Below are 72,089 nucleotides of genomic sequence, written 5' to 3'. Positions count from 1 at the left end.
ACCAGATTCAACACCATTTAAACACAGATTACCAACTCACGATTCCAGATCTACCATTAAAAATTCCAAATCCAAGATCGAACATCGAAACTGAAACTCCGCCTACTGGTCAACATAAACGAATATATGAAACACATAACCACACATTGCATGAAACAAAACTCTACGCAATTAGACATTAAACAGGCTATACTAACTCGGAGCAATAAACTACGGAAATGGAAACACACGATTCGATACTCAACTCAACCAGAAACACTAGATCTAAACTAATTGGGCAGAAGGAAAAGAAATCAGCGAAGTTTACTGAACAGAAAACAACTTCAGAGCATAAAACATGTTCGGATCTTCAATCAAAGTACTTCTAAGCAGAGAAATTCAAAAGTAACAAGATCCAGCGCAAAGGAAAACAAGCAATTTAAACTACGAAAGCGAAATAAAAAGTGTTTTGCCACGCCGGGCGATGGAACTTCCTAACTACGATCTTGCTGACTGGATGAAGAACGTCTGGAACTCCGGAGGCTTCTGGAACTCAGGTGATCATGGTTGTGGCGAGGAATGAGGCTCTGGACTGGGCTGAAGGACTGAACTACCGAGAGAATTCTACCTAAGAGTGATGATGATGAATGAGTATCCGTCTTTCTTCTCTCTCCAAGTAGCTTCCTTTTATAGGGAGGCTTACCCTTGATTTTAGGGTAAAACCTCGTGGCGAGATGACTTCTTTGCCCTTAATTGTGGTTGATCAGTCCCAACTATCCTTCTTCTCCATCTCAAGCCATTTTTGCATGTATACTGGTCAGTACGTAATCGTTCTGACGCCCTTTTTACCTGAAGTATCTGAAGCTTTGCCTACTGGCTAGAACACTCAACCTGCACACTTTGAGCAACTATTTTGCAGATATAATCAATTATGCACATCATACTGACCAGTTACCAAGGCCTAGAATACGACTTATCATACCTCAACTACCATGAAAAATTCAAATCAAAGGCATCACCGAGTCGCCTTTTCATCAACACCACACCTACGGTACAGTAAACGAATAAATAAATAATAGTGTTACATTAAAAATTAAATTTATTTACAAAAATGTAAACATGACAGGTATACAATATCACTGCAAGGGAATCTAGATGGACTCAAGCCGAGGCTCAAAGAAAATTCTGCTCATCGCTGAATGAATTTGTGTCAAAGATTAAAAATTTCAAATGGGAAGATTATGACATGGTAAGTCATAATGAGATATACATTACGGAACAACATTCCTATATTTTTGAAAATGACATTTGTATATAATGTTTTGAAAATTAGATAATCTTTCCGATCTGGGCGCACGAACATTTCTATATCATGTGCTTCAATATCAAGATTCAAATGATGGATGTGATTGACAATGCTCTGATTAGTGAAGAGCTGATTAAGAACAAATATGAAGATGCACCAAGTATGCTGGTATGTTTAGTTAAACGCATTCAATATTTATTAGTTAAAATGCATTGAATATCATTTAGTACGAACATAATATCATTTTTACTAGTAATAAATATAATTTTTTATCAACCTCGTGTATGTTTTGTGTTATTTGAATAGAAAATTTTCTTCCGGAATTATCTTGGAGATAGAGTTAATCCATCAATGGAGAGAATTGTCAAAATGTCAAAAACCAGACACATGACTTTGCCATGGCAGAACGATACAAATAAAGTTGACTGTGGAATTTATGTGATGCGCCATATGGAGACTTACATGGGTGGTCCTGTTCGTAACTGGAATTCTGGTTTAACGAAGAAGGGGACAGAGGCTTTCATAAAACTCCATGCCAAATATACTGAAGCATTGCTTGTTGGAGATACAAACAAGAAGGCTTTTGAGATATTTTCAAATATACAGCCGAAGTTTCAGAATGATAGCAAAAAATGGGAATCGATGTTGAAAAGATGATTAGAGAATTAAACCCCCTAAAGAGAACTAGTAGTTGTAATAGTAAATTGTATGACTTGATACTATTGTTTTGTAATAGTGGTGTCGAATATAATCAAAGTTGATAATCTGAGTTGATAAAATGATACCTTTGGCTTATATATGTTAGGTTTACTGCATACAATGATAGTTTTGCCTGATAGAATGATACTCTAAGTTGATAAAATGATACTTTTGATTGATAAAATGATACTTTTGACTGATAAAATGATAAAATGATATATGTTAGGTTTATTGCATAGAATGATAGTTTTGTCGGATAGAATGATACTCTGAGTTGATAAAATGATAATTTTGACTTATAAAATGATAAAATGATATATGTTAGGTTTATTGCATAGAATGATAGTTTTGCCGGAATCTATCATTTTATCGCGTAGAATGATATATGTTAGGTTTATTGCATAGAATGATACTCAGAGTTGATAAAATGATACTTTTGACTGAGTTGATAAAATGATACTTTTGACTGATAAAATGATAAAATTATAAAATAATATATGTTAGGTTTATTGCATAGAATGATAGTTTTGCCGGATAGAATGATACTTTGAGTTGATAAAATGATACTTTTGACTGATAAAATAATAAAATGATACTTTTGACTGATAAAATGTTACTTTTGACTGATAAAATTATACTTTAGACTGATAAAATGATACTTTTGACTGATAAAATGATAAACCGATATATGTTAGGTTTATTGCATAGAATGATAGTTTCGCCGGATAGAATGATAATCTGAGTTGATAAAATGATACTTTTGGCTTATATATGTTAGGTTTACTGCATACAATGATAGTTTTACCGGATAGAATGATACTCTGAGTTGATAAAATGATAGTTTAGACTGATAAAATGATACTTTTGACTGATAAAATGATATATGTTAGGTTTATTGCATAGAATGATAAATTTGCCGGATAGAATGATAATCTGAATTGATAAAATGATACTTTTGACTTATAAAATGATAAAATGATATATGTTAGGTTTACTGCATACAATGATAGTTTGCCGGATAGAATGATAATCTGAGTTGATAAAATGATACTTTTGGCTCATATATGTTAGGTTTACTGCATACAATGATAGTTTTGCCGGATAGAATGATACTCTGAGTTGATAAAATGATACTTTTGACTGATAAAATGATAAAATAATATATGTTAGGTTTATTGCATAGAATGATAGTTTTGTCGGATAGAATGATACTCTGAGTTGATAAAATGATACTTTTGACTTATAAAATGATACTCCCTCCATCCCAAGCTACTCGCACTTATTTCCTTTTTGGGCGTCCCAAGTTACTTGCACTCTTCCCATTTTTAGTAAAAATTTTCACCTACAGCCGTCATTTTTGACTTTCCTATACACTCATTCCTTAATCTCCGTGCCGAAAAGGAAAGGGGCGAGTAGCCCGAGATGGAGGGAGTACTTTTGACTGATTAAATGATATATGTTAGGTTTATTGCATAGAATGATAGTTTTACCGGATAGAATGATACTCAAAGTTGATAAAATCATAATTTTGTCTGATAAAATGATAAAATGATACTTTTGACCTATAAAATGATAAAATGATAACTGACAAAAATTTATTATGCATCCACACGATTATGCAGACTGTCAAAACACAATTCAATTTACTCTATCCATGTTGAATCTAGTCCTCAACCAATCCACATCAATATAAAAGACTCGGACGCCATATACATACATACATACATACATACATATATACATACGTGTAACTGAACCTCATACATCTGTTTTCAGAAATTAAAACACGAGTAGTCGCAGCTCAACACCTTACAAACCAGATAGGTGTTCATTTTATCATGTTAAATCCGAATCGAAGTAGGTGTTCATTTTATCATGTTATCATTTTATCATGAGCGAAATTCAGAAATTAAATGAGAGAAATGACATATTTACCCTCTGCGCCTTTTTATGAAGGAAAGCTAAGTTTGAATCTAGACCACGTGATTTTAAAAATGTGTTGTCCATATTTAGTTATAGGGTTATTACGGAAATTGAGGTTATCATTATAATGCACCCCTATATATATATATATATATATATATAGAGTTGTGATCATATGATAACCCCCAATTTGTGTGATAACCTTATAACCAAATCTGGACCACACATATTTTCTAATCTTGTGGCTGAGATTCAAGCTTAGATTTACTTCATAAAAAAAGGCGCAGGGGTAAATATGTCATTTCGCTTATTTAATTTCTGAATTTCGCTCCATTCTTTCATTCTCTCTCAGTTCGATTCTCTCCTCTTTCTCAGCGATTTTGTTTCCATATTCCTCTTCTCATCTATTTTTTTTCTTAGATTTGATGGTGTTGAGGGAAGAATTCTGGTTGATGAAGCTTCTGAAGGCCGGATCTGGAACAGAATCGCACCGTCTCTTCCCGGAAGAAGGCCGGCCGAGAAATGTTGACTCTCCTCGCCACCGTCTTAGACAAAGCTAGAGAGTCTTAATTTCGTGCCAAAAATAATGGTACCATAAAAAATGAGAAAGAGGGTGCATGTACAATTTGATTGTTAAACCTCAAAACTCTATATATACCTTTCTTTTGTAATATCAGCTGAAACTAAACTCAGCATCAACTCAGTTTTATAATTAATTTGATGATGATTTTATTCGAATGGTTGAGATCTTCTTTATTTGTTCAGTAAAAAAATTTTGAAAGAGGTTTTAATGTCTTTTTTATCTGTAATCTTGCCTAGTAGTTAAACATAACAAATCATTTTTTGTATATTTGATGAGCTATCCAATACATAGTTGTATACATGTTCTTCATTTAGTGATGCTAAAATGATAATTTTGTCGGACAGAATGATACTCTGAGTTGATAAAATGATAGTTTTGCCGGATAAAATGATACTCTGAGTTGATAAAATGATACTTTTATTTTTATCCCCTGAAACTATCATTTTATCCCCTGAAACCATGATTTTATCAAGTGCAACTATCATTTTACCTTCTAAAACTATCATTTTATCCCCTGAAACTATCATTTTATCCCCTAAAACTATCATTTTATTTAGTGCAACTATCATTTTACCTTCTGAAACTATCATTTTATCCCCTGAAACTATCATTTTATCCCCTTAAACTATCATTTTATCCAGTGTAACTATCATGTTACCTTCTGAAACTATCATTTTATCCCCTGAAACTATCATTTTATCCCCTGAAATGATAGTTGAATTGCAAGGATGAATAAGTATCCAACTTCAGAGGTTGATGACTGTGCAGTGGCCTACCTCTTTCTCAACTCAACAACCAATTCAACACCACACCCACTAGCCTAACTCACACAACACTAATACTCCATGTTTTGGTAATCGTTTAAGATTTCCAGCTACTATATGTTTTATTACTGCATATTGTGGGATGGGATTCAAGCTTCTTCATAATTACTGTTGTTTCTTCGATAATTTTTTTATTTTCGTGCATTATAATTTCTCGAAATCACATCTTATTTAGAGTAATGTTTTTTTATATAGTGTTGCTGTAAAATTGTTTTGCAAATAAGAGTGAAGTAAAATCAGAATAAGAGTGATGTGTTTTGTGAACAAGAGTGAAGTGTTTTCTGAACAAGAGTGATGTGCTTTGTGAAAAAGAGTGAAGTGTTTTCTGAACAAGAGTGATGTGTTTTGTGAACAAGAGTGAAGTGTTTTCCGAACAAGAGTGATGTGTTTTGTGAACAAGAGTGAAGTAAAATCAGAATAAGAGTGAAGTGTTTTCCGAACAAGAGTGGTGTGTTTTGTGAACAAGAGTGAAGTAAAATCAGAATAAGAGTGATGTGTTTTCTGAACAAGAGTGAATATGTTTTGTGAACAAGAGTGAAGTAAAATCAGAATAAGAGTGATGTGTTTCGTGAACAAGAGTGAAGTGTTAAGATGATACTTTTGGCTTATAAATGTTAGGTTTACTGCATAAAATGATAGTTTTGTTTCATAGAATGATACTCTGTGTTGATAAAATGATACTTTTGCCGATAGAATGATACTCTGAGTTGATAAAATGATAGTTTTGCTTCATAGAATGATACTCTGAGTTGATAAAATGATAGTTTTGCCGGATAGAATGATACTCTGAGTTGATAAAATGATACTTTTGCTGGATAGAATGATAGTCTGAGTTGATAAAATGATACTTTTTGCTTATAAATGTTAGGTTTACTGCATAAATAAAATGATACTTTTGCCCGATATAATGATACCCTGAGTTGATAAAATGATAGTTTTACTGATTTGAATGATTAAAAAAATATACTAGGACTCTTTAGAAAAAGGACTTGTTCTCAAAGTAAAGAGATGCATGATATTGCTCTTCTACGAAAAAAAAGTTGGATGTTATTAATTTGTTGCTAGATCTTTACCCTCAAAGTTTAATCTTTGACATAATACCAAATATTTACAACTAACCAATCACACGTAAGTAATTTATTGATCACACTGTTGGATATCACACACAATACCAAACAATTGATAATGCAGTATTGATTATAATCACCACAAAACTACTTTGTTCAAAGTATTAATTACTTGGTAGTAGTAATAGTACTGCATTTACTAGTATTTGAAATGCGAATAAACCGAAGATAATTTACTAGATGAGCATAGATGTTCGCATATGTTGGAATGCGTGTTATCATTAATTTATTTTTTTATTCATACATAATATTTTTCTTCACCAAAAATTGATTTTGTCAATATATCCTTTAATTGTTACTAGTAATTAATTTTATAGTAAGTGATTAATCGAAAAATAAATATGAATGATTAAATATTTATTAAAAATATTCTAAAATAAGAGTATAAGATATTTATATGGAGGAAATTTTAAGAATGTATGAAATTGAAATATTGAAGGAAGGCAACGAAAGTGGAATAATGAAATCCATATATCTATATTTAGCAATAAATAGGATTACGTATTTCTTGAACGTTGGCATCATGGTTGGTGAACAAGAGTGAAGTGTTTTCCGAACAAGAGTGATGTGTTTTGTGAACAAGAGTGAAGTAAAATCAGAATAAGAGTGAAGTGTTTTCTGAACAAGAGTGATGTGTTTTGTGAACAATAGTCACAACTCATTTCTTAAAAGTATTGTTATTTTTCATTCGTCGAAAATGTTTTCCACAACTTATTACCTCTAATTAATAATGTGGACAATAGTCACAATACAACAAGCAAAGTTTAGTACTCTCCAAATTTTGGGATTTTAGATAAAAATATTTATGTATATTAATCATATCAAAATTATCCTATGCACTGTATATTATTCCGCAACATTCTATACAACGCGGCATTGCTTCCCCCACCCTACACCACCCCCATCCCCCAGCATTCTATACAAGGTGCAGAGGGTAAATATGTCATTTCCCTCATTTAATTTCTGAATTTCACTCCATTCATTCATTCTTTCTCAGTTCGATTCTCTCATCTTTCTCAGCGATTTTGTTTCCATATTCCTCTTCTCATCGGTTTTGTTCCCAGATTTGAATCCGATTTGGTTCATTATTCCATAATCTCCAGATTTTGTTCCCATATTTCTCGCATAATTGTGAATTGTGATCGGTGTGATGTTTTCAATTTTGCGTTCTTATTTTCATTGATTACCTGTTCAATTGTTGTCAGAATTCGCTTCGATGGAGTCTGTAGCAAATAACGAAGGTAACAATCATCATCTATTGTTTAGCTTATTGATTGTGTTCATATTTTAATTTATTGAGTGTTTTGCTTCTTGTATTGAATTTGATTTTAGAATAATATTAGCTGTCAATTGGTTTATGTTTCCGATGTATTGAACTTCATATTTAATTATATTATGTATGTTAAGATGATACTTTTGGCTTATAAATGTTAGGTGTACTGTATAAAATGATAGTTTTTCCGGATAGAATGATACTCTGAGTTGATAAAATGATAGTTTTGTCGGATAGAATGATACTCTGAGTTGATAAAATGATAGTTTAGCCGGATAGAATGATACTCTGAGTTGATAAAATGATAGTTTTGCCAGATAGAATGATACTCTGAGTTGATAAAATGATAGTTTTGGTTTATAAAATGATAGTTTTGTTTTATAAAATGATAGTTTTGCCGCATAGAATGATACTCTAAGTTGATAAAATGATACTTTTACTGATTATTAGGTATGTCCATTCCTGTTTGTGATAATGCTTTGAAGCCAATGATTGGTAGTTAGATGATACTTTTGGCTTATAAATGTTAGGTGTACTGCATAAAATGATAGTTTTGCTTCATAGAATGATACTCTGAGTTGATAAAATGATACTTTTGCCGATAGAATGATACTCTGAGTTGATAAAATGATAGTTTTACTGGATAGAATGATACTCTGAATTGATAAAATGATACTTTTGCCGGATAGAATGATAGTCTGAGTTGATAAAATGATACTTTTGGCTTATAAATGTTAGGTTTACTGCATAAATAAAATGATACTTTTGGCTTATAAAATGATACTCTGAGTTGATAAAATGATAGTTTTACTGATTTGTAGGTATGTGCATTCCTGTTTGTGATGATGCTTTGAAGCCAATGATTGGTATGAAATTCAATACATTAGTAAAAGCATCTGATTTCTATGAACATTATGCTCGTTCAGTTGGTTTTGGCATTCGTAAACTGGGCAACAAATCAGTTCATGGTATTATTTAGTGGCAGTATTTGGCTTGCAGCAGACAAGGCTCTAAGAATTTTATACCTGGTGATGCATTCAAATCAACTGAAGTGTCTGTTAAGAAGCGTAGGTGTCGGTCATTTAGGTGTGAATGTCTTGCTAAGCTCAACTTGAGATATTTTTCAGATGGCATGAGCAAAGGGTATGAGGTTTATCAATTTGTTCAGTATCATAATCACTTAATGGTTGCGGATGAGCATAGGCATTTTATGACAGCCAATCACAGTCTGGATCCTATCCATCGGAGGTTTATGGAGGATTGTGGCAGGTGTAATATTGGTCCCACACTCACATTCAAACTTCTGAAGGAGATAATGGGTGGACCTGAAAATGTTGGATGTGATATTATTGATATTATAAATGGTTATCGCGATATTATGTCCAATATTGATGGTTCAGATGCTCAAATGATTTTTTATTATATGCGTTCTCAAAAGGAATCATCTGATGCCTTATATTATGAAATTGAGATAGGATCTCATGGAAAGTTAACTAAACTCTTCTGGGTTGATGCTATTTCAAGACGAAATTATCATATGCTTGGAGATGTAATTTCATTTGACTCAACATACAACACTAACAGGTATATTACTTTTGTTGCTAAAAGACATAAAATGATACTTTCGGCTGATAAGATGATATTCTTAGCTGATAAAATGATACTTTTCTGTATGTATGAAAATATAATTCATTTTTATGTTATGTTCTGAAGGTATTGCATGATTTTTGCTCCATTCACTGGAAAATATAACCATTCCAGAGCAGTTACATTTGGAGCTGGATTGTTATCAAGTGAAGGTAGAGACTCATATGCTTGGTTGTTTGGCTGTTAAGTTCGATGTATGGGGGTAGCACCCAAATTGATTATCACTGATCAAGATTGGGGGATGAACTTGCTGTTCAACAAGTACTTTTACAAACAAGGCACCGATGGTGCATGTGACATATTATGGTTAAGGTGTCATAAGTTGCCCAAATCCTTGCTTGGTAATGAAGATTTCAAAAAAGAGTTGAATGCATGTGTTTGGTCTGATTTGTTAGAGCCTGATGAGTTTGATATAATATGGAATGATATAATGGAACGGTATGGATTAGAAGACGTGCACTAGTTTGGATCGATGTTTCAAGATAGAGAATTCTGGGTTCCTGCTTTTTTTTGAGATTTTCCCATGGGGTCGCTTCTTAGGACTACATCGATGTCTGAATCAGAGAATAGCTTTTTTAAAAACTACACAAAGCCTCGTGCAAATCTTGTACAGTTCATCAATTTCTTTAACTGTGTTGTGGGAGATCAAAGGAATGCCAATTCACGATTGAACTACTTGGATTACTCAACTATTCCTGATTTGACAACCCAATTGCCTATTGAGAAGCATGCATCTACAATCTACACTGATTCTATTTTCAAACATGTACAACAGGAAATAAGTATGGTATGTGAGATTGTTCGATAACTGTTGAGGATAACATCAAGATGCATAAGGTCAAGGACCAATATGGTAGAACATGGGATGTTAAGTATGATTGTAAGCAAGACACATTCGACTGTAGTTGTAAGAAGTTTTCCAGAATTGGTTTGTTATGCTGTCATATATTTTGTTTGTTGAAGAATAAGTCTGCTAATCTCATTCCTGAGAAATATTTTGGTCGAAGGTGGTTGAAGAGCTCTTTACTAAAGGCAGCCCATGGTCTACCATCTGAGGAGATACAACCATTTGAACGTGTGCTCCATTTTTAACCTTATTTGTAAAAACTCTATTTTTCAGTCAGATAAATGATAGTATTTATTGTAATAATGTTATCTTTTACCTTGCAGATTTGGATGAAAAGCAGGAAGTTAAGAAAAAATTGTTCTCCAACTTTTATCGATTAGTCCAAAAGTCTAAGGGAAGTATGGATCATCTGTCTTTGTTATGTGCTGGTCTTGATGATTTGGAAGAGCATATATTTGGAAATTGTGCCATACCTTCAGACATTGAAAAGAAAAGGATGGTTGAGGAATTTTATGGAATGGCAGTACCTGATGTAATTGATGTACATCCTCCAGATGTTGTTAGAACCAAAGGATCAGCTAGTGACAAAGTATCAAAGAGGGAGAGTGCAATAAGGAAAGCAAATAAGCCTCTACGACGGTGTGGTAAATGTCATGAGATGGTTCGTCATGATTCAAGAAACTGTGGTAGATTCAATGAGAAGGCAGATTGAAGCCATTTGATATAAAATGACACTTTCAGGCGATAAAATGATACTTTTAGCAGATAAAATTATAGGTATTTTTGGTGTATAAAATGACATTTTGTGGGATAAAATGATAGTTTCAGAAGGTAAAATGATAGTTGCACTTTATAAAATGATGGTTTCAGGGGATAAAATGATAGTTTCAGAAGGTAAAATGATAGTTTAAGATTATAAAATGATAGTTTCTGTGTTTAGATTTATGAAAACCGTAGTTTCTGTGTTTAGATTTATAGTTGTTTCACTGATGTTAAGTGATTATGAAAACCGTAGTTTCTGTGGTTAGATTTATAGTTGTTTTACTAATGTTAACTGATTATGAAAATCGTATGGTCTTTGTATTATGTTTACATGGTTATATTTATAGTTGTTTTGCAAATAAGAGTGAAGTGAAATCATAATAAAAGTGATGTGTTTTGTGAACAAGAGTAAAGTGTTTTCTGAACAAGAGTGATGTGTTTTGTCCCGTGAAACTATCATTTTATCATCTTGAACAACTTTTTTCTTGCATTTTATACCCAGGAAACTATCATTTTATCCCATGAAACTATCATTTTATACCCTAAAACTATCCTTTTATCACCTGACACTATCATTTTATCCCCTGAAAATATCATTTTATACCCTGAAACTATCATTTTATCCCATGAAACCATCATTTTATCAACCCAGACTATCATTCTATCCGTCAAAACTATCATTTTATCAACTCAGAGTATCATTGTATGCAGGAATGTACATACCTACAAATCAATAAAATTATCATTTTATCAACTCAGAGTATAATTCTATTCGGCAAAACTATCATTTTATCAAATCAGAGTATCATTCTATCCAGCAAAACTATCATTTTATCAACTCAGAGTATCATTATATGCAGGAATGTACATACCTACAAATCAATAAATTTATCATTTTATCAACTCATAGTATAATTCTATTCGGCAAAACTATCATTTTATCATTCTATCCGACAAAACTATCATTTTATCAACTCAGAGTATCATTTTAATCAAACAAAACTATCATTTTATCAAATAAAACCATCATATTTCGTTTATATAAGGGCAAAATTGTCATTTCGTTATAAAATTGGTGCGTTGAAACAAAACGTGAACTAGACGCTTCGAATTCAATTTCTCTCACACTCAAACCCTTCGAATTCAATTTCTCTCACACTCAAATCCTTCGAATCGCATCCAAACCCTCCGAATCGCATTCAAACCCTTGCTTCTTCAGTTTCGAAGGAAAAAACATTCAACTTCTGAAATATGACGACGGAAAACGCTCTAGTATCATCGAAGAATGAAGTTTTTTACTTATTTCACTTTTGTTTTTGATCGATTTTATTATTTTGCCTGTGATTCTCATTTTTTTTAGATTCTATAGTTTTTTAAGTATAGATTTAGAGTTACATATGGCAGCATGATGAATTTACTTTGAATTTGCTTTATATAATAACATAAACCGTTTAACACACTGAAATCTTTTGTGTATTAGGAAAGAACATTCGTGATGCTTCTGCTGCTGATGATGATAGACAATTAATGATGGTTTCAAAAGGTAAAATGATAAATCTCGTGTGTATTAATGATAAATCTTTAAATTGAAAATGATTTTTTAGAAGGTAAAATGATAGTTGCACTTGATACAATGATGCTCTCAGGGGATAAAATGATAGTTTTAGGGAATAAAATGATAGTTTTAGGGAATAAAATGATAGTTTCAGAAGGTAAGATGATAGTTGCACTTGATAAAATGATGGTTTCAGGGGATAAAATGATAGTTTCAGAAGGTAAAATGATAGTTTCAGAGTATAAAATGATAGTTTCATGGTATAACATGATAGTTTCACTGGGTAAAATGATAGTTTCAGGGGATAAAATGATACTTTGAGTTTATATAATGACATAAACCGTTTAACACACTGGATCTTTTGTGTATTAGGAAAGAACATTGGTGATGCTGCTGATGATGATATACTATTGGCAGATGAAGTAGAACGTATAAGAAATAACAAGAAAAGAAAGAATGATGATGCAAGTAATAGTAAGGCAGCTTCAAAGAAGGGCAAGAAAATAGTTGTTCAAGATGATATAGCCATTCAGTCACCAACTTTGGCACGAAAAAGGAATACTGACTTCTTCGTTGACATGCTCAAATCTCTAAGCAAGAATCAAAGAAGAGGTGTTCGAGAGATTGGGTTTGGCGCACTCCTAAACTTCAATATAAGAAGTTTCCCAAGATCATTGGCATATTATCTGATTTACAACTTTAACCATAAAAGTTCATCAATTAAATTGAACAGTGGGGAAATCATTGTTTTTAGATGATGAAGATGTCCATATAACTCTTGGGTTCCCCATTGGATCTTTACCTATGAATAGGATAAAATTTCAGAAAAATATCGACATCAAAACTCAAATTGCTAGATTCTGTAAAGGTGGAGAGAAAAAAATGGTGCCAGCGTATGTTGTAGGGCAGATGATGAAAGACGAAGAAGGTGGTGAGTGGTTCAAATGGTGTTTTATGGTTCTCGTGGAGTATGCCTTAATTAACACTCCTGCTGATGGAAATTTGAGTCCACAAATTTTTGATTACATAGCTGATGTTGAGAAGATCAATCAATACAATTGGTGTAGCTATGTCATAACTAAATTGCTTGAAACACAAAAGAGATGGAAAAGAAACACAGCAAATATATTTACCGGACCAGTTATCTTTGTAGTGGTAAGAATATATTTGTTTTCCATTGTCTATGAATCTATTTACAGAAAAACTAATATTTATTTTTTGTTAATGTAGGCTTGTTACGTGGACAGGATTGTCTTTGAAAAAAAAATGGTGCCAAGATGTTATCCAACAGTTAAGGGATGGACTGCCGAACTGTTGAAAGAAAGACAAAGAGCAGAAATGAATGATTCAGATTTTGGTCTCGGTCATAAGTATGACCGATATAAAAAGCAACCACATGAAGAAAATGATGAAGATAATGAATCTGAATATGAAGATGATGATCCTGAAGATGTAAAAGCTTTGAGGATGAAAGATCATGATGAAGAGGGGACAACCAGTGGAAGTCAAGAAAAGACTTTCATAGATCAATGGAATGAAGCTGCCAGGGATTGTAAAGCGTCAGTGTAGAAGATGCTTGATGTCCTTGAAGCAGCGCCGGATGAACTCAGGAAGCTTGATAGCTTTAAGATAATATGTGATACAACAAGAAATGCAATGGGAGTGAGAGAGGAAGGTGCGCAGAATGTTACAGAAAGTCAGAAAACAATGTCACATGCTATGAGCAATGATGAAATTGATGATCCTGAATGGATCGATATCATGATTGAGCTAACTAAAGCTGCTGAGAGGACATTTATTCTGAAAAATAGGAATGAGTTCCCTACCTCCACTCTCATACCGGAATATGAACACACTCCTGAAAGCGAAAAGGAAAAGGCTAATAAAGCAGCTCGAGAAGAGAAGGAAAAAGTTCTAGAGAAAGAAGTTGAATTCTTTCACAATGATGAATATGAGGTAACTTTTAAAAATGATAGTTTAAGGTTTTTATGGTTAAGATGATATAGGTTTGATGTTTTTTTGGTTGTTCTGTTTTATTTGAAAAATGATACTTTTGCATCATAAAATGATAGTGTAAGGGGATAAAATGATAGTTTCAAATGATAAAATGATACTTTTGCACAAAATGATAAAATGATAGTTTCAGTGGATAAAATGATAGGTTCAGTGATAAAATGATACTTTTGCATCATAAAATGGTAGTTTCAAATGATAAAATGATACTTTTGCATAAAATGATAAAATGATAGTTTCGGAGAATAAAATGATAGTTTCAGTGGGTAAAATGATAGGTTCAGTGATAAAATGAAATTTTTATTTCATAATGATAGTTTTAGATTTTTGGCTGATAAAATGATACTTTTGGCTGATAATATGAGTTCCATTGGGTAAAATAATATCCCTTATGTCAATAACAATTTATATTTTTGAATGAAAGCATGACAAAGCATATATCATAATATCCACTGTCATGGAGGATATACATGGTGAAATAGGAGATGATGAAGTTTTAAAAGAGAGAGAAGAAATTTTGAAAAAGGCCAAAGGGAAGAAGATGGTTTCCCAAGAACCACCAGTTGAAAAGGAGAAAGTGGCCAGAACAACAAAGAAAATTGTTGAAGCACTGTGCTCTCGCTACAATGTCAGAGCAGTAAATATAAAAGGAAAACTGAATAGAGAATAGAAAGAAATAAAGTACTGGTTGATGACACATGAAGAAAGCGAATAGTAAGTTTAGAATTACATAATTATATTCTTATTAAATTCTTTTAACTAACATTAAATATGATTTTGAAATCAGTTATGAGATGGTTTATGAGAACAACATGATGAGCATATTCAAGATTGATTTCCACAGCCTTGGTCCACGTACATACGTCAGTATCAAAATCATAGATGCATGGGTTGTGTACCTCAACCACCATGAAAAATCCAAATCAAAGGCATCACCAAGTCGTCTTTTCATCAACACCACACCTACGGTACAGTAAACGAGTAAATAAATAATAGTGTTACATTAAAAGTTAAATTTATTTACAAAAATGTAAACATGACAGGTATACAATATTACTGCAAGGAGATCTGAATGGACTCAAGCCGAGGCTCAAGAAAAATTCTGCACAGCGTTAAATGAATTTGTGTCAAAGATTGAAAATTTCAAATGGGAAAATTATGACATGGTAAGTCATAATGAGATATACAATACAGAACAACGTACCTATATTTTTTAAAATGACATTTTTATATAATGTTTTGAAAATTAGATATTCTTTCTGATCTGGGCACACGAACATTTTTATATCATGTGCTTCAATCTCAAAATGCAAATGATGGATGTGATTGACAATGCTCTGATTAGTGAAGATTTGATTAAGAAGAAATATGGAGCTGCACCAAGCATGCTGGTATGTTTAGTCGAATGCATTCAATATTTATTAGTTAAAATGCATTGAATATCATTTAGTACAGAACATAATATCATTTTTAATCAACCTCATGTATGTTTTGTGTTATTTGAATAGAAACATTTCATCTGAATTTATCTTGGTGATGGAGTTAATCAATCCATGGGGAGAATTGTCAAAATGTCAAAAATCAGACACATGACTATGCCATGGCAGAACGATACAAACAAAGTTGACTGTGGAGTTTATGTGATGCGCCATATGGAGACTTATATGGGTGGTGCTGTTCGTAACTGGAATTCGGGCTTAACGAAGAAGGCGACAGACACTTTCACAAAACTCCGTGCCAAATATACTGAAGCATTGCTTATTGGAGAAACTAACAAGAAGGCTCTTGAGACATTTACAATGATACAGCAGAAGTTTCATAATGATAGCAAAAAAGGGGAAATCGATGTTGAAAAATGATTAGAGAATTTGAACCCCCTAAAGAGAGCTAGTAGTTGTAATAGTAACTTGTAAGACATTTTGTCACGTTAAAGTATCATTTTATCAGCTTATATGTCATTTCTTCAGCTTATATATCATTTTATAAGGTTACTGTCATTTTATCCGCTTACATTATCATTTTATCAGGTTAAAGTGTCAGCTTATATAGTTTCAGAGGGTAAAATGATAGTTGCACTTGATAAAATGATGGTTTAAGGGGATAAAATGATAGTTTCAGAAGGTAAAATGATAGTTGCACTTGATAAAATGATAGTTTGAGAGGATAAAATGATAGTTTTAGAAGTTAAAATGATAGTTACACTTGATAAAATGATAGTTTTGGCTTATAAATGTTAGGTTTACTGCATAACTAAAATGATAGTTTTGCCAGATAGAATGATACTATGAGTTGATAAAATGATAGTTTTGCCGGTTAAAATGATACTCTAAGTTGATAAAATGATAACTTTTTGCCGGATAGAATGATACTATGAGTTAATAAAATGATACTTTTGGCTTATAAATGTTAGGTTTACTGCATAAATAAAATGATTGTTTTGCCGGATAGAATGATACTCTGAGTTGATAAAATGATAGTTTTACTGATTTGTAGGTATGTACATTCCTGTTTATGATGATGCTTTGAAGCCAATGATTGGTATGAAATTCAATACATTATGCAGTAAACCTAACATTTATAAGCCAAAAGTATCATTTTATCAACCCAGAGTATCATTCTATCCGGCAAAACTATCATTTTATCAACTCAGAGTATAATTCTATTCGGCAAAAGTATCATTTTATAAACTCAGAGTATCATTCTATCCGACAAAACTATCATTTTATCAACCCAGAGTATCATTCTATCCGGAAAAACTATCATTTTATCAACTCAGAGTATAATTCTATTCGGCAAAAGTATCATTTTATAAACTCAGAGTATCATTCTATCCGACAAAACTATCATTTTATCAACTCAGAGTATCATTTTAATCAAACAAAACTATCATTTTATCAAATAAAACGATCATATTTCGTTTATATAAGAGCAAAATTGTCATTTCATTATAAAATTGGCGCGTCGAAAGAAGACGTGAACTAGACGCTGAATTCAATTTCTCTCACACTCAAACCCTTCGAATCGCATCCAAACCCTCCGAATCGCATTCAAACCCTTGCTTCTTCAGTTTCGAAGGAAAAACCATTCAACTTCTGAAATATGACGATGGAAAACGCTCTAGTATCATCGAAGAATGGTTGGATGAAGTTTTTTACTTATTTCACTTTCATTTTTTGCTATATTGATTTTTTTTCTCATATCAATGAAGCTGCTGCATCCGAAATAAGGTCTAAGATGCGTGAGGATAGACCGCAACAAATTGCTGAAATATTTAGTACAACTGAAATATTTAATTATTTAGTATCTCAGTGAATAATTTTGTGCTATATTAAGTGTGTATTCATGAATTTCACCAGTTTTTTTGTATGTCTTCCAGCCTCAAAGCGTGGGAGGTCACAAACCAACGATGAAGAAGAAATGCTTGCCAGAAAGAAACAGGATAAAAGAAAGAGTGTTAAAGATATTAGTTGTAAAATTAGAAGACCTAAATTGGTCGTAAAGATAGGGTGAAAGTTCTGGTTGATGCCATTGAAAAAATGAACTGCAAACAAATAGCTGCTCTGGAAGAGATGTTGGACAGCTTGTGCATTTGAAGATACGATGTATTCTTGCTGACATGGCATTTTCACTACTTGAAAATTTTAATCATGACAACTGCTCCAGAATAAAACTTGTTGATGATCAACCATTACACATCATTGAGGAGGATGTGTATGCTACATTGGGACTGCCAAGAGGAGAGTTGATGATTAAAAGTGAAAAGAAGCATGAAATGAATGATGTGATGATGATTATTGTCAAGGCTAAGAAGAAAAAAGCAATAACCCCAGCTGATTTGCAAAAGCAGCTTGATAGTGATCTAGAAGGTGGTGAGTGGTTTAAGAAAATATTTCTTATTCTGTTAGACAATATTCTAATCTCACCAACTGCCAACGGAAAATGTCTTGGCCGTATCTTGGACGATATTGGCAACATTTCAAATGTGAGGCAGTACAATTGGTGCAGCTACGTGTTGGATGCGCTAATCACAGCACATGATAGCTGGAAACTCAAGAACAAATCCACCTCATTCACTGGACCAATCACTTTCCTCTTGGTGAGTTTTCTATTTTAACCACTCCTTTATAGTGAAGTAAAAACATGCTTAGAGTGAAGTAAAATCATATTTAGAGTGATATTTTACATGGTTAAGTAGTAAATGCATGGTTAGAGTGATGTGTTTTTTATACACGAGTGAAGTAAAATCAGAATAAGAGTGATGTGTTTTGTGAACAAGAGTGAAGTAAAATGTGAATAAGAGTGAAGTGTTTTGTGTACAAGAGTGAAGTAAAATCAGAACAAGAGTGATGTGTTTTGTGAACAAGAGTGAAGTAAAATCAGAACAAGAGAGATGTGTTTTGTGAACAAGAGTGAAGTAAAATCAGAATAAGAGTGATGTGTTTTGTGAACAAGAGTGAAGTAAAATGAGAATAAGAGTGAAGTGTTTTGTGAACAAGAGTGAAGTAAAATCATAATAAGAGTGAAGTCCTTGTAATGCATTTTATTATTGATCTGTTTTTGCAGGCATGCTATGTAGATAGGGTTGTCTACAGAACAAGACTGGTGGTTAGAAGATTCCCAACTGTCCGTAACTGGACAGAATCCATTCTTAAGGAGAGAGGACAGATGGAATTCGATAATGGAGGCACCATTGGAAGAGGAAGCATAGAAAGTATCATTGATCATGTCTCCATTGAATCTTTATATGAATAATTGTCACTACCTCTGTCCCTTCAACTGAGGAAGCTCATTTACCTGATGAAGCCCCCCCTTCAACTGATGAAGCCCCCCTTCAACTGATCAAGTTCCTTCGTCTGATGAAATTAAAAGTTCAATTAGGGAGGCTGCAGATGCTATTAGTAAAATGATGAGGTATATGAAGAATGCTCCAGCAAATACCAATGACACCAACTGCTTCAAAGTTGCAGCTATAAATGCACTAAAGATGGTTGGTGTGGAGGTTGATCAAGGGGACCAAGTTGTGTCTAAGCCAATTGAAAACATGACACAAGCTATGGAAGAGGATCAAGTAGATGATCCAGAATGGATTCAGCTTATGGACAAAATGATGGAAGCACATGATGAAAAATGCAAATTAGTGAATGAAGGCACATCAATTTTGCCTGATATTAACTTGGGAAAGAAACCAGTAAGTTGAAGATTTGGGAAACAATTTATTTACTTTTTTTAGTTTTTATTCCTATGTTATATCACATTTCACTATTTGCAGGAGACAAATGAATTTTATGAAAACACATCACTCTTGTTCAGAAAACACATCACTCTTGTTCAGAAAACACTTCACTCTTGTTCACAGAACACATCACTCTTACTTCGATTTCACTTCACTCTTGGTCACAAAACACATCACTCTTACTTCGATTTTACTTCACTCTTGTTTACAAAACACTTCAATCTTATTTCTTATTTACAAAACACTTCACTCTTATTCTGATTTCACTTCACTATTTTACACAATACACAGTTCATTAGTTCTATAAAACAGGACACAAAGTGAATTATTTCCATCCAGATTTGACTTGTCTCATCTTTCAGCTGTATACAGTTGTTCACCGGCCTGATGGGGTTGACCTCATGACTCTAATTGATAGATTCTGTGACAATTTACAAACTGAGGTTGAACAAATTCCGTATTTCAAATGGGGCGATGTAGATTTGGTAATTACTGAACACAATTGATTCTTTGTTATATTCACTAATTGTTTTTATTCTGAAATTATTATTATTATCTATGTAGGTGTTCTTTCCAATATGTGCTGCAGAACATTACTATACCATATGCTTCAGATTTAGTACTAAAAGTATAGTGGTGATTGACAATTCGAAGAATGTTGACGATGAGGACGTATTAATCAAATATGGTAGCATACCTGCAAATGTGGTAAGTATACATGATATATAGCGAAGTGTTTTTGTGATTACAGTGAAGTATAGTACTCTTTATAGTGAACTACATCTGATATTCATAATGATATATTGCAGAGATTGTATTTTTGTCATTTTTTGACAAAAATGGGGTATCACAACCAAAGCAAATCAATAAAGGATGTGATCATAGTAAGGCTCAAAATGCCTTGGAGAACAACATCAAATGTAGAAGATTGTGGAGTTTTTTGATGCGACATTTGGAATGTTATTATGGTGAGCGTGAACAAGATTGGAAGTGTGGATTAACTGCAAGAAGAAAGGGAATACTCCAAAGACTAAGAGCAAAGTATTGCAGCGCATTATTATTATCCGAAAAAAACCATGAGGCATTGAATATCTTGTCACTAGCATCAAAGCATAGAATATGGGAAAACAAATAAAATAGATGTGGAAAAAATGATTGTAAACTTCAAGCGTTCATGAACTATTGTAGAAAACTTCATTTAAATTCAATAGCAAGTACTTATTGTACATTAATATCTTGTTTACTATTTAATTCACTGTTGTGTTGTATCTATTTACTTCACTGAATAAGGAACTAGTGTTTTGTGAACAAAAGTGAAGTAAAATACAAATAAGAGTGATGTCTTTTTCTTGATAAAATGATACTTATACCGATTTGTAGGTATGTACATTCCTGTTTGTGATGATGCTTTGAACCCAATGATTGCTAGTTAAGATGATACTTTTGGCTTATAAATGTTAGGTGTACTGCATAAAATGATAGTTTTGCTTCATAGAATGATACTCTGAGTTTATAAAATGATACTTTTGCCGATAGAATGATACTCTGAGTTGATAGAATGATAGTTTTGCCGGATAGAATGATACTCTGAGTTGATAAAATGATACTTTTGCTTGATAGAATGATACTCTGAGTTGATAAAATGATACTTTTGGCTTATAAATGTTAGGTTTACTGCATAAAATTATAGTTTTGCCCGATAGAATGATACTCTGAGTTGATAAAATGATAGTTTTACTGATTTGTAGGTATGTACATTCATGTTTGTTATGATGCTTTGAACCCAATGATTGGTAGTTAAGATGATATTTTTGGCTTATAAATGTTAGGTTTAGTGCATAAAATGATAGTTTTGCTTGATAGAATGATACTCTGAGTTGATAAAATGATACTTTTGCTGATTGAATGATATTCTGAGTTGATAAAATGATAGCTCTGCCGAATAGAATGATACTCTGAGTTGATAAAATGATACTTTTGGCTTATAAATGTTATGTTTACTGCATAAAATGATAGTTTTGCTTCATAGAATGATACTCTGAGTTGATAAAATGATAGTTTTGCCGGATAGAATGGTACTCTGAGTTGATAAAATGATAGTTTTGGTTTATAAAATGATAGTTTTGCCGCATAGAATGATAGTCTTGCTTGATAGAATGATACTCTGAGTTGATAAAATGATACTTTTGAAAGGATTGAACTTTTGACAAATCCAAACTTTTAAAGGATTGAACTATTATTTTATCCGTGAAACTATCATTTTATCCCCTGAAACCAACATTTTATCAAGTGCAGCTATCATTTTAACCCTTGAAACTATCATTTTACCTTCTGAAACTATCATTTTATCCCCTGAAACCATCATTTTATCAAGTGCAACTATCATTTTAACTATTTTAGCCGAATTTCTTTTTTTTTGAACCCTTTTCTTGGGATTCCAACCCTAGCTATAAATACTATTTTATAAGACTTTTGTTGGCAGATTTTGATGAATGATATTTTGAAGACTCCTTTGAGAGCATCTCCCTTGAGAGATTTTTATCCAAATTCCTACATGTAGGTTGCTTGGTTTATGTTCATTAGACTAGATCAAGTATAGGTATGCATTTATGATGGTGTAGTCATAAATGTGGAGCCAATGGAGTGTGTGCTTTGGTTGAAAGTAGCCTAGGGTTGCCCACATCTTCTTGTGGGAGATCGTAGGTCCTCAAAGAGGATTCCTCCCTCTTTACACCTTTGTTTCCTTTTCTTACCTCTCCACCAAACTCCTTTTGAGCCTAGTTTTTGTGACTAGCTCAACCCTTTTTATCTTAACTACAAAAATTGGAATCAAACACAATTTTGGGTGTTTCTTGGGCACATGGAAGGATTCCCTCACAAGAATCCTTATCATTTGGTATCTAGAGCCTAGTTGCCTACCCAGAATTCCATCATTTGAAAGGTCAAATTAACGTGTGAAGTTGTTGCCCTGTTTTGTGCCCTTGTTTGACATATTTGGGGAAAACTTGAAATCGAAGGTCATATCAAAAACCTGCTATATTGGGGATATTTTTACCTCATTCTAAACCCTTTAATCTTGTTATCTACCAAGTTTAATCAATTTTGGAGTTGGGTAGCCATATCAAAAAAATTCCTAAGCCAAGAGTTACATGAATTTTCAGCTCAACTAAGTTTGTTTGTTAGCTTCCTTAGGCATTGAACCTTACTTTCACATGTTTGATTGTCTTTACTTACTTGGTTATATTGCCTACGTGTATACCTCGATTGATTTGTCTTTGCACTTGCATTTGGGAATTTGGATCGAGTGACATTGGTGAGTGACTTGGGGGTGGGATATTACCATTGGTGTGAGTTAGCATCTTAAATCCCTCCTTCTTGTTTTACTAACCCCTAGGACTACTAATTCCTAGTTTATTTTCTTTCTTATTGTAGGTTCCATTTTGAATGCCACCTAGTACTAGATCCACCACGATGGGCGATTCGCAACCGGAGGGTAGTTTAACCGGGTGCGAGGACGAGTCATAATTTGGCAGGGGATGAGTTGGCAAGCTTGATGACAAAAACTATGGAAGACAAGAGAGTTCAATGTTTCAAGTGCAAGGGGGATGGCCATTATGCACGTGAGTGCCCAAACCAACAGGTAATGGTTATCTGGCAAGATGGTAGCGTGTGTAGTGAGGAAGACGAAGAAGAAGGAGAAGTTGTGGGTACTAAAGAAGTGAGCCCGGACACCGACATAGCTTTCTCTAGTGGCGAGGATGAAGATACACCCTTGAGGGCTATGGTTGTACTCCGAATGCTCAATGTACTACCCAACCTTGAGGAGCATAAGGAGCAAAGGGGCAGCATCTTTCATATGAAGTGTAAGGTGAAATCCAAGACGTGATTGGTCATCATAGATGGAGGGAGTTGTACTAATGTGGTGTGTGACCGGTTGGTGGCCAAATTGGGATTGAAGGTCCTTAAACACCTAAACTCCTACAAATTGCAATGGTTAGGGGATTCCGGGGAGTTGAAGGTGAAGGCTCAATGCAAAGTTCCATTGAAGATTTGGGAAGTTGAAGAAGAAATCCTATGTGATATCATTCATATGACGGCATGTCATGTTTTGCTAAGGAGGCCATGGGAGTTTGGTAGAAGGGCCTACAAAAATGGCTTCACAAATGAGTATTTCTACATGCTCATTGGGGTGAAGGTTCGTTTGAAGCCATTGCTACCTAATGCCGTGTTTGAGGCAAGCCAACATCTACAAAAGGAAAGAGAGAGAGAGAGAGAGAGAGAGAGAGAGGGGAAAAAGGCTAGTAAAAGAATGTGAGCTAAAAAATCCAAGTGAGATTGGGGGTGGTGAGAGAAAAATAAAAGCGTCCAAAGGAGAGCACCCACAAACAAGAGAGGGAAAGGAATGTTTGTTAGCTAGTAAAATCGACCTTGGGTGGGCACTAAACAATCACCTCTCTGTTATCCTCATGGTCCGTAAGGATTTGTGCTTAGCTACTAACCTTGACCCGTGTCCTTTGATTGTCCAAAGTGTGTTGTAGGAATTTGAAGATGTATTCCTGGAGGAACTCCCGAGTAAACTTCCTCCCAGGAGGGGGATCGAGCATCAAATTGATTTTTTGTCAGGATCGTCACTCCCAAACCGGGCCGCATACAAGGCGAATCCCAAGGAGACACAAGAGCTACAAAGGCAAGTCGAGGAACTCCTTTCCAAAGGTCTAATTCGTGAATCTCTATCTCCTTGTGCCGTACCCGTCATTCTTGTACCTAAGAAAGACGAAAGTTGGAGAATGTGTGTAGATTGTAGGGCAATTAACAAAATCACCATCAAATATAGGCACCCTATACCTAGGTTACACGACATGTTAGAGGATCTTTGTGGCTCTATATGTTTCTCTAAAATTGATTTGGCTAGTGGATACCACCAAATTCGCATGAAAGAAGGAGATGAATGGAAAACTTGAAGAGCATGCTAGTCATCTTAGGAATGTGCTTGAAGTGTTGAGAATGCATGCTTTATATGCCAAGTTGCCTAAATGCACTTTTGGTGTTGATGAAGTTGTGTTTCTTGGATTTGTTGTGGGAAATGAAGGAGTGCGGGTAGATGAAGAGAAGGTGAAAGCCATTAGGGAATGGCCAACACCTAGGGATGTGAGTGAGGTTAGGTCTTTTCATGACCTTGCTAGCTTCTATATGAGGTTTGCTAGGGATTTTTCCACAAAAGCTTCACCCTTGAACCACCTTGTCAAAAAAAATGTTGAGTTTAAGTGGGGGGAGGAGCAAGAGAGAGCGTTTAATACTTTGAAAAATGACTTCACACATGTTCCCTTACTATCACTCCCTAATTTTGATAAAACTTTTGAACTTGAATGTGATGCAAGTGGTGTGGGGATTGGGGGAGTTCTCATGCAAGAGGGTAAGCCCCTAGCTTATTTCTCGGAAAAGCTAAATCAAGCCCAATTGAACTATCCCACGTACGACAAGGAGTTGTATGTTATAGTCCGTTGCCTTGAGAATTGGCAACACTACTTGATGCACAAGGAGTTTGTGATACACACAGATCATGAGTCTATTAAGTTCTTAGGAGGGCAACATAAACTTGATAAAAGGCATGCTAAGTGGAGTGTTTTCCTTGAGACTTTTACCTATGTCATTAAGTATAAGAAGAGAAAGGAAATGTTGTTGCCGATGCTCTTTCTAGGAAACCTTTTGAGACCTTGCATGATGGTCCTTTACTTGTGAGTGATACCGTGTGTTTAAGAAAGCATGTGCTTGCTATGTGTGCCTCCAATTTTGTTAGATTTGAGTTTATTAAAGACCCTTACGAGCATGATCATGACTTTTCTTCTATTTACGAAGCTTGTGAAAAAGATGTTTTTGATAAATACTATAGGTTGGATGGTTATCTTTTTAAGGAAAATAGGGTGTGCATATCTTCATGCTCGTTGAGAAATTTGTTGATTAAGGAGGCTCACCTAGGGGGCATAATGGGTCACTTTGGGTTGCTTAAAACTTTTGACATACTAAGTGAGATTTTCTTTTGTCCTTGCATGAAGAAGCATGTTGAAAAGTTTTATAATAGTTGCTTAGAGTGTAGGCAAGCCAAGCCTAAATCTAACAATTATGGTCTTTACACCCCTTTTCCTACTCCTACACATCCTTGGGTAGATTGTCCATGGACTTTGTTCTAGGTCTCCCAATGTCTCGTAGGAAAAATGATAGCATTTTTTTAGTGGTGGATAGATTTTCCAAAATGGCTCACTTCATTTCATGTCAGAACACAAGTGATGCCAAATTCATTGCTAGTTTATTTTTCAAGGAGGTGATAAAAATCCATGGGGTCCCAAGAACTATTGTGAGTGATAAAGACATCAAATTTTTGAGTTTCTTTTGGAAAACACTTTAGGGTAGGATGGGTACCAAACTTCTTTTCTCTACCACCGCACACCCCCAAACGGAAGTTGTAAACCGTTCCTTGGGTGCTCTTCTCCGTGCCTTGGTTTTTGAAAACAAAACTTCTTGGGAAGAATGTTTGCCTATAGCCGAGTTTGTTTATAATAGGACCATACATTCCACTACCCAACAATCCCCTTTTGAGGTTGTCTATATTTTCAATCCACTCACCCCGTTGGACTTGTCCACGGCCGATTTGCCTTTATCTTATATGGTTGATGTAGGTGGGATGGAGAAGGCTAAGTTTGTGCAAGACTTGCACACCCGAGTGCAAGAATGAATCCGCAAGATGGGAGAACAAGTAGCTCAAAGGGTGAACAAAGGGCGGAAGAAAATGTTGTTCAACTCTGGAGATTAGGTGTGGGTGCAACTTCGGAAAATACGTTTTCCCGACAAGGCAAGATCCAAGCTCGAACCCGCGAGGGGATGGCTCGTTTATGGTCCTAGAGCGTGTGAACGACAATGCCTACATCATTGATCTTCCCGGTGAGTATAACGTGAGTTGTACCTTTAATGTGGCTGACTTGTGCCCGTTTGATTTTGTAGGGGATGGACCGCATTTGAGGATAAATCCTTCTCAAGAGGGAGAGGATGATACGAACGGGAGGTCCAAGGAAATGGTGGACGCGACCACGACTCCCCTTAGGCTGCCCGGAAGGCCCGTCACGAGATCCATGAGACAAAAGGTTCGGGAGGGCATTTCAAACTTCATCTGGGGGGCAATGGAGGAGGCAGACGGAATGCCCGGTCGGGCGAATCCACCCCTCCAAAACTCCAGATCGGGCGTTTGTGCGCTGAGTGTCGTCCACATTCGGGCGAACTCACCATCCCATCCAATTATACAAACTTAAGTGATTCATATTGTTTTTGGGGATATATGAAGATATATAAGTAGGTCATTTCTTTTTTGGGATTTTCTCTCTTACTTATGAGTTTATCTCTCCTCACTTAAATAAGATGGAGAGAGTATAACACATAATAATCACCAAGTCGATGTAAGATAAGAATAAGCTAGGGTTTTCAACACTCCTCACATATGTTTGCTGGAATGCACATTGGACTTCCACACGCATAGACAAAGAGATCCACATCAATTTAAGTCTGCTCTGAAACCATGTAGAAACGAACCACAAATTCCCTTAAAATGTCTCACTTGTAAAGTTATCCAAGAATATATAAATCAAACAAGATCATCAAATTAGAATATGGGTTTTCAACCGTCCATGTACGTATGTATATCTTCATCATGCATAATTGATACTCAAGAAAGGTCAAATCCATTGCATCTAACTCTCGGGGAGACTAATCAAATCCCTACAATTAATGCTGGCATTATAAAATATTAGAATATCTATTGTTACATGATTTAATTTTCTAATTGTAGCTTAACTTGTAAGATGTAAATCCAGGCTATAAAGGCATGTAAATGTCCACTATTAAATCAAGATAATAACAACAATCAAAACATAACCAAAACACTCAGGTGAACAAACATGACTAGGAAACTCATGCTTTTCCATATGTTGACGGCTCTATCCATCTTAGCCGACCGACTCGAAGCCGGGGCCAAGTTCCCTATAGTGCACTTCATCGACGCCATGAGCAGGCCAATCGATCTCCACATAAGATCGGGGGGGGCTGTCGAGCTCGGCTCAGCTACAGCCGGGCCAGGATTACGGGATGAGACTGAAAGTGGACGACGTACACTCCGTGATGAGCGTGTGCGGCTCCACATTTGCATCATTTAACGTGTACGAGCCGGCCCGCGATAAAGGGCGCCCCGCCGTGTTTTGGAGAGCTAGCTACAAAGGGTTTTACATGAGCCATGACAAGGTTCATTGGACTCTGGTGGCTCGTTGGGAATATGAATAGTTTTCTGTTTTCATTTTGTAATCAGTTTAAACAAATTTTGTTGGATTTGTCTTCTTTTTTTTAGTTGCACTACTAGTAGCATTCTTTTATGAGAATCAAGCTTTGTGTTTTTATCATTTCTGCAGAGTCTGTTTGTAAGTGCGAATACTAAAACGTGGTATTGATTTTGAGCAAATGACATTCAATTTTTTCAATTAAAGCCTCCAAGATTGTTCGCAACCTGATGTGCAGCAGCTATTGTGTTAATAACATATTGTACATCAAATTTTATCACATATTACGAAATAAAAATACTCCATCAATTCTTCATAGTTGAGGCAGTTCTTTTTTAAACGAAATTGATTAATCCCAGAATCGGTGATATAGATCCTATATCTGATTTATTTATTTTATGCAAGTCTTCCACTGTGCAACAGGCATCAAACCCCAGCAGGAAACGTGTGTGAAATTGTGGGTGGGGTTGGATCATGGGGCCTTTTGGATTTCCATCTCTTGTAACCACCATTCAGTGGCTGATCTAGAAATTTTGATTCGGGGTACGATATTTAACAGTAGAGACCTAGGGCTTCAAAGTTTATAATCGATAAGTTTTCTTCTACTACTAATTTTAAATATTTTATAATAATAGTTTGTGAGTTGTAAATGTCTTATATATTTATTACTTGTGAATGTCGATACAAATATAAATGTAAAAATTACGTAAAAAAATACATTTCTTTGAAATAACACAAAATATTTTAGCAGAGTTTCATATTTCTAAAAAAATTGAAAAGGAAGAAAATATAACAACTACACAAAAATAATTTTTTTACAATTTTATATAGAGAGAAATATAATAACTATCATAAATTATTAATTTATTAAAGGTGTGAATTAGTTTAATATATTATTATACAGTAACAATTATACAATAAATAGTGAAAGATCAAAAATAATTAAAAAGCGTAAAATAAGTGTATATAAAACAATTAACATAGAACCACAGCTTCTGTGGATCGATATTGAATCCTCCAATAACATTAGCGATCAGCTACCACTGCACCAATTCGGTGTTAATGTGAAGTATGTCTCCATATATAATTAAGACTGAGGTCCAATTTTGGTCCCTTACCTTTACCCTAAAATTCTTTTTGGTCCCATATATTAAGTTTGTGACCATTTGGTCTCTAACATATTGTTTTGGTACATTTTAGTCCCAAACAAGGTCACAAACTTAATGTATGGATCCGAAAAGAATTTTATGGAAATTTACGGGACCAAAATTAGACTTTAGCCCTAGATTATAATTAAGTTATTAAATTGATCAAACATTTGAATGTTAATTTTAACAGAAAATAGTTATTTTGGACCAAAACAATATGTTAGGAACCAAAAGGTCACAAACTTAATGTATGAGACCAAAAAGAATTTTAGGGCAAATGTAATGGACCAAAATTGGACTTTATTCTATAGTTAAATACGAATATTTATGGCCACAGTTGTATCCCCTTGTTATACATTGGATCCGCCACTGCCACCATTTGCATATTGATGTGTTCAATGCTAAATGAATTCTATAACCTTTCATGTCACTTTTTTGTGCCTAAAAATAGTTGGAGTTTGGGAGAAAAGAATACACCGCAACAAACATTTTTTACTCTCTAGCTTTCTACATCGTAGTGTGCATTTTAAGAGCATTGTATAGCTCGATTCTCAGAACAAACATGACTAGGAAACTCATGCTTTTCCATATGTTGATGGCTCTATCCATCTTAGCCGACCGACTCGAAGCCGGGGCCAAGTTCCCTATAGTGCACTTCATCGACGCCATGAGCAGGCCAATCGATCTCCACATCAGATCGGGGGGCCTGTCGAGCTCGGCTCAGCTACAGCCTGCCCAGGATTACGGGATGAGACTGAAAGTGGACAACGTACACTCCGTGATGAGCGTATCCGGCTCCTCATTTGCATCATTTAACACGTGTACGAGCCGGCCGGCGATAAAGGGCGCCCCGCCGTGTTTTGGAGAGCTAGCTACAAAGGGTTTTACATGAGCTATGACAAGGTTCATTGGACTCTGGTGGCTAGTTGGGAATATGAATAGTTTTCTGTTTTCATTTTGTAATCAGTTTAAACAAATTTTGTTGGATTTGTCTTTTTTTTTTAGTTGTACTCCTAGTAGCATTCTTTTATGAGAATCAAGCTTTGTGTTTTTATCATTTCTGCATAGTCTGTTTGTAAGTGCGAATACTAAAACGTGGTATTGATTTTGAGCAAATGACATTCAATTTTTTTCAATTAAAGCCTCTAAGATTGTTCGCAACCTGATGTGCAGCAGCTATTGTGTAATAACATATTGTACATCAAATTTTATCACAGATCACGAAATAAAAATACTCCATCAATTCTTCATAGTTGAGGCAGTTCTTTTTTAAATGAAATTGATTAATCCCAGAATCGGTGATATAGATCCTATATCTGATTTATTTATTTTATGCAAGTCTTCCACTGTGCTACAGGCATCAAACCCCAGCAGGAAACGTGTGTGAAATTGTGGGTGGGGTTGGATCGTGGGGCCTTTTGGCTTTCCATCTCTTGTAACCACCATTCAGTGGCTGATCCAGAAATTTTGATTCGGGGTACGATATTTAACAGTAGAGACCTAGGGCTTCAAAGTTTATAATCAATAAGTTTTCTTCTACTACTAATTTTAAATATTTTATAATAATAGTTTGTGAGTTGTAAATGTCTTATATATTTATTACTTGTGAATGTCGATACAAATATAAATGTAAAAATTACGTAAAAAAATACATTTCTTTGAAAGAACACAAAATATTTTAGCAAGAGTTTCATATTTCTAAAAAAATTGAAAAGGAAGAAAATATAACAACTAAACAAAAATAATTTTTTTACAATTTTATATAGAGAAATATAATAACTATCATAAATTATTAATTTATTAAAGGTGTGAATTAGTTTAATATATTATTATACAGTAACAATTATACAATAAATAGTGAAAGATCAAAAATAATTAAAAAGAGTAAAATAAGTGTATATAAAACAATTAACATAGAACCACAGCTTCTGTGGATCGATATTGAATCCTCCAATAACATTAGCGATCAGCTACCACTGCACCAATTCGGTGTTAATGTGAAGTATGCCTCCATATATAATTAAGACTGAGGTCCAATGGTCCCTTACCTTTACCCTAAAATTCATTTTGGTCCCATATATTAAGTTTGTGACCATTTGGTCTCTAACATATTGTTTTGGTACATTTTAGTCCCAAACAAGGTCACAAACTTAATGTGTGGATCCGAAAAGAATTTTATGGAAAATTTACGGGACCAAAATTGGACTTTAGCCCTAGATTATAATTAAGTTATTAAATTGATCAAACATTTGAATGTTAATTTTAACAGAAAATAGTTATTTTGGACCAAAACAATATGTTAGGAACCAAAAGGTCACAAACTTAATGTATGAGACCAAAAAGAATTTTAGGGCAAATGTAAGGGACCAAAATTGGACTTTAGTCTATAATTAAATATGAATATTTATGGCCACAGTTGTATCCCCTTGTTATACATTGGATCCGCCACTGCCATCATTTGCATATTGATGTGTTCAATGGTGAATGAATTCTATAACCTTTCATGTCACTTTTTTGTGCCTAAAAATAGTTGGAGTTTGGGAGAAAAGAATACACCGCAACAAACATTTTTTACTCTCTAGCTTTCTACATCGTAGTGTGCATTTTAAGAGCATTGTATAGCTCGATTCTCAGAACTCCATCAAGTTTGTCGTTGTCGAGCGAATTTGAGCTATTTCTACACGCTAGCAGGAAGTCGTTTTATCTTTGGAGAAAATACGACAATCCGTGACCACCAGTCGGCCGTAATTTATACTGCGAAAATAGGCTTTTCCTCGACTCGACTAATTTTTTGTTTTTTGTTTGTCATTTCCATATTAATCTCTTTCTCTCTCTTGCTTTTTCTCTTTTTCTCATTTTCTATCCTACTTAATCTATCTTTTCTATTTTACTTTACCAAATTCTCATTAGAACTCGTGTCATCCACGAATGAGACTATTTTTCGTAAATGAGGGAGTAATAAAATTAATTATTTTTACATAACAACTATTCCCTCATCCCGACTAAAATGACACAATTTTTTAGTCAACACGTGATTTTATGAGTTTTTAGTCAATATATTTAATAGTAGAAATAAAAGATGGGTATGAGTACTAAATAAAGGGAGAAATGAAATTGAATATTTAATTACAGCTATAGAAAATGATTGGATATATTAATTGGATAAATAAAAGTTTTCAAAACTAGATCTTAGTTTGACAAATAAAAGGAAAAAAAAATGTGTCTATGTTAATTGAGAAGGAGAAAGCAATTAAACAACAAAATTCATTACTTTTCCAACAATTTACCTGAATTAAACATTGTGAATATAAATACTTCACTTTCATTCGGCGTGATGCTAAGTTAGAGCGCAACAAGCTGTTGATCATTATTATTCTATAATTTCTCCACAATGTCTATCAGCGAGGAATTCCAAGCTAGTAAGAGCATCCACTATCCAGGAGGGACGGGTCCGTCGCGCGCCGCGTTGCAGCATCCGTCCCGTCCCGCGTCCCGTGTTGACGTGACAAGCGACGGGCCGTCTCGCCACGCGCCTATGCGACGTGGCGCGACCCGGCATCGTGCGTGACGCCCACTCGCCGGCCCGCGAGTGGGCGTCGTCACGTGCTGACGCAATAAATATTTTTTTAAAAAAAATTCAAATTTTTTAAAAAATAAATAAATAATAAAATTTAAAAAAAATTCTAACGGTAATAATACCGTTTTTTTGTTTCTTTTTTTAATTTTTTTAATTTTTAAATTAATTTTTTTACTCTATAAATACTCATACACTCATCCTCATTTCACACACAACTACACATCTATTCTTCTATCATCTCAATTTCCTCTCAAATTTCCTCTCATCACAAGATGTCCGGCAAAGGCAACTACGGCGGCTCCGGCTCCGGCTCCGGCGGGTGGGATCTCAACGCCTTCGGCGATTGGGAGACCATGATCAACACACTGGGCGGTTCCAGTGCGTCGACGCCGGGGACCAGGGTTCGGCGACACCGGGGGTACCAACCACCCAACTTTGACGTTGATGCATATGCCCGTCCCTCCGCCCCGCGGTATTCGCAGGGATTATCCCAGATCCGGGAGGATTTTTCCGTTGATCCAACGCCGGGAGTAGGCCGAGGCGGTGGAGGTGGGCGAGGCGGTGGAGGTGGACGAGGCGGTGTACAACCCCAGTCGGGCGAGGACGAGGAGGAGGAGGAAGAAGAGGAAGAGGAAGAGGATCTAGGTCGGCATCCGTACAGCAACCACGAAACGCTGGCGGTGTACAACGCCTGGATCACCGTCTCGTACGATCCCATCGTCGGGAATCAACAACCTCGGAAGTGTTTCTGGGAAAAGGTCTGCGAGGTCTACCACCAGATAAAGCCGAAAGGCTCCCGCAAGCGCAAATATAAAATGCTCCGCTCTCACTTTGACCTAGTCGAACGACAGGTCAAAAAATTCTGCGGCCTCTACTCGGCCGAAGCAGCGCGCTACCAAAGCGGCGCCACGGCAACCGACATTTTGACGTCCGCTTTGCGCGCCTACTACCAGGACACCCGTCAACAATTCAAATTTGTTAATGTTTGGCAGGCCGTGAAGGACGAGGAACGGTGGGCCGGCGGTTTCTGCTCCAGCTCGGGTTCAAACTCGAAGCGCACGAAGCATACGACGAGTGGCCAATACTCGTCTGGTGGTGACAGCGCTGAGGGCATCAGCCCACATGAGGCTGAATCGCAGGAGTTTGCGGGTATGGTCGGCGATGCTGGAGGATCCAGCCGTGGGTGCCGTCGGCCGCAAGGGACAAAGGCGGCTAGAGCGAGGAAGGGCCAAGGCGAATCAAGCCAGGCGGCCTCGGGATCGGGCTCGCGGGGAGGCTCGGACACACTTATGGTGGCGTACATGACCGCCACAATGGCGGACACTTCCCGCTTCTCGCACGCCCAATTCGCGGCCTGGTGGAACGGAATTGTGCATATGGCAGCACAACTTGGCCTTCCGACTCCCCCTCAACCTCGACCGCCTCCGGAGGATGATTAGCCGGCGGAGTAGTTTTTTTATTTTCTTTAAATTTGTATTTTAAATTATGTTGTGTGTTTTTTTATGTTGTGTGTTTTTTAATAAAGTGTGTTTGTTTTAATTGAATTGGGTTGGAAAAAAAATAAAAAATTAAATTAAATGAATAGTAATTTAAGGGAGGGAATAAGGGACAGTTAAGGAACGGAGGGTTGCAGGTTCCGTCTCTTAATTAAGGGATGGAGGAATAAAGTACAGTGGGGCCCTCAAATAGTAGTTTAAGGGACGGTGGAGGGACAGCGTAGTGGATGGCCTAAGTAGTTTCATCTCCAGATTTCGTATTTGTTTTTTTCTCGTGTAGTTTTTCGGAACCCGAATTCGTCAGATTGACCTAATTAATTTGAAAGTTTTGTGAAATCGTTTGGATCTGTTAATCTGAACTGAAATTGGTCTGGTTTGCCTATATTTGAAACGTTCCTGTTTACTTAATTGGGGAAGCTGAGTAGTTTTACGATTTTCATCTGATTTTAGCCAATTTTTATTGTGGGAATCAAGCCGTGAATAATATGCTCTCTTTTGTATTGGATTATGCTGATGCTTCTTCTGTTTGTTTTGTTATTGAAAAGATATTGAAGCCTTACCCAATATAATACAAAGGAAATATGCGCTCTTACGAGATTTGTATAAGAGCTTAGAAGGTATGTGTCAACAGCAAATTACTAGTCCTCTTGTTTGTTTGTTATCTTTAGTTCTTTCCTTTTTGGTTGATACGGATCATCACAGTCATGCAAACTGCAAGCGAGATGCAAACAGGATATAATCGAAGTTGTTTCATGGTTATCTTTAGTTCTTTCCTTTTTGGTTGGAGTTGTTTAGTCACGCATGTTGGGTAGCCTAGTTTTTTTAGGCGTCTTCGGTAGTCTGATACGGAGTCAATGTCCCACACCAGTTGTTCTTGTGAGAACAACTGGTGTGGGGTAAATAGACTAAATGGACTTTCTCTCATAACAAGATAGTATTTTGGGCTGAGTTCTCCTATTTAGTCTATCTCATAGTCACATATGGTCTATATCATCGTCTCACATGTCGGTAGTTTAGTTTGGTTGTGAGCCTTACTATTTAATTTTCTCAAGGTTTGGAATTTTGAGAGCACACGTGTTGGAATTGATAAGGATTGGTGTTTTCTTTTGAACATCTTGGAATAAATAAATGAGTGTACTTCCTTTGGTAGGAAAGTATATTCTCCTTGGATGGTTGATAAGGATTGGTAATTTCTTTTGAACATCTTGGTATTGAACGACAATAGCTAAAGGTGAAGCCTTCCTTAGTGAAATAGTTGTATGCTCTCTCAGTTCTAAGTTAATCGATTCGTATTCCTTTATGGACATCTCAAGCTAAATGACTCATTCCTCTTTTGACAAAAATCAATCCTTTTAACCTTCCTTATATTACTCCTACTTTATTCTTTCTTTCTTTATTTTTATTGTCTCTTCATTAACTATTTTATTCTCTTTATACTTAACTCACTAAACACCATCTTAAATCCCATGCTAAAAAGATACGTCTCGATTAACTAGATTAAATTAGAACAAAGGGAGTATCTATTATTTCCTAGTTCTCTTACACATGTATTACTTTTTGCTTACAAACAAACACAACCTTCTTCAATTTCATTCTCTTACATAGGGGTGTGCATTCGGGTTTCGGTTCGGTTTTTTGCCAAAATCGAAAAACCGAATTTAGTTCAAAATCCAAACCGAACCGAACCCGAAAAACCGAAAAACCGAAACCGAAAAACCGAAAACCGAACTTAAAAAACTGAAAAACCCGAACAAAACCGAACTTAAAAAACTGAAAAACCCGAACAAAACCGAAAAACCCGAAAAAAAACCGAAAAACATGAAAAAAATAAATATAATATAAATATATTTATATATGTGTATTTTATTTTATTTTATATATACTAATAGAATATTTATATATAATATAAAATTAATAATACATATATATATATATATTATATAGTAGAATATATTAAAAGAATATATATTATATATAATATAATATATTAAATTAATAGAATATATATAATTCGGTTTTTCGGTTTTTCGGTTTTTTTCTTCGCCCGAACCGAACCGTAAAACCGAATTTTTTTTATTTTTAAAACCGAACCGAACCGACAAATCGAAAAAACCGAACCGAATTTCAAAATTTCTGTTTGGTTCAGTTCGGATATTCGGTTTCCGGTTTTTTTGCTCACCCCTACTCTTACACAAGACAACTCAAACCATTTGATTGTACACCGTGCCATTTGATTGTCAGTGAAAGTTCACCGCACCATTTTTACAACCTTCTTCACTTTCATTCTCTTGAACAAGACAACTCAAACCATTTGATTGCACACCCTACCATTTTATACGCAGTGAAAGGCGGTGGTACCGAAATAACAATGAATTTAAAGATATAACAATGAAACTAAGATATGATAACTAGAAGACTCTTTCTTAACAAAGGATATCTAACAATCTAAAGTTGTCTTCAAGTGGTATCCGCAGCCTTCTCTTTACCCACTCTTCTCTGCGTCTTCTCTCTTCTTCTGTATTCATCGTTTGTGCACGAGCCACACGTGAACGCTATCAAAGGTGCATGACCAGGCTGCGCCTAAAGTTTCTGGTGGAGGTGAGGTTGATGTCTCTTCGTTCCTCTTCCACCTTGAGGACAAGGCTGTTTTCAGCACCAGTGCAGCTGACACGGATCATCGCGGACGCAGCAACAGTAAACGAGATGTGAAGAGGATAGAGTCAGTTTTTTCGTGGTTATCTTTATTTCTTTTTTTTGGTTGGAGTCTTGTAGTCATGGATGTCTTCGATTGTTTAGTTTTTTTAGGTATCTTTAATTTGCATATCTCTAGTATTTGATTAGGTTAGAATTCTTGGCTATTTCATTCCCTTGGGGTTTGAAAGGGGAGATGGTCTGGAATTTTAATTTGTATTGGTACTTGGCCAAGGCCTCTCGAGAGGAATCTGCTGTATTCCCATCCAATTCAATCGTGCATCTTTGAGTTGTATTGTCAAACTGTTTGTGTGCATATTTTGTGATTGTTCTGTCATTATCGCTAACACCTTGTGTGAAACTGACCGGCAATCTTTCAGTAGTTGCTCTTAACATTTGTTTCTTGAAGGTTGTCTTTGTAGTTGTTCAAAAAGCATAAACTATTCAAGTCAGTGTCGTATAAAGTGAAATGGCTAGCTTCTACAAATCTAGTTTGTATATCTAAGCTTTCAACTCAGTGTCGTATACGGTGGAATGGTTAGCAACTTAGCTTCTAGAAGTCTAATTTGTATCATCTAAGCTTTTAAGAACATTGAAGGTTTATAACATTTCACCGTAATGTTCTCTCACCACATGCTAGATTCCCATATTTAAAACCTTTTAACCTGCCTGCTACATAAACCAGGCAATACTGATAAAGTTTTGCTTAGGATATGAACTGGTTCTTTTCTTCTCAGCATTTCTGGATTTCAAATGCTTGAGAAAAAATCCATGCAGAAACATGGTGGCCATGTTTTCTTGTCTCAATGTAACAGAAATTCAGAAGCAAAACGAACAGCGCTGTGAACAAGAGATAGATGATATGAAGCGTGGTATAAAATCCGGTAGCATCACACCCAATTCTTCTCTTCTCAAATTTACAGAAGATGCTATAGATGAGCAAAAACATGCCATAAGGATTGCCGATGAGAAAGTAGCATTGGCGGTTCAGGCTTATGACTTGGTACTGATCTTACACTCCTTAATCTGTGTTGTGATTCTATGTGATAGTGTGCTTTGTTTTTGAATGCGTATCAAGATATTTACATTGTTCCTGATTGTATCTAATCATTACTTTAATCTTATTCCATTAATACTTGTTCCGTATGTGTATATATTAGCTCTGATTGTTATTTTGTGTTTATGACTGGGGATACTAAGAACTTCTACTTTTAGCTGATGTATCTTGCTTTGGTTTCATTGTTTCAAACAATCTGTATATTGTTAAAGAAGGGAGGCGCACATGAACTGTTTGATAATTTGGCAGACAAAATAGTAATGATCAGTTGGCAAACCAGCACATGCCAACTGCTTCAAGAAAAGATTCTAAAGACACTTCTTGGAATTAAACACATTAAACTCCCCTTTGCGTGGATCTTTGGCCAATGCCAATGCTACTGAATGCAAGACATAGATAAACCCCTCACAAACCTGAAGGGTATTTATACTAATCAAGACTCCTATTTCTAGTTTTCTACCATGAAACCAAATAGTCGAGAACTAATATAGAAGACATAATCAAAGGACTGAAATTAAAACAAACTACTGCAAATAAGAAAGACTCTACTAACAAATACTCCTCTGTCCCACTCTTAGTGGAACATTTCTTTTTCGGCATGGGATTTTATGTAGAGAGAGTGATGTTTCCAATTTTAGAAATGTGTCATTTAGAGTGGGACATCCCAAAAAGGAAAATGTGTCACTTAGAGTGGGGCGGAGGGAGTATATCTCTTTAACTTTTGATCCAACTCAGCAAAGAACACAACCTTCCTCGGGCCTCTCGTCTAGAACTTCAGCAGTCTATCCGTATCATATATACTAGAGATACTGCAGGAAAGCCTGTTCTCATCAAAAAATTAAATTGGATTACTGATTACTGGAGAAATATATAGTTACCGTATTGCTTTTGATTATGGTAACACAAAATGTAAGTTTGGGTTTAAGCCGTGCAAGACATGGAAACATGGGAGATAGTCAACAGGATGTTGTAGTTCTGGTACCAAGATTAGGATCCTTGTACAGATCTCAAGAAACATGTTTTCTCTACTGCAGAGTTTTAAAAGTTGATCATTTTTCTTTGACAAGAATCTCTCTTGTTCAAAATTGTATAATTACTGAATGGTTATATGACTAATAGACTTGAGTATCAAAATAGAAGATGTATTGGATAAGGAGAACCATCATAAATTCATGATGTTGTGGTAAAAGAGGATTTCCTAAACACAAATGGGATGGTTTTCTTGCAAGTACTATAAAGCTTTTCTGGCTTAAACTGTGCATATAGCTTGTTGCCTTAACGAGTAATTTTTTGATGGAAAAGGTAGACACTCACATTCAACAGCTTGATCAATACCTGAAGAAATTTGATGAGGATCTTCGGCGTGGTATTCGTCTAGTTGCTTTAATATAACTCTTTATCTGAATATGGTCCAGTTGCAGAGTGCCATCTGCTAATGTGTACAATGAATCTATATCTTGTTTCTCACAGTTAAGGTATCTTTTGGTATGAAATAGCCGAAAGGGATGCCATAGCTGCAACTCCTCCAACTCATGATATGAATGTCAAAGCTGGAAGGTCTGGCGAAACTAGTAATAGAGGGCACCCTTACTCTGGACCCTTCTAGTTTCAAATAATTTTCATGATTTTTTTATTTTCCCTTGTGAATGTTAGTTTTACCTAAATCCGAAAATTATATGTTGTGTGAGAGTGTTTATTTAATTAAAACCAAAGTCATCCCCAACTCCCACACAGAAGAAAAAGAGGAGAAACTGGGAGCAGGCAATGATGCTGTATGTGATAATCCTAGTTGGCTAGTGTTTGTAGCTCAGTTTTTTAAAATATCGTAAATTCTCTGGGATGTTAGCTACAAGAATGAATGAAAATAGCAGGTACTGATCGTAGTAATAGTAAGAGCATCATTGAAGAACCGGTCTATCTGTTGATGGAAAGGTCTTACGGAAATATCTTAGCTTATGAGTGCAAGTATGATAGGGGCCTCATGCCTTGTCCAACAAGATTCGTTATGCCTTGTCCCCCAAGTTTCTCCACATCTTTTAATATTATTTGATTTAACATATCTTTTATTTTAGTTAGCTATATTTATGTAATCTTTATCTTTATTGAGTCTAGTATTCTATAAATTGATGGTCTGTGTAATCTTTTATGCATTGAAAAATAAAGTTAATTACTTATTTTAATTCTCGGTTCTTGCGGAAATCACCACCTAGAACTCCAACTAGGTATAAATCGTTGGTCGTCTACAACGATATGCATTGAAAAATAAAGTTAATTACTTATTTTAATTCTCGGTTCTTGCGGAAATCGCCACCTAGAACTCCAACTAGGTAGGTATAAATCGTTGGTCGTCTACAACGATAGGTCAAGGGTGCACTAGTTGATAGACCCTTGACCTATCAGATTAAAGAACCAACGATTTATAGTGAGAAGAAAAAATACACCCCAATTTGAGTTCTAGGGGGCGATTTCTGCAAGAACCAAGAATGAGAATAAGTAATTAACTTTATTTCTCTATGCATAAAAGATTAGTTGATAGACCCTTGACCTATCGGATTAGAGCACCAACGATTTATAGTAGTGAGAAAGAAGAAAATACACACTAGTTGGAGTTCTTCTAGGGGCAATTTCTGCCAGAACTAAGAATGAGAATAAGTAATTAACTTTATTTCTCTATGCATAAAAGGTTACATAGACCTTCGGTTTATAGAATATTAACTAGACTCAATAAAGATAAAGATTACATAACTAAAATAAAAGATATGCTAAATCAAATAATATTAGAAGATGTGGAGAAACTTGGGCCTATCAAAGTATATGAGCTTTGCATTGAGTAAACATGATCTTTTATGCAGGACGCGCGTTGCAGCAGCAAATGGATCTGCGGCCTCAGCCTCTGGAACTGGTGCAACGGCTGCAGCAAATACCAGCATGGAATTAGATCTGCCTGTTGACCCAAACGAGCCCACGTATTGTTTCTGCAACCAAGTGAAGTGGTTGCATGTGACAATCCCGATGTAAGTAAACAACTCCCTCGTAGCTTCTATCCCACCTTTGAGTTTGAGATGACAAAATTTGCGGCTTTTGTATGCAGTGCAATATGGCTGTGTTGGGCTTAAAGAACAGCCTAAAGGCGTAGGAAAGTGCGATAACGGACTCTGGCTTGCTTCCCAAGTGATACTTCGTATGTTAGTAAAACTCCCACGTTTCGAATTTGAACTACAAAGTCATGACTGAATTTGCGGTGTAACGAATGCAACTTCGCTGCAGATATATGAAGAGTGATATTGCGTTGTCCTCGACTTCGTGCAATATAGCACCCGTTGATAATGTACTCTCTTTCTACGAAAACTCTAATTTAACGATGACAATCGAGTTATGTTTTCATATTATTTTAGATCAAGTATAATAGTATTGTACTTCATTTAATTGACTTGTTTTTCTATTCTGAAAAATAACAAGATAATTGAGTCATTTCTGTTTTTAGTAAAAAATATCACTCTCTCTCCTATTTTATTATCTCTTCATGTCTCTTACTTTATTTACCACCACTTAACACGCTATTCTAAATATCCGGGCCTAAAGAAACGTACTTCCTTCTCCCTCTATAGCTGAGTCGTATTCCTTTTTGAGATGTCCTATTGTAGCTGAGTCATTTCAGTTTTTGGCAAAAAGTACTTTACTCTTTCTTACTTTATTCTCTCTACTTTTTCCTTTATGTTTTATTCTCCTTTTACCTAACTCATTTTAAAAAAATTCTTAAATTCCATGCCGAAAAAAAACGTCTCTACTATAAAGAGACGGAGGGAGTATTTATTAATAAAGAACGGGGGATTAATTGATTGGATTTGTGATTTGATTTGATTGTCAGATTTTATGTTCTCAATTTTGAGTAGCTTATGCAGTTAAGCGTCTAGTATTGTTGGTCAATGTTACCCCTCCTTTAGGCCATCCACAATAGGAATAGCCCACCAATAGCTCAGCCATAGCTTAGCCACAAACTACTCCGGCCATATCATCAACACTAAAAATCCTCCTGCCACATCATCAAAACAAACAAATAGCCCAGCCATAGCCATAGCCTAGCCACATCACTCAAAATTATATAAAATAAATAATTAACAATCACACAAAATACGGAATTAAATTTACCACACACATACAGGAAAATTCAATAATAATATTAAAATTTTAAAAAGTACATTAATTAAAAAAACACACTTCATTAAAATTAAAATAACATTACAACATCCTCATTAATGAGTTTGTCTCACATCGAAAGTGGAATATAAAACATTCAAGAATGTCTCTATAAAAGAGAAACAACCAAGAATGAGTTTGTCCCACATCGAAATTGGAACATAAAACATTCAAGGATGTCTCTATAAAAGAGAAACAACCAAGAATGAGTTTGTCCCACATCGAAAGTGGAACATAAAACATTCAAGGGTGTCTCTATAAAAGAGAAACAACCAAGAATGAGTTTGTCCCACATCAAAAGTGGAACATAAAATATTCAAGGATGTCTCTATAAAAGAGAAACAACCAAGAATGAGTTTGTCCCACATCGAAAGTGGAACATAAAACATTCAAGGGTGTCTCTATAAAAGAGAAACAACCAAGAATGAGTTTCACAAAAAAAACATTAAATAAAAAAATTAAAAAATTCGCTGGGCGATGCGCTAGGCGATCCGGAGCGCTGCAATAGCACCGAGCGGATCGCCCAGCGCACCTCCTAGCGCCACGGAACCGCCGAGCGCTAGGCGGTTTTTAAATCCGGCGCTCGGCTAGGCGGTGCGCTAGGCGCTATTGTGGATGCTCTTAAGGATAGTTTCTATTACTCCCTCCGTCCCGATTAAGATGACATGTTTTCCTTTTTAATTTGTCCCAACAAAAATGACACATTTTCTTTTTTGGAAACTTTCTATTTCCAATTAATACACTCAACCACTTTTTCTCACTGCTATTAAAATATTTATTTTTCTTTCTCTCTCTATTTTAATACTTACACTCACATTTTCTCTCTCCAATTAAACACTTTAAACAATAACTCATAAATTCCATGTCGGTCAAGAAATGTGACATCTTAGCCGGGACGGAGAGGGAGTGGTATTCTTGTTAGAAAAATAGCCTAATTATTTATTTTTAGACAGCATATATAAATGCAATGAGCTACTTGAGCAATTTAAACTCAGTCCTTCTTATCCTCTAGTTTTTATCTATTTAATTTTTCCATGGCACTAACTTGGTAAGGGCAGAACTTAATTTTTTAAAATTTTAAAAATTTTGTAAATAGAAAATAGTTTAATTAATTGTGAATGGAGAGAGTATATTTAATCTATTTAATCTCCCAGTGTGTCCACCTCTGTTTTCTATTATATTTCTTAAAACTCATGTTAAGTCGAAATGGTTCAATTAATCATGAACAGAGAGAATATAAATAATGCAAAATAACACCAGATTATCTTAGACAACTGAGGACGAGGACATTAAATCGCCTCGATTCAATGTAGATTCAGAACTACTATATACCTGCGAGTTTATTAATCAATATCTACGACCATAATGAAAATTAGAGTAATAAATAACCAATGAGTTAACAGATTTTACTCACACCTCACACAAATTTGAAAACTTGAAAAGGAGTGACAACTATATTAATAACTTTTGTTTGATCCCAATTATCATTCAAATACAATTCCAATTTTAAATCACTTAAAAGCCAAATTAACTAAGCTAGCCACAACCTACTTCGCCATGATCATCTACTATGGTCAAAAGATAAGTCGGTATCATACTCCCTCCGTCCAACTATGAACAATAATATTATAAATGTCACATTTCTTTTTATAGAAAAAAAAAACATATTTCTCTCTTACTTTATCCACTCTCCTACTTTTTTTCTCTATTTTTTTCTAACCTATTTTATTTTCTCTTTATTTAATCACTAAATATCATTACCTAAAAGCAGGTGTCAAATAAAAAATATCACGTATAATGGAATGAAACGGAGGGAGTATGATCATACAAATAATTTCTTGAGAGTGAAAATGAGATGAAAAGTGGCTGAGAGATAAATATTTAATGGACAATTCCAAAACAATAAAGAGTCTAACAAACTCCTACCAAACCAACTCGCCCTATCAATACATCCCGCTCAAAAATAACACAACTATCTTTTATTTCTTTCTTCTGTTCAACAATTGTTAAGCAGCATTCCATCACCTCAGTAGTCCATGCCACCCATTCCTCCCATGCCCCCACCGCCCATCGCTGGTCCAGCCTTCGCCTCTGTCGGTTGTTCTACCACAATCGCCTCTGTCGTTGTCATCAATGAAGAGACACTGCCAAACACAAACAATTACAGCCAAACATCGGTAGTCATGGGAGAGAGAAAGAGGAATGCATAGATCTCGGGTGAGGGGTTTTACCTAGCAGCATCAACGAGCGCAGTTCTAATGACCTTCAACGGGTCGATGATTCCAGCCTTCACCATATCCACGTATTCACCTATTCGCCAAAATTTATACATGCATTTTAAGGATTCAGAGCATAAAACAGCACACAATCTCTATTGAAAAGCAAGGTAATACCTTTAGCTGCATCATATCCGAGGTCTGGATTTTCTGATTCCAACAATTTGCCAACCACAACGGCACCCTCCACACCGGCATTTGCTGCAATAGTGAAAACTGGCGTCTGCATTTTTACAAAACCTAGTATGTCAGGGCAGAGGTCGAGATATATCTGGCGCCATTATATCTATAATCGTCAATATTATCGAATCATACCTTCAACGCATTTTGAATAATTTGGACACCAATCTTCTGATCGAAGTTGGCTGTTGGCAGCTTCTCCAATTCTTTGGCTGCGTAGAGGAGAGCAACACCTCCACCTATATATAATATGAGGATCATCTCAGTATCTCTTTCCTGATTATTCAGCTAAAAATTTTAAAAACGTGGTGAAACAGAAAACATACCGGGCACAATCCCTTCCTCTACAGCTGCTTTTGTGGCGTTAAGAGCGTCAGTCACTCTATCTTTCTTCTCACCAACTTCTGTTTCGCTGGCTCCTCCAATCTGAGAGAGAATTGTTTAAAATATTAGTCAAGTTCATCCCATTTAAGAAAAAAAACTTTTTGGTGACACATGCGATTCAAGAGAGCAAAAGGTAACCTTTAGCACAGCTACACCACCGGATAGCTTGGCAAGCCTTTCTTGCAACTTCTCCTTGTCATAATCAGAAGTGCTCAATTCGACTGCTGACCTGATCTGCATTTATAGAACATACATGTAAACATGGATAAAAGAAACAGCAAAATTAAAAAATATATTATAATCATAGCTCAAAAGCAGTTAACACAAACCTGCTCGCATCTTTCTTCAATGGATTTCTTCTCACCAGATCCATCAAGAATAACAGTATCATCCTTTGATATGGTGACCTGAGAAAGACAAAAACATGATCAGCTAATCTCGTAAAATGCAGGCAGGTTAATAATGAGCAATTAAGTCCAGCAGATCTAACCTTCTTGCACGATCCCAGTATATCCAGTTCCACATCATCCAAGTTCATTCCAAGTTCTTCTGTTATGACCTGTCCGCATGAATTTTATTACAAAAAATGCAACACTAAATAAAATCAACGCGTAAAAAGAAGATTAGAACATGATACATACTTGGCCCCCAGTTAAAACAGCAAGATCTTGCAAGCCCGATTTCCTGTTCTCACCGAACCCAGGCGCTTTGATAGCACAGACCTTGATTCCAGCTCGAAGCTTGTTAAGGATAAGAGTGGCCAGTGCATCGCTTTCCACATCCTCCGCGACTATCAGAAGTGGCCTTTGCCTCTGTACAGATAGACACATCAGCTCAACAACGTATTTTATATATAATTTGAACTTCAGAGCTAGAACAAATAATCATACCTTCAAAGCCAATTCAAGGACTTTAACAATAGCATTTATGCTAGAGATTTTCTTCTCGTAAATAAGAATAAGAGGATCCTCCAATTCCTATCAATGGGAAGAGCCAAATGTTAAACAATTCAAGAAGATGGGAAAATGATTTTCTTCAAGCTAGTAGATAATGACTTCCAAAAAAACCTTGTTCCGGTATTTTTAAACACTTACACATTTCTGAGTCTTCTGGTTTGTGATGAAGTATGGGGAGATATAGCCTCTGTCAAGCTTCATACCCTCAACTACTTCCAACTCATTGAACAGTGTCTTCCCATCCTACAACACCAAATAAGCCAACCACATTAATTTGAGAAGTATGCGACAGAGGTACACAAAACAATAAGCTCAGAGATAGCAACCCACACTCGAAAGCAAACAATTATATGATTGATCATTTGAATTCTCTCTATTAATATCATTAGTTCTATCAAGGAAACTATAAATATTCAGAATCTATGGATGAATAGTGTGAATCTATTACTCAGGCCAAATATTACTCAGGGAATAGTTGATAATAGAGCGCATACTTGAATTGTTATGACACCCTCTTTTCCAACTTTTTCCATGGCCTTTGCAATCAGCTCACCAATTTCCCTCTCTCCATTAGCAGAAATAGTTCCAACCTACAAAACGTGCAATCAAGCCGTAAGCAAAAGAGAAGAAATACAAATCAACTTCTCCACTTTAAATCACCTATTGCACTCTTCATTACTAAACTAAGGGTAGAAAATAATCATTGTTGACACCGATCAAAAAAAGACAGCAAACAACGTACCTGAGCAATCTCCTCCGATGTGCTAATCATCCTTGCTCTGCTTTTCAAGTTTGTAACAACAGCATCAACAGCCATGGTAATGCCACGTCTTAGATCCATAGCGTTCATGCCAGCTGCCACTGACTTGCAGCCTTCAGTGAATATTGCACGAGTAAGGACAGTAGCACAGGTCGTACCTAAAAAATTCAACACACACAACTGTTAACACCATACAATTAAACAAAATGCAGCTGACACAAGAGCGAACAACAGGGAAAAAAGTGAGATGCACTCACCATCACCAGCAACATCATTGGTAGCATTTGCCACCTGTTTAACAAGGCTAGCACCAATATTCTTAACTTTGTCCTTAAATTCAATGCTCTTAGCAACAGTGACACCATCCTTTGTCACTTTGGGTGCACCCCAACTCTGCTCAATCACTACATTGCGCCCCTGAACCAAACAACCCGACATTAAACTTCTCACAACTTTACAAATCAAATACAATACTCAGATATAAATTACAAAATCAAGCTAATAACTTTACAAATTACTAAAGGAGACAAATCAAATTGCACTATAAGGTTATTACCTTAGGACCCATGGTGACTTTAACAGCATCAGCAAGGTCTTCAACACCCTTAAGCATCAAAGCCCTAGCCTCCACTCCAAATCTAATATCTTTGGCAGCATAGTTTCTGCTCCAACCGAATCTACCCCCAATCTGCACCGGACCCACAAAAATAAATCCACTATACAGCTCAAAGCATATCAGATAATACTATCATTTTTGTAGAATTTGTTAAAAATCAACTCTTGGTACCTGTTGGCTGCTTTTACTCGCAACGCTGCACAAAGAAACAAAAAACAAAAGATGGGTTTTAACAATCAAGTCTCAATCACATTCTAGCAAAACACAGAGATCGAGTTATGGTTGTAAATCGGTTTAATTACCTGGCTTTGGAGGCTAGATTTGCTGCAAAACGATACATGTTTTGACGCAGAATTGTTGAGTTGAGATAGAGAGTTAGGGAGAAGGTGTGTGTTTAAAAAGAAATTGAGAAGAGTCTGGAAGATCTAAGAAGATTGATTCTTCTAGGGTTTATGATAATGAGACGGCTCACTCTCATAAAAGGGTTTAAGCTTCTTGTTCCTCACGTTATCTTATTTTTGGGTTGTTTCTTGTTTCATCCGGTTCTCTTGGACACAAAATTTATAAAATTAAGACTAAACTCTCAATTTGGTTCTTAACATATTGTTTTTTTTTATTTTAGTCCTAAACATTATCTTTTGAATTATTCGGTCTCTCACATTTGAAATCGGATCGCATTTAGTCCGAAATGGACGGTTCCGTTAAAATGTAACAGTCAACAAAATTTAAATCAATGTTAACCGGATTAAGAGTTATAATTATATTTTATTAAGGGCTAATATCTAATTAACCCAAAACATAAAAATTTTAAATATAAAATAATTGAAAATATAAAACATGAAAATAAAAAATAAAATCAAAATGAAAGGTGAAATGTCAATCGAAGCAGTCACCGTCACCGCCGCCGTCACCGTCCGACATAATTACTAACAAAATTATATTATTAAAATAAAAATCGGCTTCTCACTCCTCGGATTCTCCGCCGCCGTCACCGTCCGACATGTCTCCAAACCCCAAATCGCACCGCATACTGTTGATGAGGGGTTTAAACGACCGCTTGTAATGGGGTCGGTCGATTGGCGCCATTCAACCATTGCACGTAACAATGTTTCATTTGCCGCGATGCGAGCGAATGAGGGGTTCTCGGGATCATTTTGGGCTGGTGTTGCCGATTGGGCCTCGGCGGATCCGCTGGTGCTTCCCCTCGCCATCCGCGCCGCGGACTTTTGCCCAATCGGGCGATGGTGGCGGGTCGACAATGTGGGTGTCGGGAACTCTGCCTCTACGGGGGAGAGTTCAGCGGAACCGGCACTGCTACTGTACTCTCCGGAGTCGCTGATCTTCGTCCGCTTCGGCCAGCCAGATTCAACACCCGCAGTGAACTTGGCCGAAGACTGCACCACAAGATACACCGCCCAATATTTGAATTCCCCGAAGTGTTAGGGTTTGTATACTAGAAATCACCTTTCGAGTGATTGAATACTGTAAAACTCTAATAATTGTTTTCCAATGAATGCAACAGATTATTTTTGTCATAATGTTGTTATGTTTTACATTTAATGGATGTTTATTGCATATTTAAATGTATAAGCGAACATAACATAAGTCTAAGTCTTTGTTCTAGTAGACCGGTTGTGGGCTGCGCTCAATTTAAGGTACGCGGTCAGTTCTGAACAAAGAAAAATAAGAATTTCACAACCCAGATAGACCTAGACTACCTATCGTGAAATGTTGCAATGTCAGTCCGATTATTTCTAAGCCTTATTGAAATATGATGACGTTGGTGTGATATAGCACTGAATGGATCTAACAGCAAGACGAGTCTTTTATGCTATCTACTGAAAGACGATGTTTTGATAATTAATTTCTTAATCAATGTACATTAGCATTGAGCATACGATATTGAGTATCTACTACTTTGACTTACCAAAGGTGCGGGTTTTTCGTCACCCAACGATCCAGGTATATTGGGTAGTGGTGATCATTGTCTAGCGGTGCTAGGATTGCTATTATGTTGAATCGTGCGCGAGGAGAGTCTCGTTTGATAACATCCACAAGAGGAGCTCGAAACGAGGTTTGATTATTCGGAACCTAGCTAGTTGGAGTTTAATTACTCTATGAATAATAAATAAGAGTTTCTTGCTAAGTCCACTCTTGGAGAATAAAATATGTTAATTAATTAAGTCCATAGCAGACATTAATTAATTAATGGATGTTTCTATCTTAAGCGCGGGTAATAAATTAAACAAATAAAAGGAAACCCGGAATACTTGTAATTTCGGATTTGGAAAAGCAGTGCAATATTATTTCTCTAGTGGCTGCTTGTAATATTTCAATATAAGCTTATATTAAATTGTGGGTTCAATTTAATTAGTAAAAAGCTAATTGGGTGAGGTCATGTCCAAATTCTTCCTTAGATCCATGACTGGACCCAATATGTGACTTTATAAATAGGAGAATAAAGGAGACAGAAAATATAATTATTATTGCTCAGAATTTTCGTCCCCCTCAGAGAAAGAGAGAGAATTCGAAAATTGCTCCCTCCGTGAGCTGAGTTCTGTCTTCATTATTCGAGTCCTAGTATTCTGGTGAGATTTGCCCACAAAAATATCAGTATACAGTCCGGGACACCAGTCAGAAGATCAGAGGTCGAGTACTGAAGATCTTCACGTGGAGACGGAGCAAGCCATCATCGATTCTTGATTGAATCAACGAGGTAAATTGGCTAATTCCGTAGTGAGCATGTTTTAGGGATTTTATATGCTAAAGCATGTTTTAATTCAAGTTATGAGCATGATACATGTGATAATTACGCGAATAGAATTTGTCTGAATAATCTGAATAGATCAAATTTATGTGATCAGATTCAACACCCGCAGTGAACTTGGTCGAAGACTGTACCACAAGATACACCGCCCAATATTTGAATTCCCCGAAGCCCAACTGAGTGTCGGGGGAACTGCTGATGAGACAGGAGCTTCACATCCTCGGCAGACATGTCGCTAGTTGCCGAGCAGAGGTTGTTTGTGTAAATGCCGACAAATCGGCTGAGCTGCCTCTTTAGTCTATCCCACTGTGTCCGGCATTGCTCTCCGTTGTGAGGCTTCCCCCCTGGAGGTTTGAACTGGAGGTAGCTTTGGCTAATGTGCCACCAGATCCGGTCGATGTGCTGGTTCACCCCGACGTAAGGATCCTCCACTACATTGATCCACGCCTTCGCCAGCGCAACGCACTCGTCCATGATCCAGACGGTCCTCCTGTTCCCGCTGGATCCCTCCCCCACCTCAGCGGCCCCCTCCTCACCACCGTACATCGGGACGCCCCGTCCTCTGCCCCTCCTTCGCCCTGTCCTCCCCCTCCTCACTGTCGCTGGTGGTGCATCGGTGGGAGAATCCCGGATCGAAGAAAGCCCCAACTCCTCGAGCGAGAACGTGTCATTGCCAGTGAACTGAGTCTCAAGAGGAGAACTCATCGGGTTGTCCGTCGACAGTAAATCCAAATAGGGCCGATAGACGTTGTCCACCGGCGATTGGGGGACCCCTGCCTACTCTCCCCGGCAGCGACATGCGATCCCTGCATCATCCCGGGCATCATCATCCCCGGCATTTGGGGCATCATTCCGGGCATCATCCCCGGCATTCCGGCACTCGCCCCGGGCATCTGGGGCATCATCCCATACCACTGCGGGTACATGTTATAGTACCCGGGCATCATCCCCGATGATATTTGAGATTGGAGAATCATCCCAGGCATTCCGGCACTCCCGCCGACAGGAAAATAAAGCGCCGGTGACTCGCTAGTGGCGGGGGAATCGCTATCATGGTGCTCCATTGTTCTTCGAAAGAAAGGTATTTTTAGAGAGAGAGAGATACTCGTTAATACAAGTTGTGCGAATGAAATGAAGTTCAACGGGACGTATTTATAGAAATTAAAAAAAAACATTTAATGCAATAAATGGGAATTCCGCGCGGAAGTCTGTGAGAGTCAACGCAATGGCGGACGTCCGCGCGGCGTCGCAACGGAATTCCGCTTAAACGCCGCGGAAGTGCGGTGTCCTTGGCGGAATTTCGTATCCGTGCATACCATGCACAATGGCGGACGTCCGCCACGGAATTCCGGCACGTCGGTCGGAATTCCGCCGGGACGGGCGCCATTGCTTATGCTCTTAGTTGTTTCTTTACCACAACAATTGATAATATCCTTTTGAATAATTGGAGATATCAATTGACAATTTCCAGGTGCATTTTTCATAGTCACTTTTGAAATAACTTTATTATGTGTCCTCAACCATTTCAAGAGTTCAAGAAAATTTCCCTTATTAACGGACCCTTCACTTTCTCTATGCCCACGAAAAGCCAAGTCTTGTCGCAATAGATAACGTAAACAAGAAATTGAAGCCCTCAAGCGAATATCATACACTCTTTTAATCGCATCACTGACATTATCTAAAGAAAGAATAATCTATTTTTTTTCCATCCCTTAGATTCACATATTTCTCATTAGCGGGATTACGAACACTTCTAACCCCCACCAATGTGTAGTATGCCCTTCCTTTCTTGACCGACCTCCTACCCACATCTCACTCGATTGTCCAACAGCCTCCCCCTCTCGGCCTCTCCCGTACACGATGATCCTCTGTCCGGCAATGGAGGCTCTTATCCCAGCAGTAGTGGTTTTCACTCCACGGCCACCGTCTCTTTCGATTTTGGCAATAGATTCCTCTGGTCCATGTTTTTACATCTGGTCTAATGAAGACGGGTTTTCCCGATCTTGTTCGATTTCTCGCGAATTGATGCTTCATGTTGGTCGAATATGATGTTGGTTGTTGGGTTCTTGTGCATTCCTTGTGAGTAATTACGGCTATTGATGGAGTACGTACTAAACAAGCCCAACAGCAGTAAAGCCCATCAGCCTAAGGCCCAAGAAAGAGTTCAGTTCGGCATGACTAAAGAGTTCGGCCCCAGCCTACAGCTCGGTAAAAGCCAACCAATCAAACTCTGCTCTCAGGTCGGCATCAAGCTCTACTCTCAGATCGGCAAAAGCTGCTCGGCAATAATTCAGCAGTTCGGTCTCAGTATTCGACCGAACTAGGAGATAGTGGACTCATGCAGGATTTCCACCTCCACTACACCCACGATCTATTTAGTGGTGTCAAGCAGTTATTAACTCATGCAGGATAGTGGACCCATGCAAGATCGCCACGATCTCCACGACATCCACTACCTAGTAAATAGCTGCATGCCACGATCTTGGTCCTTTGTATAAATAGAACCTAGATCAGATAGATAGGGTCAGCTTCTAAACATTCTCTCGATCTCTAGAGATAGAATACAAAATAGCAAGTCTGTATTGTAAGCTGTAGAAAACAGATCAAGCAATACAACTCTGCCCTCTTTTCTTCCCGTGGACGTAGATTTACCTCAGTAAATCGAACCACGTAAATTCTCTGTGTCGTGATCTGCGTTTTTCCTGCATTCACTAACATCAGAAATTCGCCGATTCATCACTGGCGCCGTCTGTGGGAAGCAGAGAACCAAATTTGTGATAAAGCGAATTTTTGACCCTTTTTCCACCCCAAAAAAAAAAATGCATACCAGATCACATACCACCCGTAATACCGTTCGTGATCACCGTGAGGAAGCTAGTCCAGCTCGCAGGTCTGAAAAACGGCCTCGGGAGACATCTACCTCCGGTTCTCACGAAGGAGGAACAAGCCACTCCAGGAGTCATCGCACCGAGTCTTCCCAGCAGCCCGATTTAAATGAAGCTGTCAAGCTGTTCTTGGCCGAGAAGCAGGAGGAGTTCTTAACCTTCCTGCAGAAGAGCCAACAGCCGGAGAAGACAACGGCGGATTCTCCCTCCTTATCCAGACATGAAAGTCACTACCGCAGTAGTGACGTGTCTTCCAGGAGAAAGAATCCTCAACCCCGACATGTTCCAGTTCCTCCTCGGTACCGGAACCACAGGAGAACTCCATCTCCTCCGTACCGAAGAGATGTCGGGTTCGCCATGTACGGAGCATTAAAGACTCCGTTCTCGGACGACATCACCCGAACTCCTTTGCCGCGGAACTACCGGACACCGTCAATGACTTATGACGGGCTAGAGGATCCTCATGACTTCTTGGGACGCTATCAATATAATATGGCGAACCAGGGTCTCAATGAGGTCCATATGTGCAAGCTGTTCCCCGAGCTGCTCATTGGGAACGCCAGAAGGTGGTTCGACAGCCTTCCTCAAGGCAGCATTAGATCCTACCGAGATCTAATGGATGCTTTCCACCGGAGGTTCTTTCAGAAAGCGGAAGCCCGGATCACTTCGGCTCAGCTGCTTTCCATTCGTCAAGGTCGCGACGAAAAAATCAGCGACTTTATGACAAGATTCCACAAGGAATGCCTGCAAGTAGACGATCTCAACGATCTGCTTATCATCTCGGCATTCCAAAATGGAATCCTGCCCGGAGCTCTCTACAGGAAGCTCGTTGAGTGCGGTCCGCAGACAGCTCAGGAAATGTGGGACATTGCGGACCAGTACTCCCGGGCCGATGAGGCAGACCGTCGCAAACGGTCGTTAGACAGCTCATCGTCCCGAGAAGACAGAAGGAAGCCCGATCATAGCGATCGGGGGCATCCTCGCCGGACTCCATTTGAAAGAATTCAAAAGGCTCCGGTGCAAGACAGATTGGGACCCCGTCTCAATCCCGAGAAGCCGCCCGCTCAGTTCGTACCGCTGAACAAGTCAAGAGCGGAAATTTTCGAACTACATTCCGATATGTTCGAAAGACCAAAGCGGATGACGAAATCAGCCGCACGGCGACCTCAGGATCAATATTGCTCCTTCCATCAAACCCACGGTCACGATACCGAGGAATGCCGAGATTTGGCTGCAGGTATTGATGTTCTTGTGAAAACAGGAACGTTAAAAAAATACCAAAGCAAGCAGCCGAAAAAGAACAAAAGGCAGAGAGGTGCGAACTGCAATCCTCAGGATCCGAAAAAGCATGAGGATTCCGAAGACGACGACGAGCCGCAATATGATGGAGTAATCCAGACTATTGATGCTCTCCCTGCCGGGAAGACTAAGTCGTCCCTAAAAGCAAAACGCAGAGGTTCCAATCAAGAGGAGCCAACACATAAAAGGCTGAAGAAAGACGAAGTGATTACATTTTCAGATGCCGATCCCGTCCCAGCCATCTCTCCTCACCAAGACGCTATTGTCATTCACGCCGGAGTGGCAAACAAACTGATCCACAGAGTATTTGTGGATACAGGAGCGTCAGTCAGCATTCTTTTTAAAGAATGTTTCGATAAAATGGAAGTGGATCCAGCTCGGCTCAGTCCGGCTCCACTTCCTCTGAAAAGTTTCGCCCAGGAGGACACCCGCCCTGAAGGTATTATCAGCCTTCCGATCACGGTGGGAAAAGCGCCTACAAGCTCCAATACGATGATCGAGTTCTTTGTGGTGAAAGCTCGGTCCCCGTACAACATCATCCTGGGGAGAGACTGGCTCAACACAGTTCGGGCCGTTTGCTCTACTTATCACCTCACCATCAAGATCCCCACTAAAGGTGGGATAGCGGTCATCCGAGGTGATCAAAAGAGAGCAAAAGAATGTCTGCAGATTGCGCTTAAAAGTGCCGAGCAATCAGTTCGGCACCATCAAGCATAGCAATCACAGCAACCGGAGTCAAAGGCAAGCGAGATGACCGAAGTCACTTCAGAGCCGAACTCAATGACCGTTCAGTTATACGAAGATGATCCATCCAGAACGGTCAAGATCGGCTTCGCAGGAACGCCTCTACTCCGGGAAAAGACCATTCAGCTCCTCAAGGAGTACAAAGATGTCTTTGCATGGTCTCCGTTGGACATGACCGGAGTGCCCCCCGAGGTAATCACTCATCGGTTAAATATTGATCCTTCAATCCGGCCAGTAAAACAGAAGCAAAGACTCTTTGCGGCAGAAAGAAGCCAAGTCATCCATGACGAAGTCCGCCAATTACTAAAAGCGGATGTACTATTCGAGGTGAAATATCCTTCCTGGGTGGCCAATCCTGTGATGATCAAGAAAAAAGAAGGAGGATGGCGGATGTGCATAGATTTTACCGATCTAAACAAGCACTGTCCTAAAGATTGCTATCCCCTTCCGAATATAGATAAAAAAGTAGAAGCTTTGATCGGCTTCGAAATTTTCTGTTTTCTTGATTTATACAAAGGATATCACCAAGTATTGATGGATGAGAGTGACGCTCCGAAAACAGCTTTCATTACCGATTTCGGCATTTTCGCTTATAAAAAGATGCCATTCGGTTTAAAGAATGCCGGAGCCACTTATCAAAGGATGGTAGACAAGCTTTTTTGGCACCTGATTGGAAAGGAGGTCGAAGTGTATGTTGACGATATAGTCGTCAAAAGCAAAAGCACTTCGGAGTACGAGCACAACCTCAAGTCCACTCTCAACGTGCTCAAGAAAGCCAACCTCAAACTTAATCCCCAAAAGTGTACCTTTTTGGTAGATTCGGGAAAGTTTCTGGGTTGTTGGGTTTCAAAGGACGGACTCAAGGCAAACCCTTCAAAAGTTCAAGTCGTTCAGAACCTAGCAATGCCGAAGTCCATACATGACGTGCAAAGGCTAACCGGATGTCTAGCCGCACTGAATCGATTCCTTTCCCAAGCAGCCGAAAAGCAACTGCCGTTCTTCAAGGTGTTGAAAAAGGCACCAAAGTTCGAGTGGGGAGCCGAGCAGAAAAAGGCCTTTGACGAGCTCAAAAGTTATCTAGCCGAGCTTCCTATTCTCTCTGCTCCAACCGAAGCCGAAGTAATATTCTTATACTTAGCGGCATCAGATCAAACCATCAGCGCAGTGCTTGTACGAGAAGAAGGCCTAAAGCAGTTTCCCATCTACTTTACAAGCCGAGCATTAAGAGGTCCAGAAACAAGGTATCAACCTCTGGAAAAAATTGCTCTGGCGTTAGTAAATGCAGCAAGGAGACTGCGGCCATACTTCTATGCTCACAAGGTATGCGTCTTAACCGATCTGCCTCTTCGGCAAGTTTTGACCAAGCCAGAAGCATCAGGCAGAATCGCCAAATGGGCCATAGAGCTGGGAGAACACTCAATCGAATACCTACCTCGGAAAGCCATCAAGGGACAAGCCTTGGCAGATTTTCTTACAGAGGCCAAGTTCGATCAAGCAATCCCTGTCATTGCCGAACAGAAAAATTCTGCCAATGCCGAACTAGCACAGCCCTTGGAATCCGAGGTAGAGCCGCCAGACTGCTGGAGCGCATTCGTAGATGGAGCTTCAAACAAGATGGGAAGTGGAGCTGGTATTTTACTCGTCGCTCCCGACGGACACGAGGTAACCTACTCACTTCGGTTCCTATTCCCCACTACTAATAATGAAGCCGAGTACGAAGCCCTCCTTGCCGGACTCCAGTTAGCGCAAAGTCTGCTCGTCAAATCTCTCAAAGTCCATTGTGATTCACAAGTCATAGTAAATCACATGTTGGGTACAAGTGAAGCTCGTGACGAGAGAATGAAGAAGTATTTGGACAAAGCGCAAAGCATCAGCCGAAGTTTCTCCTATTTTCGGATAATCCGCGTCCCCAGGGCGGAAAATAGCCGATCAGATACCTTAAGTAAGTTGGCCTCAGATCCGAGCTCAAAGGCGGAAGAATTAATGCATCGAAGCATTGATGAAGCCGAGGTACATTCAGTATCCAGCTCGCCGAACTGGATGACGCCGATCTTGCAGTATCTGGATCAAGGACAATTGCCCGAGGATAAGAGAGAAGCTCGGAAGATCACGTGCCGAGCACTTCGGTACGAACTTCATGAAGGAGTCCTCTTTAGAAAGTCTTACCTCCAGCCGTTATTGCGGTGCGTAGGACCAGAAGAGACGGACTACATCCTCAGAGAAGTTCATGAAGGATCGTGCGGCAGCCACATCGGAGCTAGAGCTTTAGCTAAAAAAGTTCTAAGATGGGGATATTATTGGCCAACCTTGGTACAAGAAGCAGTACAGCTCGTCAAGACATGCCCGAAGTGCCAAATCCATGCAAATATCCCAAGGATGCCGCAGACCGATCTATTCACTATGCAAAGCCCTTGGCCTTTCATGCAATGGGGCATAGACATAGTGGGACCACTTCCTCAAGCTCCTCGGCAAATGAATTCCTAATCGTTGCCGTGGACTACTTTACGAAGTGGGTGGAAGCTGAACCATTAGCTACGATAACGAGCTCGAAGGCATTGGATTTCGTCTGGAAGAACATAGTGTGCCGATTTGGCATACCCCACATCCTCATCTCGGATAACGGGACTCAGTTCACCGACAAGACGTTCAAGAATTGGTGCCAAGAGCTGAATATTCAACAGCGGTTCACTTCGGTCTCTCATCCACAAGCAAACGGACAAACGGAGGTAACAAATCGTATCCTGGTGAAAGGGTTAAAAGCTCGGTTAGAACAAGCCAAAGGACAATGGGTAGAAAATCTCCCTCAAGTCCTATGGTCCTACCGAACTACACCCACAACCTCCAACGGTGAAACTCCGTACAGTCTTGTGTACGGCACTGAAGCCGTGATTCCGGTGGAGATCGGCGTACCCAGTCCCCGAACTCTAAATTTCTCCTCAGAAATGAATGACGACGGACTGAGAGCCGAGCTAGATCTTGCCGAAGAAAGAAGAGAATTGGCATGCATAAAAGCAGCCAAGTACAAGGAGCAAGTAACCCGGTATTACAACCAAAGGGTGAAGAAGCTACAATTTCAAGTGGGAGATCTCGTCTTGAGAAACAACGAAGTAAGCCGAGCAGAAAAGCTAGGCAAGCTCGAACCCACATGGGAAGGTCCTTATCGGGTGTCAGAAGTCCTCGGCAAAGGGTCTTACAAATTGGCTCACATGTCAGGAGAACAGGTACCCCGAACATGGCACATTTCCAACCTCAAAAAGTTCCATTTGTAAGAGACAGTCCGGTCAGTCAGTCTTGAGTCTTGTTCAGTCAATGTGCTTTATTTGGTTTACTTGGTCTTTATTTGTCTCTATGCGTTTTGTCTGTGTGTCTTGTCCGTCTCTGTGCGTGTCGTCTCTTACAAATGTTACTGAGGTATCTTGTTCTTCGAAGGCTGATCCCCTTCTTAGAACATATACAAGCTAAACAATTGTGAGTCAAAGCTTCTACAGAAGATACAAGACCACAATTCAGCTTAAACAAGCAGTTCGTCTGAAACGAGCTGCAACAAGCCAACGATTGTGAGTCAAAGCTTCTACAGAAGATACAAGACCACAATTCAGCTTAAACAAGCAGTTCGTCTGAAACGAGCTGCAACAAGCCAACGATTGTGAGTCAAAGCTTCTACAGAAGATACAAGACCACAATTCAGCTTAAACAAGCAGTTCGTCTGAAACGAGCTGCAATAAGCCAACGATTGTGAAGTCCAAGCTTCTAAAGAGGATACAAGACCACAATTCGGCTTAAAAATCAAGCACTTCAACGAAAGTCCGATTCTCGCGATAAAACTTGCCTGAATTAGGACAAGGGAAAGTCCGATCCACGCGATAAAACTCGCCGAATTAGGACAAGGGAAAGTCCGATCCCCAAATTAGGACAACGGAAAGTCCGATCCGAGCGATAAAACTCGCCAAATTAGGACACAAGCTTAGTCCGGTCAAAGATGTTTATTTCATCAGACCAAAGACCAGTCCGGTCAAAGATGTTTATTTCATCAGACCAAAGACGAGTCCGGTCAAAGAAGAGTTCACTTCATCAGACCAAGGACAAACATCAACTTACCCCGTACCATTATCCAGAATGCCGAAGTGATTCACTTCGCTTTTCGGGGGGGGTAGTGATGGAGTACGTACTAAACAAGCCCAACAGCAGTAAAGCCCATCAGCCTAAGGCCCAAGAAAGAGTTCAGTTCGGCATGACTAAAGAGTTCGGCCCCAGCCTACAGCTCGGTAAAAGCCAACCAATCAAACTCTGCTCTCAGGTCGGCATCAAGCTCTACTCTCAGATCGGCAAAAGCTGCTCGGCAATAATTCAGCAGTTCGGTCTCAGTATTCGACCGAACTAGGAGATAGTGGACTCATGCATGATTTCCACCTCCACTACACCCACGATCTATTTAGTGGTGTCAAGCAGTTATTAACTCATGCAGGATAGTGGACCCATGCAAGATCGCCACGATCTCCACGACATCCACTACCTAGTAAATAGCTGCATGCCACGATCTTGGTCCTTTGTATAAATAGAACCTAGATCAGATAGATAGGGTCAGCTTCTAAACATTCTCTCGATCTCTAGAGATAGAATACAAAATAGCAAGTCTGTATTGTAAGCTGTAGAAAACAGATCAAGCAATACAACTCTGCCCTCTTTTCTTCCCGTGGACGTAGATTTACCTCAGTAAATCGAACCACGTAAATTCTCTGTGTCGTGATCTGCGTTTTTCCTGCATTCACTAACATCAGAAATTCGCCGATTCATCAGCTATGATTATCGATTTTTCCTTATATGAGCCATTGCCTCCCAATTCATGCTTCCTCATTGTTCTCTATATTTCTCCATGGTTGATTTTGATGGGGGTGGGGTGATTTCTTCTGCCTCTGTTTCTGATTTCTAGTTATTTTTTGATGAGTTTCAATTTTGGGATAATTGAGTCATATTCAATTGAATTGGAATTTTTAAATTCAATTTTCTAGTTCTTCTGTTTTAATGGGTTTCAATTTTGGGATGAAAATAGTTCATAATCAATTGAATTTTTCCAGATTTTAATGAAGGCATGAGTTTCAGTGGATGTCATAGTCATGAAATATGCACATTGGTCAAGGGTAAAAAAAGGCATATAATTATAATCACTATATTTAAGCCGGTCCCAATTATCATTCCATGAAATCATAAATCGACGTGAACCTCCAATTTCTTTTGGTAGAAACTTATGATTTTTTGGTTGTGAGGGTTTTTAAGAATAAGGCTCTTCTAAATGCATCTCACTCTTGTGGAAGATACTCCATTATGTCTCTTCTTTTTCCAAGATCTTGAGGAACGTACTCAACATCATAAATCAATTCTTTCTCGCGTGATGACACACTAGCATTTGAAGGAGACACATTATCAATTAAAGCAAGAGTGCTTGAAGCTGGAGAGTTTGAAGCAGGAGGATTTGCTAGAGAGTCTGAAGCAACATGTTTTGCAGCTTGAGAGCTTGAAGCCGAAGAGTTTGCAGCTCGAGAGCTTGAAGTCGGAGAGCTTACACTACCACGAGATTTTCTCTTTTTGGAGATAAATTATCGAAGATCGGATTGTTTTCTCATTATTTTTAATTTTATGCAAATATATTCAAAATCATTATAAGCTAAAATTATAAATAATTGAAGCACAAATATTAACATTACAAAATATTAAAGAATTGAGAACTGTATCATAAATTCTAATATACTACTCCCTAAAATATTAAAGAATTGAGAATTCACAATCTTATACAGTGAATCACGGTTGTTTACTATCCCTAGACAATAAATGTAGAGCATTAATCTCAATTCTCAAATAATTTAAAATTATTGAATGAACTACTCAATATAATGGTATATGCATCAATTTTTCTTGGAAACTGAAATTGATGTCGAAACAAACAAACATAATAAATTCACCCAGTTTAATACTAGTTAATTTACTAACCTTTTCGAGTTATGACCATATTTGGTTGACAGGAAATTAAAATTGGCAAGGAAAATGATTCCTGGGAAAATGAATTCCGGGAATAAGATTCTTAATAACTTTACTTTCCTGTCTTTTGGAAAATATCAAGATTTTAAATATTTGATTTAAACACCAAACTAAAATTATACGTCCCGGGAATATGATTCCTAATAACTTTACTTTCCCGTATTTTGAAAAATATCAAGATTTTAAATATTTGATTTAAACACCAAACTAAAATATACTCCTACTTATTATTATTATTATTATTATTATTATTATTATTTATAAAAAAAATAATAATATAAAATTTTTAATAAATTATTAATTACAAATGATAATAATTATATTATTATATTTATTATTAGTTTAAATATGGATTATCTATCATAGTAATATATAATAATATAATTGTAATTATAGTTACATGGAGTATTATAATCATTTATAATTATAATAATAAATATGATTATTATAATTATAATTATAATTATAATATTTACAGATATTATAATTGAATAAATTTGATAATTTGAAATTTCACTATGACTTTATTGATTAATTAGTAATAACAATTATGATAATTTTAATTATAGTTATTTATTATACCGTAATCAAGTATGGTTTACAATTTTAAATTATTTTTAATACATTTTAATTAATAATAATAATAATAAAACTATACTTATATTGCATTAAATATGTAAGAATTCTAAAACTTCGAAAAAGAATACCGAAGAAAAGTTAGGATTCAGAATCCTGGAAAGTTGTACTAACTTTCCTTGTCTCGGGATTCCGATTACTTTCCCAATCTGATTAAAAACCAAAACAAACACAAGATTTTAAAATTTAAGGAATGAGATTACTTCCCAGATAGAATCCTGGCAACCAAACATGACCTAAGTGTATTGTATCTCTCCATCTTTGGAGAACCGACAAGGCAAGAATAGTGCAAATTCTTTTTTATTTTTTACGTTTTGTATTTATTTCCTTCTACAAATTTAATTTGAATCCGAATATCTTTTGAATTCGATCTCTTTTTTTACCTTTTGTGTCATGTTTATTTCCTTCTTTGTCTCTCTGAAATATTAATCGTAGATAAATATTTTTTCCCCAAATATTTAGGGGTACCCCTTGTTCCTTAATACGCCATTGACTATACACTCTTTGATGAGTTGTCACTATACACTCTTTGACAATGCCTTTCTTACGTTACAAGTCTATTTAAAGATAATGTAGGCGAAAGTTTGAAATAATCACAAGATTCCATATATGAGCAAGCAAAGATTGCGAAATCTAGGAATTCAAACAGAGTTTCTTAAAGTGGACAAGGATTTTGTTAAGGACAGTTTAAACTATCTACAACAGCCTGAAAATGAAGCTGGTCATACGTCAAAATTTTCATCATTGAATAATGTTTTCAAACATAGACATGATGTGATTGTCTATTTTTTGTAGATGATGCAAAGTTAAAATTTTTTGGAGACTATGGTATGCATAGAAGGTCTCAGCTTTATATAGATTTACATCATCAACTATTGTGTTGCCTAATTGCAAACCTTTATACTCATGGGGAGGCTTTTAATTTAGACAAGAGAAGAGACTTGGCTTATGTTGGTTGAAAATTGATCAATTGTGATACAAAGATACATTAACCGGGCAATACAACCCAATGAAGAATGGAGAAATTAAACGGAATAAACTGAATTGAAATTACAAAGAAGAATTCGAAACAATAAACCGTAAAGATGTAAGCCGAGTCGAGGAGTCCTCTTTTCGCAAGACGAGATACGCCCCAGTAGTGCTCTTGGTTTGGCGTGTCGTCCCCAAAGATAAAACGGCTTCGTCTTGTTCGTTGCAGCACCGCAGACGGAACAAGCTCCGGCGAACTAGATGATGGTGAGAGCAGAGCTTCGACGGGAGGACAATGCAGAGAGAGGGAGAGAGCTATGCAAATGTGTTATGTGTCTAATTGTTTTGTGTGCAATGCATGAAGTGACTGCCTATTTATAGGCCAAGTCCACCCGCAAGAGCATTGATGGAGTCAACAGCCATCATGTGTGCCATGATGTATTGACTGTAACCGCCGGGGGTTACTGACTAGTGCACTAGCCAGTGGGAGCTGAAGAGACACGACCCACCTGGACATGCTACACGACGGGATACACCATGGACCGTCGGGGTCCATCGGGGACCTTTTGTCTCCCGTTATGCGTCGGGGTCCAGCGGGGACCTTTTGACTCCCGTTGTGTGTCGGGGTCCAGCGGGGACCTTTTGTCTCCCGTTGTGCGTCGGGGTCCAGCGGGAACCTTTTGTCTCCCGTCATGCGTCGAGGTCTAGCGGGACCATGACGTGGACTAGGACCCGTCGGGGATTTCGTGGTGTTTGGGGTGGTATAAAAAGAACAAGCGGGGCTCGAACCACGCTCAACGACCAGCTCCAAAGAACAGCCCAAAGACCACCCAAAGACCAAGATCCAAGGCACAAGGCACAAGGCACCCGACACCCGGCACCCGGTGCACGGGTCACGGGACACGGTGCGCGGCTCGCGGGCGAGCGGCGGCGGCGGCGCGCGTGTGCGCGCATGTGGGCTCTGTCACCCGTCTTACTCCACGATAATTATTACACATGATAATTCATCTGATTAAATACTTCATCAAAGAAGTTTATCATCCCCGATGTGGGATAATTAACACCTATTTAATTAATCCCTTAGTCTTTTCACATAGCTCATTTCTAGCTTTATTGTGACCAACTTTAATATATTATTTCTCACTCACCGGGAATCGGATTTGAGAAAATGAATATACTACGGTCATATACTCAGAACGTAGATCGACGCTATTGCATTTAATTTCACAAAATTAAATGTCTTGTAACATTTATTATTAGTCAAAAACATTTGACTAAGCACGATTCCAACAATCCCCCACATGAGTGGAAATTGTCAAATGCATATGTATGCAGACACAAGCTCAACCCTCAAGAGGTATGTAAGCATAAGGATAGGTAGGTTTTGGCTTTGAACCATCCATAGTCAACACCATCGGATACACAGGCGGACTAGTAGCGCAATGCTTTGACCTATTCCTCCACGGCGTGCACCGAGACAATGATGTTAACACTTAAACACCTCAACCTCATCCGTTATCACGTTTTGAGTCCATTTCAGGCCTTGGACACCACTTTGGATTCATAAGTGTATTGTTTAAAGCGGCCACACTTCACACTTACATAGGTGATTTCTCGTTAAATATCTTGCCATACTTAGTCTCATTGAGAACTTCTTCTCAACGAGATCCTTTAGGGATCATTAAAAGTCATAGACTTAACCTCACCACTAGGCAAGTTTTACAACACTCTATTGCTCTGTAGGGAATAGATATAGATGAGTGTTTCACACGAACTCTCATAGCTTAGTTTTCCCATTGAACCAAGTTCTTGGGATCTCCAGTCATCATGGTTGGGTTACCACTATGACAATTCTTTAGTTTGTGGATTTCAAACCCATTCCCTCTAGCAATTTATTCATTTGATCACGATTTAACCCTTTGGTTAGCGGATCCGCTAGATTATCCAATGACTTTACGTAGTCAATTGTAATCACCTCTGTTGTGATCAAATGTCTCACGGTATTATGTCGTCGACGAATGTGTCGAGACTTACCATTGTACAAGCCACTGTTTGCCCTCCCTATAGCGGCTTGGCTATCACAGTGAATTAACACTGGAGGCACGGACTTTGACCAACATGGAATATATTCAAGGAAGTCTTTTAAGCCATTCGGCTTCTTCCGCGGCTTTATCTAAAGCTATGAATTCAGATTCCATAGTGGATCGGGCTATACATGTCTGTTTCATGGATTTCCATGAGACAGCACCACCCCCAATAGTAAAGACATAACCACTTGTTGAAAGTGAGTCTTTGTTATCAGATATCCAATTTTCATCGCAGTACCCTTCAAGTATCGGGGGTATCTCGAAAAGTGTAGCCCATGATTTTGAGTATACTTGAGATATCTCAAAACTCTTACAAGAGCTTTCCAATGCTCTTTGCTTAGATTGCTCGTGTAACGACTCAACTTGTTCACAATGCAAGCAATGTCAAGTCTAGTGCAATTAGTCAAATGCATAATGCACTCATTGCCCCGTGCATAATCTTCTTATGCAGCGGGCTTGCCCTTGTTCTTGCTCAAGTGAACTTTGAGCTCTATAGGTGTCTTAGCCGGGATTCCATCATAGGCGTTGAATCTCTTTAGTACTGTCTCAATATAATGAGATCGTGTCAAGATGATTCCTTTGAATTAGAATTTTTCATTCCAAAAATCACATCGGCTAGACCCATATCTTTCATGTCAAAGTTTCTCTTTAACATGGTTTTCGTATAGTTAATCATTTAGGTGTTACTACCCATGATTAACATATCGTCAACGTAGAGACACACTATAACGTATCCATTATCAGTGTTCTTAATGTAGACACATTTATCACATTCGTTGATTTTAAATCCATTTGATAACATCACATTATCAAATTTCAAGTGTCATTGCAACGACGCTTGTTTCAATCCATATAGGGATTTAACCGGTTTGCAAACATTTCTCTCTTGTCCAGGTACTACAAAACTATTAGGTTATTCCATATAGATTTCATATTAAATCACCATTTAAACTTGTCAACTGTTCCAACGGCCTTAAACTTGCTTTTAAGGACTCATTTGCATCCTAAAGGTTTAGCACCTTCAGGTAGATCAACCAACACCCAAGTGTGGTTTAGCAAAATTGAATCAATTTCGCTTTGAACAGTTTGTCTTTAATGCAGTCTATCTGGGCCAGCAAAGACTTCTTTTATTAATGTTAGTTCTTCATCCAACATAAAAGCATTATAGTCAGGACCAAATGTCTTTGATGTACTGACCCTACTACCACGTCTTAGTATTGTATCGTTTAGATCGGGCTTTGTTCGCTTGTGCGATTCTGGCTCTTCATCCGCTGATTAAGAACTAGTGGCTTCATCCTCAATTCTCGTCTCAGAATTGGGTGCAATATTTTCCTTATCTTTGCGAGGAAATATATTTTTCAAGAAATATAACATTTCTTGACTCGATTGTTGTTCCCACGGTCACAGTCGGTATTTCAGACTTGTGGACAACAAATCGATATGCACTACTATTAAGTGCATACCCAATAAAGATTTAATCAACCGTTTTAGGACTAATTGTAACTTCTTTGGGCAGATGAACCATCACCTTTACCAAACACCCCCACACTTTGAGGTATTTATAGGATGACTTCCTTCTCTTCCACAACTCATAAGGAGTGACATCCTTACTTTTGAGTGGGATTTTGTTTAGGTTGACTGTCAAAACAGTGTTCACCCACATGTTCGGGGGCATCCCTGAACTAATCAATAACGCATTCGTCATCTATTTAAGATTTTGATTCTTGCGTTCTGCAACACGATTAGATTGTGGTGAATATGGAGCAGTCGTTTGATGAGTTATACCACATGCGTTGCATAATTCGTCAAACAGGGCTACGTATTCGCCTCCTCTATCACTTCGAATCATTTTGATTTACAATCCAAGTTGATTCTCGACTTCGTTCTTATAATTTTTTTTGAACACTTCAATTGCTTCATCTTTACTTCTTAAAAGATAAAGATAGCAATATCTTGTGCAATCATCTATGAACGTGATAAATTACTTTATACCACTTCTAGTTTGCACGAATTTTCAATTACATACAACAATGTGAATTTTCAAAGGGTTTCACGTTTCATTCAATATAATGAAACGATAATCTAGTCATTTTCGCCCAAGACAAATCTCACATTTGTTTTGGGTATTGACTTCTTTCGTATTTAGTAAATTCAAGTTTACTAAACTTTTATAGCATTAGGATTCACATGTCCTAATCTATAGTGCTACAAATAGGAGGACATATTGGCATTTTCATTATTAGCTAATGGCTTTTCAAACACGGCGAATAGCCGATAAACTTAGTTTAAAAATAGACCATCGGTTACATAACATTTTCTGATGGATTTTCCAAACTTATACACAGAGAACTTTTCGGACTCAAATACAAGTTAAAAAAACCCCTATTTACAAGTATTGATCCAGAAACTATGTTCTTGTGTATGTCCGGGACATGTAGCACTTCCTTAGAGTGATTATCACGTCGGACGTCATCTTGAGGACCATATCTCCAAAGTCAACACATTTGGATGAGACTTGGTTTCCTATGTTGAGCTTCCTCCCCTCAACAGTCTTGTAAGTGTAGAACTTACTTCTATCGGCACACACGTGGGCAGTGACGCCCGTGTCGATGTACCAACCTCCTTTATTCTCGACGTGGTTGACCTCTTCAGTTACCACGGCGGCTATGTTGCCTTTGGCATATTTGATAAATTTGGATCCACCAAGCTTCTTGGTTGGTGGCTTTAACTTTCTCCCGACATCTCTCATGGAATGAGTGGGGCCAAATGTCTCCCGACATTTTGTCAAGACACGGATGGGTCAAACGTCTACTGATATTTTTTAAGGGACTGACGTGTGCCTTATGTCTTCCGACATTTGCTAAGGCACGAACATGAGCCAAATGTCTCCCTATGTCTCCCGACGAACGGGAGACCGACGGGTGCAAAATTTGTCCAGCCATTTCACATGGGATGTAAGGGTGCAAAACGTCTACTGACATTTCCTAAGGCACGGATGGGAGCCCAGGTCTCCCGACGAATAGGAGACCGACGGGTGCAAAATTTACTCCCAACATTTCCCACGGCATAGATTCTAAGGCACTAACGGGAGCGAAACGTCTCCCATGTCTCCCGACGTTTTGAAGACAAGGACGGGGTGAGAAATGTCTCCCGACATTTCTCATGCCACGGACGGGAGTCGAATGTCCCTCATGTCTCCCGACGAACGGGAGACGTCCCTTGGGACCTAACGTGTGCCAAATGTCTTCCAACATTTTCTAAGGCACGGACGGGAGTAAAACGTCTCCCATGTCTCCCGACGAACGAGAGACGTCCCTTGAGACCAATGGGACACGCCCAACGACCCTATCCATGGGAACGATGGGAGACGTCCCGTAGGACTTCCCTTTCATTGGCCATTCATGAGGTCTCTCCCCCACATTGGAGTCAGTCGTGTTGATCCCAACGACATCAACTCTCGTGTTGGACCCGACGGTCCCAACAATCAATCCATCAGAGGATTCTATGGAGCCACTAAACGTGGAACCACTAGTTCTCGTGTTGGCCCCGAAGGACTCAACACTTGATCCGTTAGAGGATCTAAATGAACCACTAATAGTAGAACCGTCAGTTTGCGTGTTGGCCCCGAAGGCCCCAACACTCGTGTTGATCCCAAAGGACTCAACACACGATTCATTGGAGGATCTCGCGGAACCACAAAAAGTGGAACCGTCTTTCTTCGTGTTGGACCTGAAGGCCCCAACACCCGTGTTAACCTCGAAAGGTCCAACACTCGATCCTATCAAGGATCCTTTGGAACCACTTAATATGGAACCATCGGTGCCACCAAAGGTGGATGCATCAGTCAACCCAAACGGGTTAGTAATCGCTCAAGGCGCTTGGGTAATCAATGGTAATAATGTGGACTCGACGGGAGTCGTGGTCATGGCGGGGACCCAGCGGGGAACGGTGGGCACGTCGGTGTTGGAGTCGGGGAAAGCGACGACGGGGAACGCAACGACGGGATCCATCTCCACGCTAAGGTATTAGTTTCAAAAGTTTTAGATTCAAGTTATAGTCCAATCTCCTTCTTCAATGGATAGTATATCTCGTCTTGCGATTGTTGGTTGAAAATTGATTAAATGTGATACAAAGATACACTAACCGGGCAATACAACCCAATGAAGAATGGAGAAATTAAACGGAATAAACTGAATTGAAATTACAAAGAAGAATTCGAAACAATAAACCGTAAAGATGTAAGCCGAGTCGAGGAGTCCTCTTTCCGCAAGACAAGATACGCCCCGGTAGTGCTCTCGGTTTGGCGTGTCGTCCCCAAAGATAAAACGGCTTCGTCTTGTTCGTTGCAGCACCGCAGAAAGAACAAGCTCCGGCGAACTAGATGATGGCGAGGGCAGAGCTTCGACGGGAAGACTATGCAGAGAGAGGGAGAGAGCTATGCAAATGTGTTGTGTGTCTAATTATTTTGTGTGCAATGCATGAAGTGACTGCCTATTTATAGGCAAAGTCCACCCGCAGGAGCATTGATAGAGTGAACAACCATCATGTGTGCCATGATGGTTTGACTGTAACCGCCGGGGGTTACTGACTGGTGCACTAGCCAGTGGGAGCTGAAGAGACACGACGCACCTGGACATGCTACACGACGGGATACACCATGGACCGTCGGGGTCCATCGGGGACCTTTTGTCTCCCGTTATGCGTCGGGGTCCAGCGGGGACCTTTTGACTCCCGTTGTGTGTCGGGGTCCAGCGGGGACCTTTTGTCTCCCTTTGTGCGTCGGGGTCCAGCGGGAACCTTTTGTCTCCCGTCATGCGTCGAGGTCCAGCGGGACCTTGATGTGGACTAGGACCCGTCGGGGATATTGTGGAGTTTGGGGTGGTCTAAAAAGAACAAGCGGGGCTCGAACCACGCTCAACGACCAGCTCCAAAGAACAGCCCAAAGACCACACAAGGCACAAGGCACAAGGCACCTGACACCCGATGCCCGGTGCACGGGTCACGGTGCGCGGCTCGCGGCTCGCGAGTGGGCGGCGGCGGCTCGCGTGTGCGCGCATGTGGGCTCTGTCACCCGTCTTACTCCACGATAATTATTACACATGATAATTCATCTGATTAAATACTTCATCAAAGAAGTTTATCATCCCCGATGTGGGATAATTAACACCTAGTTAAATAATCCCTTAGTCTTTTCACATAGCTCATTTCTAGCTTTATTGTGACCAACTTTAATATATTATTTCTCACTCACCGGGAATCGGATTTGAGAAAATGAATATACTACGGTCATCTACTCGAAACGTAGATCGAAGCTATTGCATTTAATTTCACAAAATTAAATGTCTTATAACATTTATTATTAGTCAAAAAACATTTGACTAAGCACGATTCCAACAACTTATTCGTATCTACATCGACAATCAAGCTCAACAGCTCAACACACTGCACATATTGCATTATTAACCATTTCAATAGACCAGCACATTGCACATAATGCATCATTGAAAGATTCAACAGCATAACCACACTTTCATATAACGCATCAACACATTGCACATAATGCATAATTGAAAGAATCAACAACACAACCACACTTTCATATAAGGCCTCAACACATTGTACATATTGCATCATTGACAAATTCCACAGTCCTAAAACACCTTCTAATTCACATATTGCACATATGGCAATATACTTACCTGCTTAGAGTAGGGTTAACACTGCATGACAATATATCACCAGTAATTCAAGGTAAATTCTATTCGAATCAGGGTGCATTGTTCTCACAATTACATCATCGCCAACTTGAGGAATTTGCAAACAAAAAGAAAAAGATAATCATGACACGCAAAAAAGAAGAAAAAAAAGAAAAAGCTTCCTAAAAAATGAAGTGATAATCTGTTGTCACGACCGCACTTCTTAAGGATAGAAAGCACGGTGGGTCGTGATAAATGGGGGGAATAAGAAGCGGGGAAGAAAGGGGAAACAATCAAGGGGTACGACATGTAGATCAAAAGATGAAACTTTATTTCCAAATCATAGTCTGAAATAACGAAGCAACAAAGTGTGTATGGAAATAGTCCAACAGACTAAGGAAACATAAGAGTTTTAAAACTTGGCATTTGAGAGTTTGCTACTACTATGTATGAAGACACAATAGCAACCGGAACGTTTATTGAATACGGCCTTTGTCCAAATGCTCAACATCCTCCGTCCTCGTCAATGCTCAACCTGCACATAGGGAAAACATATGCAGGGCTGAGTACTTGATGCACTCAGTGAACTCATGCCAAAATATATTTTTCTCTTTATAAAGTTATGTCAAGCCATCGTTGAGTGAAACTCGGGTTTTTCTTTAAAAATGCCGAGAAACACTAAAATCATTTCCATAAATAAAAAGGTGTCTGCGCAGACAAATATCATCATCATCCTCCATCATGTACCATATCTGAACCATCATGTGAAATGAGAATATGGCCACAAACTCGATCACTGGACCGGCCGACCCAAAGGACGGCTCATGATCCCCATCAGTGCACTAGCCTAAGTAGGACTCAGACCCTAGTTAGACCCGAATTCGTTAACCATCAAAGTCTAGTAGGACATTATCCTAGAAGACAATCAGATAGGCAATTCAAAACAGAAAAACAAAATACGGCATGACATAACATTTAAACCACCCTTATTTCCATATACATATCGTTGCAAGTAAAGGAGTTTAAGTAATAGAGTCCACCTCAAAAGCTTAGTAATTTCCTTAAACAAACTTCTCGATCCGACTTTAACGAGCGTGCGAACCACCATTTTGAAAAAATTAAAGTACACATCAATCTCAAAAAAGAAAACATTTAGAATGCATGCACTCTAATTAAAGTCTTTTATCTCGTTTCTCGGTTTTCATGCATTTTCGATTATTCGGCGGCCGCTTGTGCCCGTAATTCCTCCGTTGGCTCCTCGTACTTTGCACCACGATGTCAAAAAAAAATCCCAAAGTTATACAAGTGCATAATTAAATTATCGCAACTATTTCTCTTCGCAATTATATTTATTTCGTACTTAGAATAAAATTATTCATCCTTCGAAATATTCCAGGATTAATTAAATAATTTATCACGATTAATTATTGGCCTAAAACATAATTATTTCCCACCTTATATCTCCAATTTAATTAAGAAGCCCCAAACAAAAAAAGAGAGCCCAAAACATCAAATTTTAATTATTGAGGCCCAACTTCTTTTTTTAAAA

General features: G+C 37.9%; 1 protein-coding gene and 1 pseudogene across 1 annotated transcript; one reads left to right on the top strand and one right to left on the bottom strand.

Moving 5' to 3' along the window:
- The first annotated feature begins 30,168 nt into the window (after positions 1-30,168).
- Positions 30,169-41,191, top strand: LOC121776868 (annotated as a pseudogene).
- A 2,880-nt stretch (positions 41,192-44,071) lies between these two features.
- On the bottom strand, positions 44,072-47,902 carry LOC121763220 (chaperonin CPN60-2, mitochondrial-like). Its single transcript, XM_042159176.1, has 17 exons — positions 47,727-47,902; positions 47,596-47,620; positions 47,365-47,496; positions 47,066-47,225; positions 46,791-46,966; positions 46,543-46,638; positions 46,187-46,291; positions 45,983-46,069; positions 45,734-45,904; positions 45,583-45,651; positions 45,422-45,499; positions 45,231-45,326; positions 45,035-45,134; positions 44,844-44,947; positions 44,646-44,751; positions 44,484-44,562; positions 44,072-44,396 (listed from the first exon to the last, which is right to left on the bottom strand). Exons 1-17 carry the CDS (start codon positions 47,762-47,764, stop codon positions 44,279-44,281), a joined length of 1,740 nt encoding a protein of 579 aa, XP_042015110.1. The 5' UTR covers positions 47,765-47,902; the 3' UTR covers positions 44,072-44,278.
- Between the last annotated feature and the right edge of the window lie 24,187 nt (positions 47,903-72,089).

This window comes from Salvia splendens, chromosome 2 (assembly GCF_004379255.2).
Source record: "Salvia splendens isolate huo1 chromosome 2, SspV2, whole genome shotgun sequence".
NCBI lineage: Eukaryota > Viridiplantae > Streptophyta > Magnoliopsida > Lamiales > Lamiaceae > Salvia > Salvia splendens.
This window is presented reverse-complemented; position numbering and strand designations above follow the sequence as displayed.

Coding starts and splice junctions, on each gene's coding strand:
- LOC121763220 (XM_042159176.1), bottom strand. CDS start 47,764: ATGTATCGTTTTGCAGCAAATCTAGCCTCCAAAGCCAG. Junction 46,967..47,065: donor CAATGATGTTGCTGGTGATG/GTGAGTGCATCT, acceptor TGAATTTTTTAG/GTACGACCTGTGCTACTGTC. Junction 44,752..44,843: donor TTATTCAAAATGCGTTGAAG/GTATGATTCGAT, acceptor GTAAAAATGCAG/ACGCCAGTTTTCACTATTGC.